The sequence below is a fragment of the Terrapene carolina genome, unplaced genomic scaffold (assembly GCF_002925995.2).
Source record: "Terrapene carolina triunguis isolate 2854851 unplaced genomic scaffold, T_m_triunguis-2.0 Scaffold141, whole genome shotgun sequence".
Lineage (NCBI taxonomy): Eukaryota > Metazoa > Chordata > Testudines > Emydidae > Terrapene > Terrapene triunguis.
In genome coordinates, this window is record NW_020664492.1 from 820,754 (window position 1) to 892,842 (window position 72,089).

Consider the following 72,089-nt stretch of genomic DNA (forward strand, 5'->3'; position numbering starts at 1 on the left):
AAAGTCAGTCAGGTTGTTAAGATTTATATAAATGAGGGCATTGTATGTTCAAAAGGAGATTGGTATGTTTGATCCTAGCTGTTATTGGTTTACCTTTTCCACACGATAACATTCATTAGGCAGGATAAGTAAATGCTAATGTGTTCCTTTTCAATTGTCAACAGCTAAACTACAGACATCACAAGGGCGTAACTTCAGTCTAGTTTCAATGGACTGAGGCATGAAATATTTTCCTACTAAGTCATTACATGGGATGACTTATGACTTCTTTCGCACAAAACTTTTAATTTTTTAAATTTTTTTTTATACCTTTTACATTGTTGCTGAGTGTTTGTATTTCAGGTCAAGGGAGCAGCAAGCAACGCTGACAGTGAAATTCTTTATTTGACCATGTATACCATGTAAAATAGACTGAGAATGTTAACATTTCTCTTGCGCTCTGCTTGCGTCCCTGTATAATAGTGGTATGACACACAGTAGTGCTGGGAAGAAATGGATGACTTTTATTTTAGATTAAGGGAAAACAGACAACAAGAAAGAAGAAAAATAAAGGCCCCAGAAAAGAGAGCACTGTGTATGTGTGTCCTTTGTATCCTGCTGCAGCATCTCTGAGAACAAAATAGCTGGTCTCTGCAAACAGGAAGAGTTATATCAATGTAAAGGTGCAGCACAAGTAGATGCCACTGTTTCACAGCTACATGGGGCACAATTTAAAAGAAAACTATACCCTAATATATATTATTTTTATTTGCTACATCTAGTATCCAAATGTGCAAGATGCTGAATGCCTTCTGTGAGTTGCTGAGCTTCCTCAGATCCCTCTAAAATCAATGGGAATTGAAGGCACATACTACCAAATACTTGCAGAATAGAGGACCTAGTTACACAAGAAGAATAAAACAAAACACGTCCTAACTATTGTCATGAACTTTCGGTCTCTGAACTGGGCACTGTGACCCTCCAGTACATTATCCAGCCAGTAGAGATCTCCTTGATCCTTCCAGCACAGGAGAGGGCAGTACCGTCTGGGGACATGGTTCAGAGGGGCGTGAAAAGCTGCATGGAAGCTGTAGCAGCAGGCCAGGAGGAGCGGCCTGGGAACTGGAGGTAGCGAGAAAGCCAGGCAGTTTAGGAGCTGGGACTGAAAGGCTGGGAGTGCCTGTTGCGGCCAAGGGGGCCAGCAGTAGCTGCAGTAGGTGGAACTCTGGCCAGGAGATCTGCAGGCCAATGCGTGGTTCTCTCTCAGAGAAGGGTGGCCTGGAGTGAGTATCCGGGCACTAAGCTGGAGGAGTCCCAGGATAGCCCCACTGTGTTGAACTGCTCTGAGGGGCTGAGGTAGGAACTGTTGGTTCATCTTTTGTTTGTACCTTAAAGCAATCGTACCTGGGGGGATAGCAACTTTTATTTCATGCAGCCCCCTAGGGAAGGAATTCTTTGTTACTTCATCAGACTGAGTGTTTATGGGAACCCACTGAGGACTAGATCCTAGTGCTCTGTGCCTCTAAGCATGTGATACAACCCCGTGTGGTACAAAATATCCAGGGGACCAGGGGACCACAGCTCTCATGGTGACACCCTGCTGAGGGGCTGGTTACAGTGTAATTACAACGACTGATTAACAACATTAACAGAAACCCAGGAAGAAGCCAGTGTGACAGTCGGATGATGTGGATGAAGGAGAGGGAAGGGAGCTCTGGATATAAAGGCATGACAAAGGCAGGAGGTCTGTGTGCAGATGAGCAGCCAGATCAAGCCCTAAGTGAAGAGATCGCCTGAGAGGAAAATAGTTAAGGAAAAGACATTGAAAAATAGTGGAAGATGCAAATATTTGTTCATTTCACCCACAAGCACCGTTGTATTTTTTCCACCTCTTTTGCATGGAGCACTATTGTTGCAAAGTCATTATCTACTCCTGCAAATCCCTTCCCAGGACCCACTTCTGTTGTGAGGTCTACAGGACTTTGCCAGCTGATAATGGCAAAGTAAATGGCCAGCAGGACAGATGATATCTATTTTTTATTTATATTTTATATAAATATACAAAGCCAATGATTTAGAATGACCAAATTGTACATGTAGGTAGTCTATGTAAACACATGTTCCTGTCAGACTTACTTCCATGCTACTTCCTCCTTTCCTTCTATTAGGAGAGTATTCCACAATACAGGTGTTGGTATATATGTTAACAGGCATTGTGCCAGAAGATGGTTCTCAGCATTGCACATAGGTTTTCTATCACCAATAAAAGTTATTGGTGTGCACTGCAAATGGCATCCACTGTACATCTCTTTCCATGAACCTCTTGACACCCTCCTTCTGTTTGTTACATCCACTTCTTACATCCTTGCCTCAATTAGATTGTTAGCTCTTCAGGGCATGGGGCTCCTACATGTTTGTATAATGATGGGGCCCCAGTCTGCCTTTCCTTCCTAAAGGTGCTTAGTAACCTACAAGTAGCTGAAAGCCTGTACGGTTGCACAGGGATGGCAGATGGGTCAGACAGTCCCCCATCTGTACAATCTCCTTCATACCACCAGTTTCATTTCAGTTAGTTGCATGCAAATTAGCTGTAAAGTAAGGCGGTGATGAGTTGAGTTACCGCTGATATCACAGTGGTCTAGTACTTTTGGCCTAGCATGGATACATGCCTTACTGTAGCTGAAAGCCCATGGTGTGGTGCAGGTATAGTTTGTAAAGTTAAAATGGCTGAGAACTTTAAATTGGATGGTAACAGACCACAAATCCCAGTAATGGTTTAACCTGGTAATATTCTAAACAAAAATTGCTGTCAGCTTGTATCTGTTTCCATCACTTCACACTGACGCAACTGACATTCTAGGCTTCAGAGTGACACACAGAAGGAGGTGACAGTCCTGAAACTCATGGAAATTCCCTGTAAGGCCTATGCTTCTTTTCTTACGTAGTTGTTCATACAGTTTCTTTTGCTTCTTTTCTCAATATTATTGTCACTGTAGTGTTGCAGAGAGCTTCTGCTACAGCTGTGTAAGTCGAGATGCTTATGCAGTGCCAGCCAGCAGTGGCTGTTTTGTAAAATAGAAATGATAGAAGCCTGTACAAACATAAAAATAACATTCAGTTATAATGGCAAGGAAACAAATACACTCACAATATAGTTGCACCTCTCAGTGCCTTTTCCTTCCTGGTGCACCATGTGACTAACTGTAGCTCAAATCTCAAAGACAAAAAGGACCATTCTGATCATCTGGTCTGACCTCCTACAGTAAACAAGCCATGGAATGTCACCCAGTAATTTCTGCATCAAATCCATAACTTCTGTTTTAGCTGTAGCATATTTTTTAGAAAGTTATCCAGTCTTAATTTAAAAACTTTGAGTCTTAGAAAACCCACCAAGTCCCCAGTGGTTAATTACCCTCATTGTTTAAAAATTGTGTCCTATTTCTAGTCTGAGTTTGTCTAACTTCAGCTTCCAACCATTGGATATCACAATGCCTTTTTCTGCTACATTAAAGAGTTATCTATTATCAGAAATCTGTTCCCCATATAGGTACTTGTAGCCTGTGCTAAAGTCCCCTCTTAACTTTCTCTTGGATAAATTAAATAGATTGAGCTTTAAATCTCTTAGGGTAAGACAGGTTTTCCAGACCTTGAATCATTCTTGTAGTTCTTTTTGAACCCTTTCCAAATTGTCAGCATTCTTTTTGAAGTGTGGACATTGGAACGGGACACAGTATTCCAGTATACCGAGATAATACCGCCTGCCTACTCCTATTTGTTATTCTCCTGTTTATTCATCCAAGGATTGCATTGGCCTCCTAAGCTACAGTATCACATTGGGAGCTTATACAAGTTCAGTTGGTTCTCTGAGGTGACCCATAAGTTCTTTTCAGAGTCACTGTTTTTCCAGGATAAAGTCCCCCATCTGATTAGTATGCTCTAGATGTATGACCTTGTATTTGGCTGTATTATTATTAATTATTATTATTATTTATTAATACTATAACATAGTAAATATAATAATAATAATTAATAAATAAGACCTGACTTTTATGTAGTGTTTTCAAATGTGTTGTTCAGATGAGCTCACCTTACTAAGTGATCTAGGTTGACCTGTATAATTGACCTGCCCAATCATTATTTACTATTCCATCAATTTTTGTGTTATCTGCAAACTTTACTAGTTGTGTCGGTGTGGGGGAAAGCTGCAGGACTGTCAAATATGTGTAATACACTGGCCTACTGCAGGCCATCATGTCTTCCTCACATGGCTGGCCCCAGTGACTATGACAGTCTATTACTTTTTCACAGCTGACTAAATTTTCCTTCGGCTCAAGTAGTAAGGGCTGTGTTTTGGTGCTGGTGGCCCTGGGTTTGATCTCCCCAATGACTGGGATGCCTGTAATGAAGATATGCAGCCAGGGTTCCTTTTATGTCATGTTCCCTTCTGCATGTTTTTTGTTTGCAGCACATCAAATTTAGTGACATGGAACTGGATTTGTATATGAATGAAACCCACTGTGCGCATATATCCATCAGTCATGTGGTGGGGGTGATTTGCTATTTTGTTGGCTTTGTTCCCACTTCCAGGGACCCTGTGTAGAGCTCTGTGCAGAATCTGGGATCTGTGTGAAGAGGAGTAGGGATGGTCTGGCTCCTGGATTTAAAGATATATTTCTTTAGTCTTTCCCATAACAACCCTCCCCCCCAACTCATGTTTCTCTAGGAGACAAAAAATAAGGGATGTATGTGTGTAATAGTATATTGCTATGGCAGAGATGGTGCATAGGGTATGCATTCTGCTCCCCTCTGCCTGTTAATGATGTATGTACGTACACTGTTTTGTTTTTGTTTTTTAAATTGAGGCAGGGTGGCTTTTCATCACAGCGTGGGAGCTCTGAGTTAACCTTAGTGGAAAAGGTTTCATATTTACAATATGGACAGGTTTTGTGTTATGCTAGAAATAGCCCTGTGGTGTCACTGTGATTTTAGATGGGTTTTGAGAAAAGGGCATTCATTCATAGTCCTCATTCAGTATAAAAAAAATATTAACCAACCCTCACTACAGAGAAAATTCTGTAAACTAAATCTTGCTAAATCTGCTCTGTGGTAAATCTGCTGACCAGTCATTTTGCTCATCCAGTGTATCACTTACTCAGTTAATCTGTCTAAGAGTTTCATCTGCTGCCTAATGTTAATATTAAAATCCTATACAACCTAGATCAATCTATATTTCTAGACATGCCTGGATGTAACTGTTATTCTAACAGTGCTTGACTCTTTTTATCCCAGTTTTCTGACAAACCTTGACTTTGTTCCTAAGTCTTAAATCTTAAATAAAACTTAGAGTCATCCTTGACCTCAGACTTTCTTTTCGTCTCCTTCATCTCCCTGATCTGTAAGTCCATCTGTCACCACTTCAGCAACATTGCCAGAAGTTGTCTTTCCCTTTTTCTGCCTCCTTTGAATACCTGATTCATACCTTAATCACTTCCCAGCTCATCTTGTCCAATTGCATCTTATTATGGTCTTCCTAAATCCTTTCTTTCTAAGCTTCCCGACAAAGCTCCATCAATTCCATCAACATCACTGGATTTACACTCGCTAAGGTTCTAGCCCAGAGTTTGTAAGCATTTGTTTGCCTTCTGAATGGCTGCACAATTCAACTATATCAAAACCTTTATTACTTGCTACTCATGAACATTTTTCTTTGATGGATTTTTGTTCACATGAATGTTTGGGGAATGGCTGCTTTTAATCTCAATACCCATATTCACTTACAAACAGAGATATTTTTGTGCAGACAGGAATATTCATTGCTCAGAAGTCCCTAATTGTTATTTGTTATACTTCTGTTAAAAAGTTTCAATCATCCAATCAGGGCACAGAAGTTATAACATATGATTGAGCTGACCAAACACAACCCCCAAATAAAGAATAGCAAATATTCAATGAACAGTTTGTGAACACCCTATAAAAGATGGAAATTTGTTTCCATAAACTATCAGGCAATTACCTGTGATACCTTTGCAGAATTCAGGCTCCATTTGTAAATGATTCATGAACAGAAAAAAGGCTACATTAGTCAGATATTTTATTCACAATGAGCACACTTTGACCAGTTCTTTCCACCAGGTTCAGATTTCTGAATAGCGACTACCCTCTCATTCTGGCCTCACCTAATCTCCACCCCAGTAGAGTTACTTCACTAGCTCCACATCTATTGCAAAATTGCCTTTTTATTTTAAAGCTCTCCATTTTTTTTCCATTCTAGCTTTCTGAACTCATATCCACCTACTTTCCTACACTCCTCCATTTTGCTCCTCCTCCTTTCTGCCCCCCCTCATCCCCATGCTTTTCAAAAGAATGTCATTCTAGTCCTTCTACAAGGAGACTGATGACCTGGAGAGCGGTGTGTGATGTCTTGTATACTGGAGTTCTGGTAATGGAGAAGGTTGTGGTTGTCCTTTTGGAGTAATGCTAGAGAAAGACATATAGATACTTTGTCCTTAAGCTGGTCAAACACAGCTCTACTCAACATGAGAGGACTAAATGACCTGGAGATATCAAGTGTTGTCATGCCCTCCCAGCCACTGAGTCCATTCCTCTCTTATAAGAACTGATAAGAATCTTTCTTTTGTGTTTAGTTACAAGTTATCCTACATGTTAAGTATTTTAGGTACCTTGTTGAATCTGGCAGCTTAGAAGTTTCAGCTGGTTCAGAACATAGGACGCTGCCTGCTAAATATGGCAGATAATCAGAGTATGTCACACCAGAGTGGCAGGCTCTACATTTGTTGTCAATCCATTTAGAATGTGCTATGACAACACCATACACATTCCAAAAGTAAACACACACAAGATCTCTAGGCCAAACAAATGGGTTTTACAATTTGTACTGAAGGTGGTGAGATCTGTGGTAGGTCTCATACCTTCCTGAGGTTAGACAGAAGGCACCTCAGGGAAGCCTGTGGCTTCTTCACTGACACATGTGGACAATTAATACTGTTTCTGTAACTTCTTTACAGTTACTGCTCTAAGTTCATTTTGGAAATAGGATTCAAATTCCATAGTGTTTTTGTTAGACTCGTTTTCTATAAGTATTCTTCTTTTTTAGATTTTTCTATCCGTAATCTGTAAATATCTATATGCAGTCTGGTTTGAGATTATCTATCTCTCTATCTCTCTATCAACCTGGCCTGATTCCATCATCTGAGGAGGAAACATTGGGACTGATCCTCCAGTCAGGCAAAACTCCCATTGCTCCCGTTGCCTTAAAAGGGATGTTTGCCTGAGTGAGGACTGCAAGATTGGGGCCATTATGTGTGAAGGAAGAGACTACTAATTCTTCAGCCCCATAAACACAATCCTAATTTCAAGCACATAAGCACGCCTACTGATTTCAGTGGGACTTCTCACATGCTTAGCAGGTAAGGTGCAGGAAAATTAGATTTACCTTTTCCACTTTAGACCATCAAATCATATTAGTCATATGTAACCTTTAGTTATGTCTATAATAGGAGTATGTGTTTATTTCGTGTCGTAGCTTGTAAAGTCTAATCATATCTTGTAAGTGTAAATAAGATCAAATCAGAACATTTTCAACTTATGATTCAGAGTTGTAAATATGTATATGATATAGTGACACCCAGGGCCAAACTTTTGAAAGAGCATCAATTTGGCTTCTATTTTTGCACCTGCAACTCAATGTGTAGTTAATTGCTGGCCCAAATGACAAATGCACATGTAACTATCAGAACTGCAGGCACAATCAAGTTATTAGCTAAGTAGCATTATTTGCACCTGCACTTGATTACAGATGCAAAAAATAGAAAGAAAAAATGACCCATAATGTTGCCCTTTTCTGCCTACTGTGTGTTGTCTGATTGATGCTAACTGTGGCTGTATTACTTTTGGAACCACTTGGAGAATATGATATTGAGTAGCAGTAGTCAAAACATTATTCCACTGATGACAAAGCAAAACAAAAAACCTCAGTGTTATTTTTATTTTGGTGCTATCATTGAAGACATAAGAAAACAGACTGCTAATAAGGGACAAGTTGGAAACCAACATAGAGTGGCAGGTTTGGCAGCATGTTTAATGCTACATTAATGTTAGATGTACAAAACGGTGTTTTTGCTAAATGTGCTGCATTTTTCTTAGAATTCTGTTGTTAATAGCTACCCGCTCCTCCCCTTCATTTTACAAGCTAGTAGAACAGGATCAACACATTGTATATCCTTAATGGGCATAACTGATGGCAGGATTAAGGCAGGGGTGTTAAGAGCCTTCAAATTTTAGAAAAATGTCCACATTTTCATTGTTCCACCATGTCTCCTTCTCATTTAATAGGAGGAGAAAGGATTTAGTTTCTGTATTGCGTGTACTCTCCCCCCATTTCCCAGAGACTGGCTGGCTGCACCAGTGACTGATACTTTGGACAAACTACACAGCTGATTTTTAAGAAAACGGTAATTGCAATAGTACTATTTTGCTAAAGCATTCCAAACTATTGCTGTGTTGTAGCTTTAAAGTAAAGGTATTAATTTTTAACTGTGAGAGTTATTAACCACTGGAAAAATCTACCAAGGATTGTGGTGGATTCTCCATCACTGACAATTTTTAAATCAAGATTAGATTTTTTTTTAATAGATCTGTTCTAGGAATTATTTTGGGGAAGTTCTGTTGCCTGTGTTGTACAGGAGGTCATACTGGAAGATAACAATGGTCCCTTCTAGCCTTGTTGTATCTATGAAGCAGGGTAGCGGGGTGTATGCTAGGGGTGAATCAGGATCAGAGAGAAACAAGGGCAGCAGAAGGGGAGAACAGGAACGGGTGGGGGACAGGGACAAAGTGGACAGGCTGGGTGGGAGAGGACAGAACCTCTTCCTAGTCCTTCCTCTACTCCCTCTGGGCTCTCTCCAGCATAGTCTGCCTCTGGCTCCCACTAACTTCTCGAGACACTCAAGGACTCCTGGGTCCCACAGCCCTACCTTTACTGTGAGGTGAAAGGGATAGGCTCCTGTCTCTCCCCACTGGTTCAGGGTACCATAGGGGGAGCAGATAAATGACCATTTCTCACTAGCAAGAAACATCATGCATGAAGCTGCACAAGCCCTGTGACCTGTGCTTTGGCCTAGGAAGGGTGCGCTCTGCTTGGACACAGTAGGAGACTATGAGTTTTTGACCTAGCTCTTCTACCAACTGGTGCTAGTAATTGCATTTCATAAACCTTATTATTGACCAAGGTCTGATACCCTACCCTAGGTATGCTGGCAAGTATCATTGCCCCCATGTTACAGATGGAGTAACAGGCTGCACAAGACCACCATGTGCAACGCTGGGAATAGAACTTAAGTTTCTAATATGGGAGATCCAAGTCACATTCATTCAGCCACCCTGCCTTTCAGAATGATCATGACAAACCTATGTGCTTGGCTTTGCTATCTGTAACCACTAGACAACACTCCTATCCAGAACCTGGAATAAAGCCCAGGAATCCTGATTCCAACATTGCTCTGCTGTCTAACAAATACTTGTCAAAATACTGGTTAAGTATGGGTCTTGTCTCCCCTGGTGGTTGGTCCACACAGAATAACAGCATACTACTGCTACCGGTTATTCAGGTCAAGTGGTACAGGACTGTGCTGAGGATATAAATATTCCAAACCACCTTTTACAACAGCGTATACCTTACAGCTTCTACAACAAATGAAGATGGGGTCCTACAGACAACAGCCTCCTTCACTGTAAAACCCTGATTCAGTCCCTGAACAATGTCCATCCTGTGTACTAAATGGTACAGCAGTCCTGTGGAAAAATAGTATTTGATCATATAATTAAAGATGGTATCATGATGCATCAGCATGCGGGGGATAAATTAAGGTTGTAATGGTAACCTTAATTCCGGCATTTCCTAAGTTTTGAGTGATTTACTTTGCATCCTTAGCGTTCTTTTAAATGTAGATCTTTGTATCATAATATTTACATTAGAAATTCAGGTCTTGTCTACCTTGTTTTTCCTGGAAGATACTGTGGACACCTGGAGAACTAGTAGGATCATGACATCACCATTAGCGAGCCATTAAATCCTGATTAATTGAGAGAAGAGATTTTGATTCAGATTGTTTAAAACTCTTTGAAGAAAATGGTATGTTTATACAAAATTTCAACACCTTTTTTGTCTTTCATTAAGTGCTGAGAAAGTTCACAGTGTATTCTGAAAATGCAAGTGATTCTTCTCAAAAAACCAAGAGTGACCAGACTTGAGATTCCTGAAATATTAAAGCACAAAGCAAGCGGATTTTTTTTTATAAAAAGTTTCAAGCTTTTTTTTTTATATATTATATATGTATAAAAAAGAGGCACAAACCCATTTCCCTTCTTTCAGGTAATCTTTAAATTGAAGGTACTTGCTGAATTGCAAATCTTTTTGACATTGACTAGATTTCAAGTTTACACTGTCTCTTTAAATAAAATTGTGCAGAAGGCAGAAGGTTAAAAGAACAAAAATATGGACAGTATCTATATGTCCTCTAATAGAAATATAATTTGAATAGAGTCAAATTGCTCAAATCTGGTCCAGGTAAAATATACAGTGTGATGATTTGCAGGTTAAACAATGCTTTTGATTTTTTTCAAAAGGGGAAGAGATGGTTTAATTTTAGTTTAAATTTATTATTTGGTATTTTCCAAGTCACAACTAGCAATTTCCTGACCTCCCAGCTGTAATTTGTGTGAGCATGGGACACCCACCTACAGCTCATACACTCACAATTGCTCTAGCCTATTTTTTTTCTAGTGACACACATGCAATGTAGAACTGGAGGCTTCCATGATTCTTGCTTGCAAAAAACACAGATGAATTCTATACATCCAAAAGGCTGCCCAAACCTTTTGTTCCCAGCACTGAGACAGCAGTGTGTCTTTGAAAGAGGGGTAAGCTAGAAGATCATTCTGGGTATGAACATGCTAGATTTTATTTCAGAATTCTTATGTCTAGGGACAGATTAAGGGGAATATGGAGATTAATCCAGCAAAAGTACTTGTTGGGGCCCCACTACAATAGTATCTGAGCACCTCACATTCTTTAATGCATTTATTCTCATAATACCGTGTGAGGCATGGAAGTACTATAATTCCATTTTACAGATGGGGAACTGAGGGACTAAGTGATTTTCCCAAGATCACACAGGAAATCTGTGGCAGAACAATGAACTGAAGCTGGTTCTCCTGACTCCCAGGTTAGTGCCCTCACCACAGCCTCAGGTGGACCCTCTTTCCCAGCCCTTTCTCTTCCCCTCCCCCCCACTCTTGAGTACCTGATCTTCCTTCCAAGTGAGGCAGCTCATTCTACCTCTGTAGGGGGCCTGCTGTGTGCTCCCAGCAGACGCGCTGAATCCCCAGCTTCTGCCTGTGTCTCCTTTGATTGTGGGGCCCAATCCAAAAGGTTTCTTTCTAGGGTTAATAAATCCAGATGAAAAAACAGTCCCTTATAGAAAAGACTTTTCAATTGGGGTGGGGGGAACCCCCAGTGTCTACAGAAATGTTATAGAAATCCTATAGAAAGGTTATAATTTTCTATTGGACTATACAGGACTTTCCCATAAGTTTTACTCTGATGATTATTTTTACTTCTGGAGACCTTGGTTCCAAACTAATTTAGGCCAAAATAGGTTTGCTAGGCTACTCCTTGTCCTTGTTGTCATTTGTCTACATCACAGATGACAAGACAATCTGGAGGAATGTAGCATGGTTGGTAATCTCTGCTCAGGGGTCACAAGACTGGAATTTTAGGGATACTGTAGCTCAGAAATGAAGTGTGATGGCAGAGCTGTCAGAGGAAGCTTGTACAGTGCCTCTCTACAGCATACCCAGTTCTAGTTAATGTCTCATTTCCATGCAGGTGGCCTCTTGTGTGCTTCAGCAGGATCCAGTGCATGTTTGAATGCTCATTGGATGTTCAGAAGAAAGATTTAGTCACAACGTATTCCTCTGAGTACACTGTGTGCGGAACACCCCAGGAGGGTGGGAGTAGGGCCTGGTTCAGTCTGGCATCTCAGTATTTTTCAGATGCACTCAGAAACACCCATGCTTGGCCAGGTGTTTCAGAATTAGTCACGTCAGAGGTGCAACTAAGCTAGGAGATGCAAGTTAAGCCACTCAAGCACCAGGCACTTTCTGGTCGTTGTGCACATCACACCTCCCAGCAACCCCACCAGAAATCTGAGGGAAAGAAAGAAAGAGAGAGAAAGACAGACATTGAAATGCACATAGAGAGAGACTGAGAGCAAGCAACACAGTAAGGACATGTATGTAGGACAGGGCCAGAAATATGGCACAAGAGTTGCAGAGGACAGGGCAGCATGGAAAAGGTTCCACACCTGCCTGAATGAGGCTGAGGATTTGGCCTATATATGTGTGTCTATCCATGTTACTTTAGAAGCACTGGAATGTTCAATACCCGGCCAGATACTCAGCTACTGTAAATTAGCATAGCTATATTGGCTTTAATTGAGATATACTGATTTACACTAGCTGAGCATCCAACCCATTGATTTTATATGTTTCATCACTATCTAAGTAAAAAGAAGCTCACAAACTGACTTTGTGACTCAAATTGACTCAACATTAAAACAAAAACCAACTCTCTCTTCTCCTCCTCTGGAATAATGGTGCCAAGAGTTCCAAAGCTTCTGCAAATACAAGAAGCAAAGCAATCACGTAATATTCAGAAATGCTAAGTTGCATCATCTCATTTTGATTCTTATCCATGATTTGGCTGAGATTTTGGGTGCATCAGAATAAGACAAAAGCTTATGTAACTTCATTAATTGTAATTTCAATTTCTGTAAACCAGACTCTTCATTTTTGTCTTTAAATCACGACATTACAACGATTCTATTTTGCAGAAACAATGTAAAGTGTTTTCTCTTTAAAGAAGTTTCTTTGTTCAGAGATCAATCAGCAAGACCTAATATTTTCTAGCGCCAATCCTTTTCTTTATTTTTTTCTTACTAGCCTCATTTTCACAGCTTTTATGTTCTCCACTTCTCTTGCCAGACTTCTGAGGGTTGTGAGGGTTTTTTTTTGTTTTGTTTTGATACACTAGAAGTCAAGATTTCCAGACACTACACACCCAGTGCCAAAGGGTTAAAGAAGAGAGTTGGCTTGTTTGGTAGGTTTTTCCATGCTTTTACAGCTCTGCAATATGCACATCCAAAGCAGTAAAAACAAAAGGCACCGACTTGGAGATTTGCTATGATTTTTCCACCTTCGTCATTGTATGAGAGTTGTCTCTACACCCATTTTACAGTGGGAGTAGCACAATGAAGGCTGCTCTTTAAAGAAGTGTTTTCTTAGCAGCGGGTGATGATACATATTTTCTGTCAGTTCTTTCTCTCTCTGCCACCAAATGTTTCTCTTTTCTTCTCTCAACAAGGGTATGAATGTTGGATATTAAGAATCTTCACACTGACTCGCAAGTGTTTTTTTTTCAATTCTTTTACAATTTTCTTTCCCAACATTGTGGTTAAGCATCTAAACTTACCAGCTAGTGTTGTGGGCTTTTGATATCTCTGCCTGGTCTGAGGCTGTCATAGGTTGTACCAATTGTGTGCCCCAAGGGATGAGAGTGGGCACCTCTCTCATCCCAGATGTCTCTCTCTGGGTGTAGCTGTCACTGTAACACCGGTTTGGAGTCGGGGGGGGGGGGGGTCTCCCAGCTGTAAGTCTTAGGGAGATGGCTCCCCTCCTTCAATAATGGCTGCCGTCCAAGACAAAAGAAAGGGAAACAAAATAATCATGCAGCCCACAAAACAATCTGGCCTCATCCCGCTGTTCTTTACAAGGCAAAAACTAAATCGTCTCCACGAAGGGGGCTGTGTTCCTAACCCACTGAGTGACTGAGAGGCCCAGGCTGAGCACCGTGGCCTTTAATGGAAAGCAAAGATGGTCCCTCTATCTCTGCAGAAAGTCCAGGCAGGAGAGGTTCTTCAGCAGCTTTCTGGGGAAGCAGCCCCTGCTCTATGGCGCTAGGGAGCCTAGCTTGGCTTTCCTCTGAGTGCCACCTTCGACTGGGCTTGGATTCTTCCTTTTAAGGAGCTGCCCCTCTCCAGGTGCAGGAAGCCTCACAGGCGCACCGGGTGATTGCATCCAAAGGAGCTCTTTAACCCCTTCCTGACTGGGTTGGGAACCTGCCCCACCACAGCTGCCCACATCATTTCTATCCACTTATTGGTAGCAAGTGCTCAGCAGCGTCACATGCAGCATAGTGAGGATGACTGAAGATGAGAAAGCTACACTGTACATTAGAGACATGAAGTGGATGAGGTAATATCTTTTATTGGACCAACTTCTGTCGGTGAGAGAGACAAGCTTCTGAGGCACACAGAGCTCTTCTTGAGGTCTGTTGCAGTGTATCAATAGCCGTGTCAGTCCCAGGATATTAGAGGGACAATGTGACTGAGGTAGGTAATTGCTTTCATTGGACCACCTGAAGAAGAGCTGTGTGTCGCTGAAGCTTGTCTCACCAACAGAAGTTGGTCCAATACAAGATATTACCTTGCCCACATTTTCTCTCTAATATCTTGTCACTGACACAGCTACAACTATACTGCATACATCACACATTGGCATGTTTATTGTTCAATGTCATACTCAATCAAAACTAACATTTATAGCCTACTTCCTTTATGGCATTCTGTACCACATTTTAAATGCCAAAGAATAAACATGTCAAGTGGAAATGGAAGATTATGGCAGCAACCAAGACAGATTATCATCTCATTTTCATTTTAAAAAATTAAAATTTTCCCTTGTGGTTGAACTTGCTTACTGCCGTGTCTACAGGCTGTGAAAAAAACAACCAAATGAGGATATGTAGGGTATTAGATCTGAAAATGACAGACAGTACCTTGTCTGTCAGTAAAAGATAGTCCCAGAAATGACTCTCAATTGATCCAAAACAATTGTTTTCAAAATCACAACCTACTGTGAGATTGTTGTCTCTGTAGCGGGATATATACTTTATAGGCATTAAGCACTATGAGTACGTTTTATTAAGTTCGTGAAGCTGCCTTGCTATTGCTAAAGCCAAGAGCAACACATATTTGGACTCTTTGCTTTTATTCTCCTTTTCTATCTGAAAATGGAGTTGACTTTTTTTCCCCAATTGCACCAAGTTTGCTGACACTCTCCCAGTTTTCCCAGTAAAAAAAAAAAACAATGAATGCCAGGAAAATTTGCCAGTGTCTCCAGCAGGTATGAACTTCAGCATGCAAGAGATCAGAGAGGCAGCCATCTAATAAAAAATAGAAGGGAGAACACAAGCAGCTGGACTTGTAATTATTTTGCCAGTAAGAGAATATTACCAAGCCAATGTAGCTAAATTGTGCTTTTAGGTATCCTGCTGCTAAGCATTTCTAAATAGAAATCCTCTTCAATGATACCTTTTAGGACTATTGTCTGCTATGAGGCATTACTGTTGTATATGAATAACCTCACATTTCATACATTATTGTAGTGTCAGTGCTCTTTAATGGAGACTGTTCTTTGAAAAGTCCATTCCATCCTCAAACAGACAGCCCCAGCATGTCCTTCTATCTAAAGTTCTAATACTCCAATAAATAGAACAAGTGTCTGGATACTACTGAAAATAGTAACAAGCCTGCAGTTTTTGCTTTTAAGGAGTAGGGTGGGGATAGAGATACATTAACAGATGTTTCATCATATTCACATATTTTCCATATGAGAGATCCTCAGACAAGCAGCTGTCGAGTTAGAGGGGGAGAACAATGTGAGCTTCTATGCCTTGGATTGGTTTCTTATCTTCTTAACGTGGGGCTGATTGTATTTCAAACCCCACTGCCACTAAAAATTAAGGAATTGATGCCTATTGTTTTAACCCAGTCATTTTCTCTGCCAAGTGAGAAGAAATGATAGCTATTGTACTTGTAGGGCTTCATTGAAGAGAATATTATTTTAGTAACAAAAGACAATTTCTAAAAACTTTATTCCTTTTATTTGCATATCACTCAGGATTCAAAAATAACCTGACTTAATATATGTGCAAATTACTCAGGGTAGTCATTTCTCACTCTTATGAGTCTTCTCTGATGTAGTTTAAATTAATGGCATACGGTAACTCTTTCAGTCCTCATTGTTCATTGGGAAATGAGTCAAAGACCATTTGATGTCATCTTATTGCAGTTCCCTAGTAACGGTAAATTTCATCAGTGATGGTTCCTTTTGTTGAGAGAACTCTGATTATATTCTACTCCCTGCACCCAAGGAAAATTCCCTTACTTCAGTAATTCTCAGCAGACACAGAATGACACATGTGCCAGCTGCCAGGCACATGTGGGATTACAGCAAAATTGGCCTGGAAATGCTCAAATTCTCAAGTACAGTAAACTATACCGTACATGGTGTCTTATTTATTAGGAACTTTACTAGACACTTTCATCATAATTCCCTTCAAAGTGGTCCTGAACACAGCATGTCTTTCTTTCTTTTTTGCATTCTTTATTACCCTGCAATCACAAGCTGCATTAGTGACACTTAATACGGTAAACCTAAACCCTGGAGTCATAGTCAACAAAGCATTTATGTTGCATAGTAAATTAGCTGATTTTATAATATTAATACTAGAAATGGCCTGAACCAAGGCACAGGATGTGGCCAACCAGATTTAAATGTTGCAGCTCAGGCCCATCTCTTGTTAATATATAGCACTGTTCATATAAACTTTGCAATTTATATCTATCTATCTATCTATCTATCTATCTATCTATCTATCTATCTATCTATCTATCTATCTATCTATCTATCAAACCTCACTAATACCTCAGTATATTTACTATAGAGTTTACATGGAAGAATACTGCAGATACTGAGATAGCCTCTTCTCAAGTATATTAAGTCTGATGACTATGGGAATTTTCCAGAATAAGAGATTTTATTTACCCGTTGCTCTTGTAAGAATTATAGAGGAAAGTTCTGAAGTGAGGAGCATTTATGAATGTCTGGTGCTATTTGTGTATGTGTATATGTGAGAACATTGTGCTCCACACTTAAAGAGGTGTTGGATAGTCACCACTAAGGCAGGGTATATCACATTGATGAGCAGGTACCCAGTCTGTGATGGGGAGGCAACGTGTAGGCGGAACTTCAATATGATCTGTTCCTAGCTCCTCTTGTAATAGCTTACATGGTTGCTGAATATGTGACCATGTGACCAATTCTTCTGGAAATGAGAACATTTCTGATCAGAGATACTAACCTGTTGTTATGGATTCAAGGGAGGCAGTAGTACACAGTACCACATACCTCTCCTGTTAAAGCAGAGACACAAAAAAAGAGAGAAAAAAGTAAATGTCTGGTTCAGGATTACATACGTGAGATACAGAGGGAAAGTTCCAGGTTCCACACAGATTACACATGATCAGTTTGTAAAAACTATTGTTGGCTCTATTTGTAAACAGTATCAGCTTGCTAGGTACCTGGGAATCCCAACTCTCTGTCTGTAGTCTTATAAAAAGCTGGTGTAGGAGAAGATTATGCTTTCATATGGAGGCTAGTTCTCAAGTGCTTCTGTTTGTTTCTAAGTCCTGTTAGACTTCATTGGGAGCATAGCTAGGCCAATGCTGAGTGCTTTTCTGTTACCCTACCTGTAGACTCTACCTAAAGAAGTCATTACAGGATCCATATTTTACCACCTTGATCTTTTTAGCATGATGATCTCATTCTCTAACCAGGAAAATAATTAAACTTTCATAATTAAAACTGCTCAGAAAACAGAGTACCACAGTAATATCCATCAAAGGTGCATGGCTGGCCCCTGATGTGTTCAACACCATTATTGACCAAATGATGGAAGCTGTCACTAGCCACATACGGGGAGGGCCAGGGGACGGGTACTTCATGACTTCTGTGTAACAGACCTGGAGTATGTGAATAACACTGCTATATTCTCATCTTCATGAACTAATCTCATCAATGCCCTGAAAATATTTATGGTAGAAATGAGGATGCTCACTCTTCAAGTCAATTGGAAGAAAACCAAACTGATGAAAGTGGCTGATGGACCTCTCCCCCTACCCACCATAACTGATGGACAAAAAGTTGAATTTGTCAATTCATTTCAGAATCTTGGCTCCGTTGTCACCAAGGAGGTAGGTTGCTTTGCTGACATGAAACATTGAATCAGCAAGACTATAGATGTTATGCATGCTCTTTAGAAACTACTGTGGTGTCAAGCATAGAATCTGAGAATTGTAGAAGTGTGGGACTGGAAGGGACCTCAAGAGGTCATTTAGTCCAGTCCCCTGCACTCAAGGCAGGACTATGTAATAATTAGACCATTCCTGACAAGTGTTTGCCTAACCTGTTATTAAAAACGTCCAATGATGGAGATTCCACAACTTCTCTAGGCAATTTGTTCCAGTGCTTAAACACCCTGACAGTTAGGAAGTTTTTCCTGAAGTCCAACCTAAATCTCCCTTGCTGCAATTTAAACCCACTGCTTCTTGTCCTAGCCTCAGAAGTAAAGGAGAATAATTTTTCTCCCTCCTCTTTGTAAAACCTTTTATGTACTTGAAAACTGTTATCATGTCCCCTTTCAGTCTTCTCTTCTCCAGACTAAACAAACCCAGTTTTTCAGTCTTCCCTCATAGGTCATGTTTTCTAGACATGGTTGCTCTCCTTTGGACTTTCTCCAATTTGTCCACATCTTTACTGAAATGTGCTGCCCAGAATTGGACACAATACTCCAACCGAGGCCTTATCAGTGCAGAGTGGAGCAGAAGAATTACTTCTCGTATCTTGCTTACAACACTCCTACTAATACATCCCAGAACGACTCATATTTACCTTGAGATCCATTATGACACGCAGATCCCTTTCTGCAATACTCCTTCCTAGGCAGTCATTTCCCATTTTGTTTGTGTGCAACTGATTGTCCCTTCCTAAGTGGAGTACTTTGCATTTGTCCTTACTGAATTTCATCCTACTTACTTCAGACCATATCTCCAGTTTGTCCAGATCATTTTGCATTTTAATCCTATCCACCAAAGAACTTGCAATCCCTCCCATCTTGGTATCATCCACTGACTTTATAAGTGTACTTTCTATGCCATTATCTATATCATTTATGAAGATATTGAACAGAACCAGACCCAGAACTGATCCCCGTGGGACCCCTCTCATTATACTCTTCCAGCTTGACTGTGAACCACTGATAACTACTTGCTGGGAATGGTTTTCCAACCAGTTATGCACCCACCTTACAGTAGCTCCATCTAGTTTGTATTTCCTTAGTTTGTTTATGAGAAAGTCATGTGAAACAGTATCAAAAGCCCTACTAAAGTCAAGATATACCACATCTACCACTTCCCCCCTATCCACAAGGCTTGTTATCCTGTCAATGCCACATATCAGCTCGAACTAAGATGTGTATCTATCAAACAGCAGTGGCTTCTGTCCTTTTGTATGGTTCTGAAACCTGGGCCATCACAGAGATGCTAGTGCACCAGCTGAATGCTTTTGATATGAAACAGCAATGACATATTGAAGACATATGGTGGTTTCATCACATTTATCGCAAGAATTCAGAAAATGGTTTTCCTGCCCTCCTCATATCCTAATATTTCCATGTAAAGCAAACAAACAACTCCAACCCTATTAAATATGTGCAGCTGTTGTTTCTTGAATGCCTCATTGCCCCATGGGGAAGTGTGCTTTTTGGAGGAATTCACATGGGCCTGTAAGCTCACTGTGGGACAGTAGCAGATTTATGCGACCACAACTGTATATAAACAGGAATATTATATTGCTTTCAAAATGACATTAAACTCAAAATGCATCAATGTAAACAAGCATTAAATGTTAAAGAGCTCATGCTACCTTCTGTTTTATCTATCTATATTTTAAACATGACATTTTAAAATAATTCATTTTGGGACCGATTTTTATAGCCTTATGTTGGTTGAATAGTACCCAACTCCTGCTTAAATCACTTTGACTATTCATGGAGTAAGGTATTATTCAACATAAGCTTATCAGAATCTGTCCATCTGAGCTCTCTTTGAATTCACAGCTGCTTCTCCCATCTGCCCCCACATTATATTTCAAATATAATTAATAAAACAGAATTAACCCCTTTATTCCTCAAGGTGGCCTAATATTATTTTAAGATGACCTTCTGTCTGGAATCAGTAGTATGGATAGCTGAAGTTATCATTAAATAAACTAGTTTTCTGCCAATGCACTGCTCAGTCCACCACCACTCCATGCAGAGAAAGAATCAGGCACCTACATGACAAAGACAGGCATCATAAAGAAGAACAAATATAAAGCCACATTTTATGGTTAGCTGTACTAGTCATGGTAAAGTTTTGTCTCCTGAAGGGCATAAATCACATTCACAGATTAAACTAATTTTCTGTGGCCTGAAGGGGATTTTCTCGATCCAGTCATTAAATGTTTAGTTTAACTATTTTCAGATGTGCAAAAACATGTATGCAGCAGAGATGCAAATTTTTATCACAACTCTTGAGAAACTCCTTCCATCATGTTTCTGGGACTTATAGATCTTTGAGCAGCAGGAAACCGAGGTACTAATGATATAAAGTTTAAAAACTCAGTGATCCACAAAATTTGAGTCACTATAAGTCATGCAAAGAAACCCTTATTGAGATTGTTTGGTGGTTTATGATGAGCAATCTTGTCTTTTCATTTGGGCCCCGACCTTGCAATTGAATGCATGTGGGTGCCCGGCTTGTACTTCATCAGTGACAAAACAGACAATGCTACCTTCAAAAAAACCTATGCATCATAACTTATTAAATACTACCTGCTGTTACCTATATTTAAGCATTTTGTAGGGTATCATTTCAACCTGGAATGTATCAGTAAATGGCTGAATTTATTGTATGTTGCAAATACTAAGGATCATAAGTGTTAGTAGTGTTAACTCATGGTGATCCATGATAAAGTCATTATGTTATCTTTTGCATATCTTTTTCCAATACTGCCTTCAATAGGAGAATAGTACCTTAAAAAACAAAGATGTAGCCTTAAAATACTACCTTAAATACTAAGTGCTATCTTAAAAATAGGAATACCTAATCATCCACAATTAAGAGATACAGATTGAATTTTTACTTGATTTATAAAAAGATTCAAATAAGGGTGTCAAATTTGCTATAAATAAAATGCACCCATCTAAAAACAATAAAAAACAATGTTATTTTTTTACAGTACCCTGTTCAGATAGTTGTAGGAATACATTAACACTTGTCCCAGGTGTTAACCTTGCTTTTAGAAAGATTAACTCTTTTCAGTCTAAATATATTTCTTTAAAGTGCACTATGTATTTAATATTAATAGATGTGTTGAACTATATTGAACCAAATCCTTAAGCTTGAAGTTCTCCCAGTTCAGGAAAGCACATGTTTTTAGTCCATCCCCATTCAGCAAAGTATTTAAGAATGTGCTTAAATATATGCACATACTCAACTGCTTTGCTGAATTGGAGTGTTAAGCATATGCTTAACTTTAAGCTTAATATTCGTAAATCCCACATGCTGAGGTGCTTTGCTGAACTGGGGCTTAATTCAGGATGATATGCTAGTATAAATTGGTCTATTCAATTAAAATAAACAAACAAACAAACAAATACATGATTAAATGTTCCTTACCGCTTTGGAGAACCAAACCCTAGAAACACAGGAATTGCCATAATAGATCAGGCCAATAGGGTGAGGTCCTCATCTCCACTCAAGACTGGAGGAGCATAAAAGGACCCTAAACCTCCCATATTCAGATGAGGGATGATTCTTTTCATGCAAGTACTGTGCAAGACATCTGTAGGTTGCCTCTTGATGACCACCTTGCAAACTTCAGCATGGGGGGCATGCTGGGGGACGGGTGAATGTGAGAGAGGGCTGTCAGGGTAGGGCTGCAGCATGCAGTGTGGCAGAGATTTGGGGCACAAGTGAATGCTGATTAAGCTATTATGCAGTTTCTCCTATCACACATTGGATAATGGCTGTTGCAGGATCCGTGCTTCTGGAGAGCCGGGGATAGATCTGGGAAGAACTGCAGAGGCACAGATCCTCTGGTTGGATGGCCCTGCATGGATTTCTCCTCCAACTTTTGACTGAATCTTTAAAAACAAATCACAACTGCACTTTCATCTGCTTCATTATTACAGAAATGATCAAGGCATCCTTTGTTTATATCATCATGTTTTAGTAAGTGACTCAACGTTAAAGAAAGCACTTTTGCAGTTTATGTGATGCATCTCTTACGGTCAAAAATAGCTTCTTCTTGGTTTGTTCTTCCAAGACCATGTGAGTAGGATAGGGCCAAACTAATTGGACTCTAGGGTTTGTAAATTAACATTATTTTAATAACAATACACACATTGTTGGGCCCAATCTTGCAAACCAGTACTTTCCCATACATACTTCCTCCTGTATGAAGTCCTATTGATCTAATTAAATACATTTTCACCTATAGCCCTCTGAACTTATTTTGGAGGTTGGCACCTGATACGCGGAAATGGTGTGTCAGTTGTTCTTTGCCCTTTTGCTGTATTTTATGTGTACTTATAAATTCACCCACATGTACATTTGTAAGTAAAGTTGTCTCGTATATTATTTTTCTCTGGTTTTTCCTGGTGATTACACATCTTTGTATTAGTGAAGTTGTGTAGTATTTTTTTTCTTTTACTTTTTCTTGCAAATTGTCTCTAGAGGAATAGCAAATGGTCTGATTCCATTCTCACACTGGTTTAAAAGTGAAATAACTCTTTGGACTTAGAAGGATATAGAACAGGTATTCGTGAGCGCTGAATCAGCACAAAGTGTCTATAGCATTCACATAACTCATATACAATACAGATAAAAATGCCTTCCTTGTATTTGAATAGACATTGGGGAAAGGTTTTTATTTGAAAGCACTCCAAAACTATAGCCATTTCTTAAAAATGTCTGAATATTTCTGCCTAATTGGATTAAGATCAATTTTATTAAAAGATGCCTGAACCAGTTAAGTCCTTTGTGACAGAAAGTGAAGTAAACCAAAAACACCAATGATAATAGTCATGGTTTCTATCAACGGTTCACATCTGTATTTAACTTGAAGCAGATGCTTTTCAACATAAGCCATTGTTTTATTCTTGCATGTGATAATATGTTTTGATGTTTTCTTCTTAATTGTAACATGATGTAATGAAGCCCTTTCAGTATGTGTGTGGTAAATTGCTGAAGCCTCTGTTTTTCCAAAAATCTTTGGTAAAATTTCTTATGGCCCCATGGTCACTATTGTTCTTGACAATCAGGTGATTGCTTTTTGAAACCACAGAAATTCCAATTGGAAATTCTAGATCAACCTTAGTAGCACCCTTAGGATTGCCAGGTGTCCAGTTTTTGACCGGAACAGTCGAAAAGGGAACCTGGCAGCGTCTGGTCAGCAAAGCTGACAAGACACTAAAAATCTGGTTGGCCACAGTAACCGTCCTCTGCCACTGGGGAGTTGGGGGGGGGGGGAAGGGGAAGAGCAGCAGCTGGGGCTGGAGTTACATGGAAGAGCTCCTCTCTGCTCAGTTGCTGGTGCCATCTGACAGAGAGCAGTGGCTGGCTTTCGGACTGGACTCCAAGAGGTAGGTGCTGCTGCCTGGGGGTGAGGGTGGGGGAGGGGATCCTGTCCACACACCCCCCTTCTGCCCCACCATGCCCCAATTGCCCCGGCCCTAGCCTGTTGCTACAGGGACTGACCCCTCCCCACCCTGGCCCCTTGCTCTGGGGACCAACCCCCACTGTGCTCCGATTGTGCAGGTGGGCAGGCTCTGTGTCAGCTCCTCCCAGCCTGGTTCTGCAGGCAGCAGGTAAGTCTCGGGAGACGGGGGAGTGAGCGAGGAGGGGGTGGAAAGTGAGCAATGGAGGGAGGGGGGAGAGGAGTAAGCAGAGTGAGCAGGGGCGGGGCCTCAGGGGGAGAGCCGAGGAAGGGGGCAGGACAAGGATGTTCGGTTTTCAGCAGTTAGAACGTTGGCAACCCTAGCAGCACTGTAAACTCAGTGGTGCAGCTCTTATTGTTCCTCAAGGACTGTGCCAAACTGTGCTTCTCTCTCCTGATGCAACTTCTAAAGAAAATAATCCCATGTAACTTGACAGTATTACTTTTAACTAGATTAGTTAGACAAATCTGTGAGATCGCTAGAAATCAGTGGGAATGGTATGTGTAGATCAAAGGTGTAACAATAACAGGGAGAGTAATATAATATGAATTTCTATGTACTTTTACTTATGATTTTTGCTTTGGCCCACAAGTAGTCCCACTGAAAGTTATTCTCCAAACACCAGTGAGGCAGAAAAATTTACCAAATGTACTTTTGTACTATGGAACAGGTATTAACTTTGAGATGTAATATTGTAATACATTTAAGATGTAATATTGTATTAGTGGTTGCTATTATGTTTGGGTGCTGCTCTGATCTCCTGCCACAGGGCCTTATTTTGCCTTCCGATAGTCAAATGGTGCTCCCATTGACTTAACTGGGGACCTCATATGCTCATGAGAATATAAAAAATGGCTTCTTGTGTTTTTCACTGTCATTGACTGGCTGGTAATGCTGTCAGTTAATGAACAGTGCTAGTAACATTCTGGATGTCCTCAAGGTACAGAGAGCATTCTCTGGTTTTGTTTAAATATCTTGTTCCTTTTAGAAAACTGACCCCCAAGAATGGCTATGTATGACCCGTGGCCTTGGCGTGAGTGGTACAGCTGTTTACTTGGCAGCTTACCAATTGCTTTTTGTTTGAAATTTAACATTCGCCCCCACGTGCCAGGCGGGTAACTATTTGGCATTCTGTCACATTATTGCTTCTGTTCTATTTTCTTGGATGAGAGGTTTTATGAAACTACCTCAAGATTAATCGTCTCTGACTCAAGAAGCTTGGTAGATATTGGCACTAAGGTTTTGGAGCCAGATTTTCAAAGGTGTTAAGTACTTTTGAAAAGTTGGCCCTTTGCCCATCTGCCTGTAAGAGTAAGAACTGGTTGGAAGGATTGGGAGCATTGGAAGGTGTGTTGTGATAATCTAACAATGATAACTTTAGATCACCTTAAGCTGCTAGGGCTTTTCTTTATTATGTGTTTTGCTTTTTGTACCGTCTCATGCTAATTCTACATAGTAAGAGCTTGGCGTGATCTGCTAGAACATATATATCAAAGATGATTATCTAAAGGAGCCACTTGTGGTTTATGGCAGCATTATCTGTTTTGTAAATGGGCAGTTCTTGAGTGATATTTCCTTTAAATTCCTCTTACTCCAGCAACTTCATTCCAGTATTTTTAGGTGCTCTTGAAAACATATTTGCTGTACGAAGCTCCTCACTAGGTCTTTGTTTCACATTTAATGAGTACTTTTGCGATTTCCATGATCACTTTCTAGGTGGCGTTTGCATAATAGTTTTTATAATATGGCTTCTAAAGATTTATGGGGTGTTTCAACCCCTGCTGATTTCTACCCATAAACACATTAAGGACATCCCAATGACAGCCTGATAGAGGGACTGTATAAAAATGCATGTTATTAATCCCACTTACTCAGACGAAACTTGTATTGAAATCATTTTGAATTTTGAACAAGAACAGAAGAGTTTGGCCCAATATATTTATTTCTTTATAAAAAATAATTCTAGTTAATTTTGGAAGGATTTAATTCTGGATGCAGATGGGAGTTGTCAGAGAGCAGTGCTGAACCACCAGTAGGGCTTCTTAGCAGGAGAAATGAGTTAGGAGCAGGTGCTGCAGGCAGGCAGGTGGAATGGCAATGACATTGTGCCAATTCTCCAGCATGGGGCACTGAGCTGTGAGTGATAATTTTTCATATGCCCAGTTTATGAGTAAAAAGATGTTTTTCTAACTGGCAGCCCTGCAAACTCTTCTGGTATCTGAAAGACAAACAGGGCTATAGTCCTCACATATATATCCTTACCTGTAATAAAGGTTTTCCGGCCAATTTAGTTATACCTGAGCAATCCTACTGTATTGAAATTATGCCCGGAGTGACACCTTGGTAAATCTATGTATAAGAAGGACTAGAATCCTATTTGCTGTCTCTGAGCTGTGTTGGCTCTGCAGTTCCACTGGGAGTACAAAGCAGACACACATTTTTGTGACTTAAATTAGCAGATGTGACCCTGAATACACACCGGGAGCAAATCTATGGAGTAAAATGGTGCCATTTTTACATAATCAGAAGAAAACTGTCCTTGAGTGGGTGAGCCACTGATTCTGGCTGACAGAAAATTGTGAAAACTGTCCACTGTCCATATCATAAGCATTTAATGTATTGTGCTTGATCCTGGTCACAGCCCATCTCCATCTGACTCCATCCTTGACCCCCTTTCCCCACCAGGGTTGTCATGTCAGGAAAATTCAAGGATGGGGGGCAAAATTTTGTTAGCATATAGAGCATTATAAGTAATTATATTACATCCTGCAATGTCTGAGGCCGGGGGAAATGGAGCATAGAGACTCATGTAAAGTAAGTGGGGGGGGGGTGATCCCAGGTTGGGGGGGACAACTGCCCCCTGTTGCCCCATAGCAAATGATGCCCCTGCTGCCCCAGTGCTTATTTCATTTTGCATGCACTCTTGCTGGTCACTGTGTACAGTTCTGTGGGAGCTTCTCTGCATGTATTCTGAGCTAATACAGAGTGCTCTGGCTGACTGCGCTGCATTTCTTTCAGCAGTGATTTCAATGGGATCAGGTGCTGCTTAACACAGCAAAGCACAGGTCTTCCCAGTCCCCTTGCCATAGCTCTAACTCAGGTTTGTTGCATGGAGTTGCAACAACTAGCTCAAAGAACAGGGGATAGGCCTGCATGTGCTTCTAGAGAGGGAATGTTGTCTAATCTTCTGAGAATGGGCCTGGGAGACAGGAAGTCTTAAATTCTGACTCTGCCACTGTGGTGTGGTCTTGCTGTGTGGTCTTGAGCAGGTCATTCAATCTCTCTGCTTGTCATTGCCCCCTCCCTTACAATGGAGTTAACGATACTACGCCTTCCTCAACGGGACACTTTGAGGACTCTTAAATTAATATTTGTAAAGCATTTTGAAGATGGAAAGCACTATGTAAATTCTAAGATATTAGTATTCTTGGCCTGTTTCCATACCACAGTGTTTGGTATTTTGATACTTCTCTATAACATCAGATGTCTAAAGAGAGGCAGTGTGTTCTCATGTTTAACACAAGTACTCAGGACTTGTGCTTTCTATACCCAACTCTGCCACTGCTTTGCTGCCTGATTTTAACCAAGTCATTTAGCTTTTCTGGGCTTCAGTTTGGCGATTTGTAAAATGGGCATCAAAATAATTATCTAGTTTACAGAAGTGTTTTGAGGCTTAATGGCTTAATTAACATTTATCCAAAGAGAGGCAGTGTGTTCTCATGTTTAACACAAGCACTCAGGACTTGTGCTTTCTATATACAACTCTGCCACTGCTTTGCTACCTGACTTTATCTAAAGAGAGGCAGTGGCTTAATTAACATTTATCTAAAGAGAAGCAGTGTGTTCTCATGTTTAACACAAGTACTCAGGACTTGTGCTTTTATCCGCGGCTTGACATGAAAGATTTTTAATAAGTACAAAATGATAAGAATAACAATGATTATTTTATCATTGTTTTTGAGTTTGTTGTTGTTTACTGTTTAAAATTAAGAGAAATTTTCACAATATGACACAGCTCAGCTCTAGAGAAGGAAATCCTTCTTCAGTTATTTTAGGATCAGATACCAGATATCATTTATCATCTAGTGCACTCTGTGTGACTGGCAAATAAAAAAAAAGAGAGACAGAGGGAAAATGTGGATGGTGCAATTCTGTTTTCACCAGGCACTGGCCAATAAATTATGGCTAGACTTTGTCCCTTGATCACTGTGCAGAAGGTCTGGACTGAAATACCTATAATAAATTAATTGTGGTGAGAAAAAAATCACAGTGGGAAAAGAAACAGGGTCTTCATTTCAGCTTCCCATATAACTTCTCTGCCAATAAATAGCTTTACTGTGGTAACTCAGCCAACAGGCACTTTTTGAAAACTTGTATTGAAGCCCAGACTTTCATACAATACCAGAGTCCACTGACTTGCCAAATAGTTTTTGGGTAGATAGCACCTCTCTCTCTGGATCCATCCCACGGTTTCCGTATACAGCGAGACTTCATATGAAGTATTTTACATAAAACCTTCTGTAGCCACTGCTAGTTTCAAAGTCAGAAACCAAAAGAATTATTAAGTTTTTGATTATCTATTTGTACTGCCCATGCTGTCTCATTAGTCTCCTCTGGGTGTCTAAGTATAATACTTTTTTTTTGTAAAGAGGATTAATTGTATGTATTTTGGGTTATCTTTTCAGCCTGAGTCCCAGCTTTCTTTTGTGCTGCTGTCGTTTATGCTGGTGCAATACTTTGTCTCAAAGAAACTGCTAAATTTTAAGGTCCACATTTCTAAGAGGCTGCCACCTTTTTGCAGATGCAATTTGCCAAATTTGTGGCCACAAAGTGAATTGTGGATGCAAATCTGAGCAACTGCATCTCTCATTCCCTGATTTATGCCAACAGTGAGGTACAAAAAGATGCAACCCACTTGTATTTGAGTTCACAAGTGAAATGCAGAAGAAAATTTGCCCTGGGAAAAGTGAGGCCACCCTTTTGAAAATGAACCTCTTTGGATTGTCTATTTCTGTGAGACAAAGTATTAATAAAATGCTAAGCTATATACATCCACTCATTGTTTATATTATTCACTATGTTTGTAGTAACTCACTCATGTTTTATATTTAAATATGATGTTCCTAAGGCAGTGGACCTGATTTACCACTGCATGACTCCAGTTTTATACTATTGATTCCAACGGAGTAAAACTGGAGGAACAAAGTGGTGAATCAGGCGCAAATGTTTTCTGTATTTAAAGAATAGTTTCCTCTGTTACAGATGGAATTCTGAAACGAAGTTTAAACAAATAATGTAGCATAGATTATTTATATGCAGGGAAGAGGGATAGTGTATTTTACCATTCTTCCTTCTCTTTGGATCACAATCACAAGACTCAGATGCAAAACGGTGGAAGATATATTTCCAATCATTGCAGCTGGCTCCATGGCAGAAGCCTCACTTAGCTATGCTGGCAGTTTCAGATTTGCCTCTGGGTCTGTCATGCGGTGAAGCTATAGATGAGCTATCTGCATTGCCGTGCATTACTGGAACCATTCTCTTCTGATTTGCATTTAATTTTCTGAAGTTGCATTTCTGTCTGTTTGGAAGGGTCTACAAAATTCATTCTCTGTGGGTGATAGGGTTGCCAACTTTATAATCACACAAAACCGAACACCCCTGCCCTGCCCCTTATCTGAGGCCCAGCCCAGACTCCGCCCCTTCTCTGAGGCCCCGCCCCTGCTTGCTCCATCCCCCCTCCCTCAATTGCTCGCTCTTCCCCACCCTCACTTTCACTGGGCTAGGGTAGGGGTTTGGGGTGTGAGAGGGACTATGGGCTCTGGGCTGGGGGTGCAGGCTCTGGGGTGGGGCTGGGGATGAGGAGTTTGGGATGCAGGAGGGGGCTCCGGGCTGGGACCAACGGGTTTGGAGTGTGAGAGGGGGTGTGGGCTCCGTCTGGGGGTGTGGGCTCTGGGGTGGGGCTGGGGATGAGGGGTTTGGGGTGCAAGAGAGGACTCTGGGCTGGGGCAGGAGGTTGGGGTGCAGGGGGGTGAGAGCTCTGGAGTGGGGCTGGGGATAAGGGGTTTGGGGTGTGGGAGGGGGCTCTGGGCTGGGGCAGGAGGTTGAGGTGCAGGGTGTGTGTGTGGGCTCTGGGATGGGGCCAGGGATGAAGGGTTTGGGGTCCAGGACGGGACTCCAGGCTGCGGTAGCGGGTTGGGGTGTGGGGGTGGTTCCCCCAAACAAGTGCTGGCTCTCCCCTGGCAGAGCGTCCTTTTAAATCCTGCCAGAGTTGTTTGTTCTTCTGTTTGATGGGTCCTTGGTCATCCCTAGTCAGAACCAGTTTTGTACGTTGACCAGAGACAAAGGTAGACTCATGGAAGCTATAGTTCTGGCATTGTCCCTTAAAGACTCCTGTTAGTTGTGTTCCAGGCCAACCTCCAGTGAGCTAAACCAATGTAGTCATACAGAAAACAGAACTAGCTGACTCACAGTATCAATAAATGATAGCAGGGAAGCTCTAAGGCTAACACAGTTACCCTCTGTGAATAATGTTAAAACGTTCTTTAAGGCATTACATTTACCTACTACAATGACTCACAAGTCAGGGAAGGACAATATGAAATGGATGAATATCCAATCTTTAATATTCTCCCTTGTGCATATGCCTAATGATATAGTCTTTCATTACATATCACTGGATTACAGAGTCATTCACACTCTCGCTCTCTGGCTATTAATGTTCTCTGTGGGAAAAGAATTCACCCAGCTCTGTTCCCATTGAAGTCTATAGCATAACTTCTATTGGGGAGGCACTCACTGGCAGGACCACCAGCGGGTGGGAGGAACTGAGGGGAGGAGGAGGTGCTTATAATGGAGGCTGACGGTGGGTGCTCAGCACTCACCATTTTTTTCTGTGGGTGCCTATGCGTTCAGGATGAAGTTAGCATCATTTCAGTGCAGAACTGTATGGGTTATGTCGGTAGCAGGGCATAGGGCTTTAATTATGAAGCAGTGAGGTGGAATGTGAGAGGATTCTAATGCTTTAATGATGATTACGTGTAGGTTGAGATGGCATCCTGTGAGTAAGTGGAGTTCTAAAAGGCTGTGAAATGGTTTAGAAATTGCACACATGTAATTCTTTTTGAGGAATTGGCTAAGTGTGTATACTCCAGGACCTGGAACCACCTGAATCTTAGAGTGCCATGGGCCAGTGTGACTATGTGCTATTGAGGAATTGACTGAAGAGGGTAGAGGGAAGGTGGTGTGAACAACTTCTATTTTCCTTTTTGTTCTTCAATAGTGGTAGATGGAATCCTGTGAGTGAGAATGAATGGGTTGTAAAAGGAGATGAAAAGCTTGTACATACGACCTGTCACCAAGCAACCTTAACTCTGTGTCAATGAAGGTTGGGGGTATTTTTTTTGCCACTAAATATATATTTTTATGTGCATGTATTTTCCAGGAAGTTAAGGAGGGTGAACAGAGGTGGTCTTAGTTTTATAGGGCTCTGTGGTGAAATGTGTTTTCAGCAAAGACTTGAAGAAGGTTCAGCATAGGCCGACCAGATCAGGGAGGGGATTCAAGTTCTATGGGAGAGGCCCCCGAGACTGCCATTAGTTTTGTGGATTGGGTGGAGCTTAGGTGGCCAGAAGGATGGTGTAAAGTGATGAGAGCAAAGAGCCCTTTTGCATGTGCATTGAAAGGACCAACAAAGAGCTTGCATTGGATGCACATAGCTAGGAAGGATTTGAAGTGGGGAAAATGTAGTGCCATGGAAAAATGGAGGCCATATTTTCACTTGTTGTTTATTTATGCAGAATTTAGTGACATCCACATCAAGGAACATGTTTAAAATAATGTCAAATTCAATTATTTATTCAAGGAAAAGTTAGAATGAGAGGTATCATTCCAAACTAGGCCACGGGCAGCATGCTATTCATGTAGCTCCTACGTGAGAGGCCTGCAGGGCCATGCTAGGAAGAACAAGAATGAGTATGGGCAGGGAAAGCTGATACAGGTAGAAAAAAAGAGGAAGTGAAACTCAGGGCTGATGAAGGTGTGAGGAGACACCTGGACTTCTTCAACGTGATTGGGAGAAATAAAGGAACTTTTCCCTTTTATTGGTAAACTGTTGGACATTCAGAGAAGCTTATTCTAAAGAGCATTCATGGCAACTGAAGGCTTGGAAGAGCTTATGACTGACCCCATATCAAAGTGTCACTGTGGTATGCCAGTCCCATAGATGTGTGGTCATGTGCTGGGTGTACCATATGCTCAGAGGCAAGCGGTGTAGATGCTATGAGCAGGTTCATCAAGCTGTAGCCCTTGGTGGGTTCAAAAGCCCCACTCACACTTCAGATAGCAGATTGAGGAATGTCAGAGTTTCGTTTAGACTAAATGCATAGAAATGACATTTCCAAATCAATTTTTTTTGTCTTCGTTCTGCAAAAAGTTTTGATATTTTGACTGTCTCAATTTGGGGACAATATTGATATTTTCCATGGGATGGAATTTCCATTTTTCAATCAGTTCTACAAAATGTTTTGGGGTGTTTGCCAAGCTCTGTTCACCAAGGGCACCAGTTACAAAAGCCTGGTAAACCAGTAGAACTACATGTATCATTGGGTGGAATTTATTGGATTAGAGCCCTGTAATTGGAAGTGTGCACATAACAGGACATATTCTATGAATCAGGGCTACTTAAAAAAGGATGTTTCATCATTTCTTCCCTGCAGTGAGTATTGTCCATGTTTCCACTGGATCATGCTTTGATTGTCAGGACTGATTAAATATCTTCTGCTTTCAACTCTGTAGAAATGCTTTTAATAACTTTTGCTCTTGATATTTTGGTGAGAAATTGAGTTATTTCTTGAATTCCTTTTCTAACAAATTTAAAGACATAACAGAAAGGGAATCGTTTTTCTACTGCTTTTATGTATCCCTGAAATGACATGTTATTGATGATAACAACACAATACTGTATTTCCACATTCAAATCATGAAAGTTAACTCTCATGGGCTCGTTTTCACCCTATGTGCCTGGCAAGGGATGCTGTAGGAGTGATCTAACTGGTATTCTCTGCTATCAATCAGTTTCAGTATGGCAATTCTGGTATCTACCAGCTTGGGAAGGGGGAATCTTTAATGTCTTCTATGGCATAGCTGTTGGATGCCACCAAACTGCTGGACTGACTGGCCTATTAATTGACATATTTACACAGTCTCCATGCCTGTAGTTATTTTATTTCTGAATGCTGAACCTCTTCAATCCTCTCAGATTCATAACTACTAGTCAGGTTAAGGCAAGGAATTGTTATCCTCACATGACCCACGACAAAATGATGCTTCTCATCAGGGAGATAAGACATGGCAAAAATAACAGACAAAGCAGATGTGTTGCTGATTTGGATATTTATATTCTGCTTTGAAATGGAAATAAAATTAAATTGAGAAAAGCAAAAACTGAATTCTATTTAGATTACCTTGTTGAAAAGGCTGATGAGTCTGAGAACATTTGGAAAGGAATGAAAGAACTTTTTGTAAAGATAGAACGACTCATATTAATGAATGAAAGATTGGGCTAACTTGTAACAGACAAAACAAATAGTTAAGGGATTAAATAATCATCACTCTTCCTGTTAACAAATTTGGGAGAATACTGACCCTTTGAGAACTTAAGTTTATGGGGTTTTATCTGATCAATTTTCTTTTTGTTACTGTGCATTTTAATGAGGTACTAAACATAATTAATTGCCATGTAATCAGACTGATGCATGAGATTCTTATTTGCAGCTACAATCCTTGACATCCTATTCAAGATTTATTCAGTATATGTAAGTGCCTGCTGAACCCCCAAACCATTTGGAAGGCATTTCATATCACATCAAGGTGGTGTGATGTTTTCTTGGATTTAAATAATTATAGACCCTCAGCTGTTTTAATGCCATTAGCTAATATTTCCAAATGTTTGGTGCGTAGACAGATCAATGACTTTATTAATTTAAACATATTACTTCTCCCCAGCCTCTATTTCAATCTGGCTTTTGTTTAAAGCACTCCATAACCTCAGCCTTATTCTAGGTTAAATGTGATATTAATCAAGCAGTGGATAAAGGCCACATATATGACTGAAGCTGTGTTTATTGGCTTTAGTGAAACGTTTGATTTGGTTACACATTCTTTGCTCTTAAGAAAGCCTCAAAATAATGCAATATGGGTTTTATGTCAATCCCTAAACTAGTTAGCATCATATTTAAATAATAATGGAAAACAACTATATTCAAGATGGTGGTATATGTTCTGATTTTAAACGGTCTTCTGCAGGTGTTCTCTAGGGTTTGCTTTTTATATTGCCTTAGTTATTTTCTTTTGAAATGCCATATTCAATTTATGGAGACAAATACAATATTTCATTACAAAAGATACAGTTCTCTCTGTCCTAGCATTCCTTTTCACACAAAAAAGCCTTTAATGATAAAATACTCTTTGTTTATTGCAGCATATGCAAAATATTTTATAAAGAAAGGAATAGTGAAAGGAGAGTGACAAGTTTTCGTAAAGGGAGATAAAAATGATATATGAAGACAGAGTGGAATGAAAAGAAAGGCAATAGACCGGAAAGCAGCAGATATGCAATTAAACTACCTTGCAAATTAGTTAAACTTAATTTGGAGATTAGCTAGTAGATTGTCAGTTAGATGGGATATAGTGTTTTGATTCAGCATGGCTGATATTATGGGCTTCATCCACTGTCTTGCACTTTGTGAAGCCATTGGTCACTACTGCTAAAATGGTGTCAAGCTAGGCTGAAGCAATCAGAGTTTTTGTTGGGTGAAGAACACTTTCTCTAGGACTCTGCTGGGTGAAATGGTCGCAGGTGGCATGATATAGCAAGAGAGGAGAGATACTGCCTCTAGGAGCAAGAGAAGGGTTTGACCATGGAATTCTTCCTTTGTGTTGGAAGAGCAAGGGGAAAAATGTGAAATCATTTTGCAGAACAGTGATATATCAATACATTAACATGTATAAACTTGCCAGCAGTATAACAGATGTGTTAAAAAGCATTATCATCTCTATGAAGAATGTAATCATTAGAGCTTGAAGAAGGGTCATGCCTCCCACAGAGACAGTGGGTGAAAAGGCTAGTGTTCACTTTGGTCATGAACAAATTCATGTTGTGCCTGTAGGGCAAGTTTCAGGACTTTGTTGTGACTTGGTCTCCATGTCCATTTTATACTTACATGGACAGTAATTTCCCAAATGCCGGGAGACCCAAAGGTTAACATAATTTTCTGTTTGTATAATAAAGTTTCTGCAATTTATAGCAGCTTATGAGATCCCATGGGCAATGACTCAGTTCATTATGATGAGTAAGTTTGATTAACAATATAATGTTTTTAAATTGCTAACACCTTTTTTTCATTTTTCCCCTTCTGGCCAAGATCCAGTGGCTGGATGCTAAAGTTAGAGAAAACAAAATTGCAAATAAGCTGCAACCTTTTTAACACGAGGAGAATTAACAGTTGGAACATGTCACCAAGAGATGCTGTAAATTCATTGACACTTTTAGTTGTTAAATCAGCAGATATGCCGTATTTCAAGCACAAGTTATTGTGCTTGATACTGTTCACTTACATGGGAAGGAAGGATAATTTCTTCCTTTATAGGAGGGTGAAACTGTATGGCATGTCTTATTCAATATGTTGAAGATAGTGGACCCTTCTTGCAATATAATCTATTGTATTGTATGGGGATAGCTCAGTGGTTTGAACATTAGCCTGCTAAACCCAGGGTTGTGAGCTCAATCGTTGAGGGGGCCACTTAGGGATCTGGGACAAAAATCAGTACTTTGGTCCTACTAGTGAAGGCAGGGGGCTGGACTTGATGACCTTTCAGGGTCCCTTCTAGTTCTATGAGATAGGTATATCTCTTTATATTATTATATCTTTTGGAGAGTTTTGTTTGTGTGTTCTATTTAATTTTAATTATTTATTGTGTATTAATTCAATATTAAGTATGTTCTGAGACTAACAAAACTGTAAGTTTGACTGTAATGCTAGCTACTGTAACTGTTCTAATTGTTTTGAGTATTGTGGGACACCTACTTGGAGGCTTCTATATATGTTTTTGAATAACAGAAGTACACTTCCTTTTCCCTTCAATAAAATATATTTTTAAAAATTGGGAAGGAGGGACATTGTTTTGTAAAAAAAACAGCTTCCAAATATTTTCTGGAAGAAAATCTGCCTCAAAATTCTGCACAGCTAATCTCTGCAAAATTTAATAGCATCTATGCAGTGACCTGTTTGGCGAAGCTCCTAAAAATACCCTGCAAAAGCAGTTGCCACATTCCATCAGGTGTTCAGACCAGGTAGTACAGTGCTTGGATATTATAAACCGAATTTCCTTTACAAATGCAATTAGTCTACGGATTTTCATTGTCCAGAGGCATTTACCTGATAGGAGGTTCTTTGATGTTGGTCTGTTGGCTAAGGGGTGACTTGATTACAGTCTACAAGTATCTACATGGGGAACAAATATTTAATAATGGACTCTTCAGTCTAGCTGAGAAAAGTATAACAATGGCTCTTGTTATAGCTAGTCAAATTTGGATTGGAAATAAGGAATATATTTTTAACATTGAGAGTAATTAACCATTGGAACAACTAATCAAGGGTGGTGGTAGATTCTCCATCACTGGCAATTTTTAAAATGAAGAAGAGATTTTTTTCTAAAAGAGGCGTTTTAGGAATTATTTTGGGAAAGTTCTATGGCCTGTGTTACACAGGTCGGACTAGATGATCACAATGGTCCCCTGTGGCCTTGGAATCTAGGCATCTCAGTGTCACTTGGTTTTGCCTCATTTAGAAGGATTTTTCCAACAAGGCTCTGAGTTGCTGCGTTGATTTCAGAGCTCAGAGTATAACTTTTAAAGGATAAATTAATAATGCAAATGACATAAAAATTAGAGATCATCAAAAAATAAGTATTTTCTACACACAAAAAATAGAAAAAATGGAAAAAAAATTGTTTTCAGTTCTTCATTGAAAAACAACAGTTTTGAGGGAAACAAAAATTGAATTAAAAAAAAAAAACAAATGCCATTTTTATTAAAAAAAATATAGTTCTGATGGAAATTTTTTGCCCAGCTCTAATAATAATGTCTCTGATTCAATTCAAGTGAGCCAGGAAGAAATAGATAGGTCTATTTTTGCTTTCATGGTAGTTGTGCCTTTGTCAGCTGCTGCAGTTCTTTAAATGTATTTTCAGAATGTGCACTGCCGGTTGCACCACAGGCCTAATTATTGTTTAAATGTCCTGTTTAACTCTTCAAATGGATCTAGCCTACAATCCACACTGTACTGTAAACATGAGTATACAATTGCTGGACAGGGGTTTCACAGCATCCATACTACATTATGCAGACCTTCTGATACGGTTCTGTGGCTTAACCTGCATCCACAGTGCAAAATGACAGGGCTTGGACCCCCTGGCTGAGTCAGACTGATTTATGTGTCAATGGAAGTGAGGCTTGGGCTCAAACCCGAGTTAGAGCCCATACTTAGTGTGCAGTGTAGACATACCCCTTGCGGATATTCAGGGAACAGGGAAACAGCCTCCTTCCATTGTTTTCTTTCATTCATACCTGCCCACTCCTGGTAGATAGGTCCATGAAGGGAGAAGAAGTATGGCCCAGTGATAGTGGTACTAACCTGGGACTTTGGAAACCTGCGATAGACTTCCCATGTGACCTTGGGCAAGCTACTCTGTATGCCTGAGGTTCACAACTGTAAGATGGGATAATAGCACTGCCCTACCTCACAAGAGTGTCCAATTAAAGATTGTGAGTTGCTCAAAACTATGGTAATGGGGGGAGTGAGTGAGTTACCATGTAAGTATCTCAGGCCAGCATTACTATACAGCTATAGTTATGCCAGTAAAATTATACTGATATAGTTATACCAATATAACTTCCCATGTAGACACTCTTATTTGGAATATGAGTGTCTTTTTCGGTTTAGCTTAATTCTAAATTGAAAAAGGCCACTTTTGTTCCAAATGAGTGTGTTCACACAGGAAGTTACACCAGTATTGTGATAGTGGTATAATTATACCCGTATAGTGATACTAGTAAATTTCCCCATGTAGAAAAGGTCTTAGTTAGGCCATATCAAAGCCACACTAAATACCCTATTTTGACCTTCCCTGTGCCTACGGAGTTTATGAACTACTCCAATGAGGTTGAAAGAGTTTATGAAAGTAAAGAACATATAAAACCTATATCTAATATTTTAAAGTGCTTTCTAAAAAAATTGTCTACAGACATCAGAGTATCATGATCATTGAAACAGACGGAGGCTTCTCTGTGGAATTACATTTTAATTTGTTGACAGTGATGTCAATGATGTAAAAACTTTCAGACATTGCAATACTCATGACATACCGATATCACTGTTAGGTGGACAGAGAGCAGGGATGCTGGGTCAGAGTTAAGGTTGTTTGCCAAAGTTCAAAGCTTTCAAACTCTTTTTTTAAATAGCTGAAACATTGTAATAATGCCGCTTTAAATTAGCTTATATATATTTACAACCTTAATCTTTATTGATTGATTGCTTTGGGAATACACTGTGGCTTGGATGTCCCTAAGCCCTAATTAGCCCAGGTACTAATACAATTATCTGCAGAGTCACTCCACATACTTACATGCTTGCAGACAAGCCACCATATCAAATTAGCTCATTTATCATCATGTGATCTGTTTCTAATTAGTTCACCCTAGTTAATGGTTTCTTAAAACGGTCTTCTTTTAATTATCTTTTCAGAAACACATAAACTACTTTAAATAATTATTTAGAGTGGCTAAATATACAATTTATTTTCTGGCACATTGCCGGTGGTGTGAGATATACAAACTTCATTAACTATATAAAATTTGCAGCTTCTTTGAATACTTTCAGACACTGAAGCTACAGAAATCTCACATGATAAAATAATGTAACACATCCATTATATGGCTGCTGTTCACTAAATCTGACATTTACCGCTCCAAAATGAATTTAAAAGTAGGTAGTTTTATGTCTTTCTAGGAAAGTAAAACCATCCATCTTATTGGAGCCCACACATGGTATTCTATGAACTAGTGTCTAATTTGAATAAAAAATGTAAATTGGACCACTGCCTCATATAGAAACAAACAAGAGCAAATGTTTTTTGTTTGTTCTTTGTGTGATAATCATGAAGTAATATTCTTAATTAAATTGTAATAAAGTTTTTAATTGGCTTATTGTGTATAGCACTTACTGTAAGTTTAATATTTCACCTGAAAGATTTACAAAAGCCCTTTTTCTTTCTCTTCTTTGTACTGCAGTGTTTGCATGTGGCTAAATACAAGAGTATTATTATATATACACATGTCCTCCCAGAGGGTCTAGTAGCCAGGTTTTGGTGCTATTGATTCCCTATCAGGGAAAAGCCTTCCATCTGAAGGCATTCAGATACCTTGGTGACTGGAGTGACAAAAGAGATGGAATGGAGTTTAACAGAATCGGCAGTTTATATGTAGTGGTGTATCTAGCGTGTGGTGTGTGAGAAGAGCATGAAAATTGCCAGGCTTACACAAAATCCTTCCGATAAACAGTTAAAGAGCTTCTAATATACAGTTTGTCTAAAATAAATAAGTAAATAAATAAAAATTCCAGGTTGGGCTTTAATCAGGGAGCAGAGCATTAAAAAGTTGTCCTTCTAGTTTCTGCAAAGTAAGCATTTGCTTTTGAAAGAAAAGTAAACATGGAGAGGAGCCAACACTGAAATCCAAGCTGTCCCATTGTGTTGTAGCTCAACTCAAAGGGAGCCCAAGCTCCAGATAACCTCAGCTCAACTCCTCCTCCTTCCCTCTGGGTGTTATTTTACCTTGTTCTCTGACAGTTCTTCTTTTCACATGAAAATTGTAGGGGGGAAGAAAAAAAATCTCTGAAACAAAACACTTCCCTATTCAGTACTGACAGTATGCTGTGAATAGAACATGCACAGTTTAAACTTGCCTCCGCACTTTGTACAGACGTACCCCATACTACTGAATCTTTCCATGTATGTGTGTATAAAAATGCTGAGGTTCCAACTTAAAGGCCAAATCTTGTGTGGTAGGAGTTATTGTACAACTAACATAATTTTAAAATGGAGAGGCCAAAGACAAGAGGGGGATAAGAGAGGATGAGGAGGGGCCAAAACAAAAGGAAATGGAGATAGGAAGGAAAAAAGTGGAGAGAAGATGAGAAAGAAAACATAACTAAGGAGAAAAAGAGACAAGAGAAAATAGTGCTTTGTTTTATCCAAATTTCAGTGACTCAGGCAATGAGGTAGACGCCTTCCCTTGGCGTTCTGAATGTTGACTGCAGTGCATACACAGTACCAGTTCTGAAAAATGCCTGCTATAGTTTGTGCTCCAGTCTGAGACACGTTACATCAGATCACATGTGGATATCAAATGAGAACTGATGTAGCTTCTGGATTTGGAAAATTCAAATTCTCCATGAATATTCCCAGCTTACTTATATATATATATATATAAAGTTAGCCGAAATAAAGAATAACAACATGTTATGAGCAGAGTTCACATCCAATAGTTGTCTGGTTGGCAGTAATGGCTGGCTTTCATATCTTATGCTTATTTTCCATTGTAAGGAGGAGTTCCTATTAAGGCAATTATTACTCCCAAGCTCAGAAAAGCCTCTTGCTTTTTTGACACCTTCTTTGCAAGGCTTCTTTGTTTCCATGGAGAAGTTTCATGCAAAGCCGCTTTTTGTCAGCAGTTGGCACCTCTAATTATAGCTGACTGGATACTCCCAAAATTGACAAAGCTTTTTCCACCTTTTCGTTTCAAATCCAGTCATGCATTTCTGGAAACACCTGAAGTCTGATTCTGATCTCACGTACACTCCCATTTTACGCTGTAATCCCACTGACTTTAATGGAGTTACTCTTGATTTACGTAGATGTGAGATTTAAAACAGACATTTATATTCTAAATGAGATTTTTATTTCCAGACATTTTTAACTGACAGTGGTTGACAAAGTAGGAAATCTAATTGCCTTTTTACAAACTTGTGAAATAGCTGAATTCTGATTTCAGTCTGACTGGTGTAAAGTCTACGAAGTTCCTTAAATTTATGCTGGTGCAATTGACAGTACATTTTCCACAGAGTGTCTGATTTGGTGCTAAGGGAACTAATGTCCAGGGAAAACCATCTTTTGGGTATTTTGCTATAATGATGGCAGATATGGAGTTATAATTCGTGCCACAACAGTGTATGTTGATCTTTTCTTAACCCTGAAGTGTTGATACAATTAATTCCTCACTGCCTGTTTCCATTCCTTTATGGATACATTAAGAGCTTTCAAGAAGTTTATTCAATGGTTTAAATTGTTAGATGCTTGAGGAACCTCTGGTGCTAGTGAGGGATGTGCTTCTGCCTACAGCCAGTGCTATAGAACACAGAGGATATTATGTCATATTGTTTGCAGTGTTGTTGTAGCCATGTCGGTCCCAGGACATTTGAGAGACAAGGTGGGTGAGGTAGTATCTTTTTTTGGACCAACTTCTGTTGGTGAGAGAGACAAACTTTCCAGCTTTCGCAGAACTGAAGAAAAGCTCTGTATAGCTCAAAAGCTTGTGTCTTTACCGACAGAAGTTGGTCCAATAAAATATATTACCTCTATTATGTCTCTCTATTATGTCACCTTGGCATATTCCATACACTTTAAAAACTTCCAGTGTTGTGGTTTGGTCAGATCCACTGCTTCATAAACAATGTTCGTGGAAATTAATGACTTAGAAAAGACTCACACCCTGAAGTTTTAAGATTATGCTAAACTTTAGTCATGACTTTTAGGATAACAAACATAGAAAAAACAAAGATACCTATATTTTCAGGCTTAGTCCTATGACGCCTGTAGTAAGGGGGCATATGAGTGCCAAACTGGAAAACACAAAAATGAATGTTAAAATATGTGCACTGCACAAATTACACAGTGTGCATGACAAAAAATTCCATAATGGTCATGCGACATAAATTCCACAACGGACATAAGGAAAGTCAAGCATCAGTTTCACAAGATGACCAATAAAATCCGCATAGCAGTAAGCACTCACAAAAAGAAAGACCTTATAAAATTGGAGGATTATTTTGATCTACATTTTGTATCCTTCTTTTAGGTGAACAAAAGCCTTTGTTTCTTATGAAAACATACAAGGAACTAAATTTATCTCATTAATTGACTGAAAATATTAAATTTGTCATCTTAAGGAAGCAGAAAAGAAAGCAAGGAATTCCAGTCACTTCCCAGAGACATTTGTAGTTTCATATAAGTTTTAAATTAATGGGGTGTATACCCAGGAAAAAGAAGGAACCAGAACAGTCTTTCAGCTTCACAACATTTTTTGGTTTTGCTTGAATGATGAGCAATTCATTTTTCATTTATATGGATGCTGCTTTTGTGGTTTTGAATTTGCCCACAGCTTACAGTTTTGAACCACGTGTTGTGGCATATGTTTGGCACACCTGTCTCCCTAGATATCTGTATGATCCCCATCACCATTGTATCTGAGAAGATCGCAAACATTAACACATTTACTCTCACAACACCCCTAAATTTTAGGGAAGCATCAGTATCCCCAATTTACAAAGGAACAAACTGAGGCACAGAAATGACTTGCCCAAGATTATTCAGGAAATCTAAGGCTATGTCTACACTACCGGGAGGGGGGGGAATCGATTTCAGATACGCAAATTCAGCTACGGGAATAGCGTAGCTGAATTCGATGTATCTGATCCGACTTACCCCGCTGTGAGGACGGCGGCAAATCGACCGCCGCGGCTCCCCCGTCGACGGCGCTTACTCCTACCTGGGCTGGTGGAGTATGCTCGTCGATTCGGGGATCGATTATCACGTCCTGACAAGACGCGATAAATCAATCCCCGAGAGATCGATTTCTACCTGCCGATCCGGTCGGGTAGTGAAGACAAGCCCTCAGTCATAGGAAGGAATTGAACCCAGCAGACTGCCTCTCCAGAACCTTAACCACAAAACCCTTCTTCCTCTCTAATGTGCCATTTCCCCTGTATCACAGAATGTGATGCACAAATTGTGGGATTTTTATGTGTGTTTTCTGAGTGTTTTGCACTCTTAGCACAACCATAATTTCATCTTCATATAAGAAATGCATTTGAAAACCTCATGGCTTTGCATCTGGATTCTATACAAACCTGGAAAAGGTCAGCAATTCTGGTAAAATGGAATTAAGCCAAATAGCTCTGTATTTGTATTGATTTTTACATTTCCAATGCCTGCATGAGTAAAGATAACATAAGATCTAATGTTTGCAATATTTCCACCATTTGGAACTCAATGAAAAGACCAGGTCTCCCTGTTTTTGTCCCCATAAATGGGTTCTTAGAGCATTAAAAAATCCATGAAAAATACTGACAAAAATACAAAAAACTAGAAGTAGAAATAGAAGTTGACAGGCACTCCCCAAGAAATCCTGTGATAGTACTTCACATCGGCCACTAGTAAGTCAGAGAAAATATTTTTTTTCCTTAAAGTACATGTATACTAGTAACAGAACACATGTCCAGGTCTGTGCTTGTGCCATAACCTCCCCATTGTCCACATCTAAACTTCAGCAGCATATATCTGAAGGTGAGTACAGTGTGAGTAAGCTAGCATGCCTGATGACGGGGGTACATACATTCCTCGGGCTGTGGCTCAGCCCTGCACCCATGCTACTGTGCAGTGTGGACAGGGGCAAGGAGCATGTACTAGATTCTGCATTTCAATGGTCCTCCAGCTACAGTACCAAAATGTAGTGAACCCTTTCCTGCCTGACCCTCACCCAGTCTGTGAACATAAGAAGATAAGAACAGCCATACTGTGTCAGACCAAAGGTCCATCTAGCCCAGTATCCTGTCTTCCGACAGTGACCAATGCTAGGTGCCCCAGAGGGAATGAACAGAACAGGTAATCATCAACTGATCCATCTCTGGTCGCCCATTCCCAGCTTCTGGCAAACAGAGGCTAGGGACACCATTCCTGCCCATCCTGGCTAATAGCCATTGATGGACCTATCCTCCATGTAGGTTCCTGTGTCCCTGTTGCCACCCTTCACAACTTCTCCCAGAGCTGCAGGAACATTTACCAGCACCTGGAAATTTCGCAGAGGCATTCATTGGACTCAAGCCCAGTGCCAGGAATGCATGAAACGCCTGAGACAAAGGGCTCCAACAGTCGCTCTGGGAGGGGTCCTTGGACATGCCTGTTCTATGATGAGCTGAACTGGGTGCTCTCCAGGGTGCCCAGTCCAGAACCTGAAGTGGTTCTTGACTCCCTCCTCCCAGATCCCCAGCTTCATCATCCAATGGGGTGCTGATGAGAGTCAGGGAGGAGGCAGCAGGAAAACACAGGAACCGTGGAGAAAGAGAAGCGTGTAAATTTGCACCTCTGCCCAGTGGAACTGGTTGAACAAACCCGCACTGAGGAGCCCGAGGAGGACCTCAAGCATCAACAGGAACTGGAGCCTGAGGCAGGTAAATTACAATGGACCTACCCCCCCACCCCCCAATATCCTTCTTGCTCCAGTGTTACATACTGTTACAAACTGTTTTCTTCATTTGAAAATCTAATGCACCCCTTGTCTTTGAATTGGCAGGACCTTCGGCTGCTGAGAGGGAAACCATTCCACCAGGAGGGCAGGAGCAGTGTCCCGGGGAGAGCAAGAGGCAGATGGAGAAGGACCCTAAAGGACCTGCTCATTGGCATGGATGGGAGGAGCGAAGAGCAGTTTGAGGGGCATGGGAGGATCAGGCTCTCCAGCAGGAGGAGGCACTGACAAACAGGTTCCTGGAGCAGGATGCACACCACAGGGAAAGGGAGATTGCCCAGAGAGAATGGGAGCTTGCCCAAAGGGAACGGGAGCGTGCCCAGATGCTGACACTCAACTGGTGGCTGAATGAATTTGGGACCCACCTGCTGATATGGCCACTGCTGCTCTCCAGGAACTGGCACCAAGGTGCTGCTGAGGAGGAGGCCCACCCCCTGCTAGTGACTGGGAGGAGTCTGCAGAACTCCTGGCACCCCACCCCCAGCCAACACCTGAAACTTCTCACAGGAGAAATCTATAGAATCATAGAATAATAGGGTTGTGTAACAATGTGGACTCACCCCTGCGGTGCCTCCTGCTGGTTGTCTCTGGGAATTAGCTCGTTTCCAGCCTTGGAGCACCCTCTGCAGGCCGGTGATCTGTCTTGCCACTGGCCCCATGTCCCTCCCAGGACCCCGATGCTCCTTTCACTGGGTGCTGCCCCCTGGCAGTACCCCCACAGTTCTGGGTCTCCCCCTCCCAGTGGAACCCTCACCCAATACCCCCACTTCGCCTCAGTCTTGACTACTGCCCAGTCTCCATCTAGCCCTATTCACTGGGGCAGACTGCAGTATCAGCCACTCATCACAGGCAAAGGGATTTGGACCTGCTGCCTCTGCCTACCCATGGGCTGCCCCCTGCAACCCCCAGTACCCGTTGGCCTTCTGCTAGGCCGCAGCCTGGGGCTTTCCAGGCTGGAGCTTCCCCAGCTCCTCTGCCTTTCCCCAGCCCTGCTCCACTCAGGTACTCTGCTCAGGTCCATCTCCCTCTACAGCTAGAGAGAGACTGCTGAGCTCCTGGCTCCCAGCCTTTTTATACAGGCCAGCTGTGGCCTGATTGGGGTGTGGCCCAGCTGCGGCCGCTTCCCCAATCAGCCGAGGCTTTTCCCCTGCCACAGCCCTCCCCCTGGGCTGTTTTAAGCCCTTCAGGGCAAGATCGGGGTAACCACCCTGCTACAGGTTGGAAGAGACCTCAGGAGGTCATCTAGTCCAATCCCCTGCTCAAAGCAGGACCAACCCCAACTAAATCATCCCAGTCAGGGCTTTGTCAAGCTGGGCCTTAAAAACCATTAAGGATGTTGATTTCACCACCTCCCTAGGTAACCCATTCCAGTGCTTCACCACCCTCCTAGTGAAATAGTTTTTTCTAATATCCAACCTAGACCTGCCCCACTGCAACTTGAGACCATTGCTCCTTGTTCTGTCATCTACCACCACTGAAAACAGCTGAGCTCCATCCTCTTTGGAACCCCCCTTCAGGTAGTTGAAGGCTGCTATAAAATCCCCCCTCACTCTTCTATTCTGAAGACTAAATAAGCCCAGTTCCCTCTGTCTCTCCTCATAAGTCATGTACCCCAGCACCCTAATAATTTTCATTGCCCTCCACTGGACTCTCTCCAATTTGTCCACATACTTTCTGTAGTGGGGGGCCCAAAATTGGACGCAGTACTCCAGATGTGGCCTCACCAGTGCCGAATAGAGGGGAATAATCACTTCCCGCGATCTGCTGGCAATGCTCCTATTAATGCAGTCCAATTAGCCTTCTTGGCAACAAGGGCACACTGTTGACTCATATATAGCTTCTCGTCCACTATAATCCCCAGGTCCTTTTCTGCAGAACTGCTGCTTAACTAGTCGGTCCCCAGCCTGCAGCAGTGCATGGGATTCTTCCGTCTGAAGTGTAGGACTCTGCACTTGTCCTTGTTGAACCACATCAGATTTCTTTTAGCCCAATCCTCCAATTTATCTAGGTCACTCTGGACCCTATCCCTACCCTCCAGCATATCTACCTCTCCCCCCAGCTCAGTGTCATCCGCAAACTTGCTGAGGGTACAAACCATCCCATCATCCAGATCATTAATGAATATGTTGAACAAAACCGGCCCCAGGACAGACTCCTAGGGCACCCTGCTTGACACTGGCTGCCAACTAGACATCGAGCCATTGATCACTACCCATTGAGCCTGATGATCTAGCCAGCTTTCTATCCACCTTATAGTCCATTCATCCAATCCATACATTTTTAACTTGCTGGCAAGAATACTGTGGGAGATCGTATCAAAAGCTTTGCTAAAGTCAAGATATATCATGTCCACCACTTTCCCCATATCCACAGAGCTAGTTATCTCATTATAGAAGGCAATCAGGTTGGTCAGGCATGACTTGCCCTTGTGAATCCATGTTGACTGTTCCTGATCACCTTCCTCTCCTCCAAGTGCTTCAAAATGGATTCCTTGAGGACCTGATCCATGATTTTTCCAGGGACTGAGGTGAGGCTGACTGGTCTGTAGTATGTATGTAGGAGGGGAACCATGAGCAGTCTCTGAAGGCAGCATAAGTCCAGCCACCAAACACCACATAGGAGACGCTCCCTGTTGTCCCCCCAGACAATTGCCATTCCCTGCCTTGTCAAAGGGATGGGGAGGAGAAGGGCAAGGAGATGGATTCTAAGACATGAATGTATGCCTGGTGCTCAGGGAGTAAGATCCATTGTGTGATCATTTGCTGTCCCTTTTAAAACAGTTTCAATTGCATGTTATGTGTATAACTTTTAATACATGTTACTGTTTCCTTGACTTTCATACGGTCCCTCCTTCCTCACTGTGATGAATAGGACATTTATTTTTTTCTTTCAGGTTTGGGATGGGGCCCCACAGTTCAAAGAACATGACTTTAATTTGTGTTACTCTTTGGTGCCATTGGACTGCAAAGAATTCTCTCCCCTGCCCCGTTCATGGATATCTAAATTCCAAAGAATACACCGGAGGGATGGGAAAACTGAAATGTGCTCAGAATGCACTGGTAGTATTAACAGCAGTAGGTGTCACAACAACACAGGAAAAGCTTCAATAAACTTCTTGGTTCATATACAGAACAAGCAAACAATTAAATTAACAGTAAAGACATCAGACCTTCCTACCCCATCCTCAGCAAACCTTGACTGGTTTAAACCTCGGGGGTAGTCATGCAAACTAGCTGATAAGTGCAGCTATCAACACAGTCAGTCAGCTGTAAAAAGAAAGAACATTTAAAGCCCCTCCCAACCTCTCAGAGAACCGTTTTAAAGGTTGTGGTATTTGGGGGCTCACCCAGACTACCAAGGGGTTCTGTCACTGCCTGCCTTGTAACCCTGGGGTGCCTTATGGCTGAGATGGCTTGGAGTCCTGACACCAGTAGCCAGCCCATAAGCAAAAAGGTCTGATCCTGGCCTCCATCAGCCTAGTTACTCCTTACAAGGAACAGCGTGACACCAATAGCCCTTCTGCTCCCAAGTCTTCCCCAATCCGTCTTTCTGGAGTTCTTAACTACCAGACACTTGGACTTTCCCCTCTGGTTCGTCACCCCCAAAGGCGTGAAACCTTTCCTCACATTATCCATTCTGTTCAGCACACAAACTACACACAGTTTGTACAATAGAAACCCGCTTGGAGTAAAAATAAAATGTTTATTTAATAGAAAAATCACAGATTCAAAGATGAAATAGCAAGGGAAGCAAGCAGCTACCAGTTCCACAGAAAATAAACATAAAGACCCAACTTCAGGATTTACACTTTTATATTAGATAAATTCCCTTTCCTCATGCAAGTTACCTATTGCCTTTGAACAATTTCCAGCATGTCCCCTAGACCAAGGGCAGGATCCAGCATTCACAGACAGACCCCTATCTTCGAGACTGTCCCTCCGTTCTGGATGAAGTTTCAGACCTACTTCTTAAAGGGGCTTTTCCCTTTTTTCTTTCTTCTGAAGTGGTGCCTCATGGGTGATATTATAGCTGGGTTGTCTCAGTGTTTTCCCATTAATCCTAATGGCCCATCATTAATCCTAATGGCCCTGGATTGTACAGTGCTAGGTGATTGGAGCTAGTCTCCTCTGGTTGACAAGGCAGCCCCTCCCTGTCTGATTGCTTCACCACCCTGTTATGAGGTGATGCTGAAGTTGCACACAGTTACTATTAAAATTTTCTACGTGTATATGTGCAGACATTCATAACCATGAGCTGTATACATATAATGACCATCAAGTTCAGAACATTATAAGCTTTCATAAAAAAACTTTACTTGATATATTTTTATGAAGTTAATTCAATTGCGGTGTAAACTCCCTCTTCCTCCCTTGGGGTGTTTGGATCCTGATTGTCACAAAGGGCATTGAAACTAATTTAGTGCTCCCAATATTGTGGTCTTCAAAACAGGGGTTAAGTCACACAAAAGGATTGCACGATGATGGCAATAGAACTGGGTTGACACCTTCCACACCACAAACCCAAGCCTCAAGATGTTAACCTAGTGGAGGTGACCTGCCACAATTGTCTGTAATGAGTCAACAATTACAGAAACAAATGTCTACTTAGACAGTTAAAGACGTGTCATTTACAGGGGGACAAACCCTTCACAAAGGTAGGTTGGCAGACAACTATGTGTCAGCGATCTCTCTTGTGCTGTTCCAGCAGTTGTACAGTGTGTGAGAATGTCCCTTGGCACAGGCAGAAGTCACTATCTGCTTCCCTCCTGTTCCAGGATTTGCAGCTATACAGCATCCCAGATTTTGCTTGTCCCCTGGGAACCAAGACCAGTGCGCATGTGGATGGGATCCAGCTGTCTGCAAAGGCTTTGCAAACTAGTCCTGTTCAGTGCCCTCTCTGTAAGGAAGTACTTCCCTTTACCATCACATACATCATGAAGGGAACAGCAGACCACGATTATGTGAACGGCGTTGGCTGCACTGGCATCCAGACGGGTGCGTAGGCATCGCCAATGAGCCTTCAGCCTTCCAAAAGCTCACTCCATGACCATCCTGCAGCTACTCACTTTGTGGTTGAATTCCTTTTTCTTGGGTCGTTGATGTCAGAGTACGGTTTCATGAACCAAACTAGATGCCAGTGGAGGGTGTGTGTGCAAAATAACTGTTGGCACTAACTCATCATAGAGAACCACATCATATCTTCTTCTGCCCTCAAGAACAATTTGAATCTCCTCAGCCCTCTGGTGTCATGAACCTGTCCTGTGTTTCCAACCCTGGTGTTCATGAACCTGCATCTGTGGTCCACTGAAGCTTGCAGAATGAGTGAATAGTAACCTTTTTGGCTCACAGATTTACTCGTCCCTTTTTGATTGGGTTGTGGGTGCCATCGATGGCCCCTGCACAGTTCAGAAACCCCATCCTCTGAAATCCCACTATAATATTTGGTTCTTGGGTTATGGCAACTATCGGTGGGGAGATGACAGTACTGATTGCATCACAAACCTGTATAAGTATCAGAGGGGTAGCCATGTTAGTCTGGATCTGTAAAAGCAGCAAAGAGTCCTGTATCAGAGGGATAGCCGTGTTAGTCTGAATCTGTAAAAAGCAACAGAGGGTCCTGTGGCACCTTTAAGACTAACAGAAGTATTGGAGCATAAGCTTTCGTGGGTGAATGCCCACTTCATCAGATGCAAGTCTTAAAGGTGCCACAGGACCCTCTGTTGCTTTTTAAAGAGTCCTCTGGCACCTTATAGACTAACAGATGTATTGGAGCGTGAGCTTTCGTGTGTGAATACCCACTTCGTTGGATGCATGTAGTGGAAATTTCCAGAGGCAGGTATAAATATGCAAGCAAGAGTGAGTCAGGCTAGAGATAATGAGGTTAGTTCAATCAGGGAGGATGAGGCCCTCTTCTAGCAGTTGCGGTGTGAACACCAAGGGAGGAGAAACTGCTTTTGTAGTTGGCTAGCCATTCACAGTCTTTGTTTAATCCTGAGCAGATGGTGTCAAATTTGCAGATGAACTGAAGCTCAGCAGTCTCTCTTTGAAGTCTGGTCCTGAAGTTTTTTTGCTGCAGGATGGCTACCTTTAAATCTGCTATTGTGTGTCCAGGGAGATTGAAGTGTTCTCCTACAGGTTTTTGTATATTGCCATTCCTAATATCTGATTTGTGTCCATTTATCCTTTTACGTAGGGACTGTCCAGTTTGGCCGTTGTACATATCAGAGGGGCATTGCTGGCATATGATGGTGTATATTACATTGGTGGACGTTCAGGTGAATGAACCGGTGATGGTGTGGCTGATCTGGTTAGGTCCTGTGATGGTGTCGCTGGTATAGATATGTGGGCAGAGTTGGCATCGGGGTTTGTTGCATGGATTGGTTCCTGAGTTAGAGTTACTATGGTGCGGTGTGTAGTTACTGGTGAGAAATGCTTCAGGTTGGCGGGTTGTCTGTGGGCGAGGACTGGCCTGCCTCCCAAGGTCTGTGAAAGTGAGGGATCGTTGTCCAGGATGGGATGTAGATCACTGATGATGCGTTGGTTTTAGCTGGGGACTGTATGTGATGGCCAGTGGAGTTCTGTTGGCTTCTTGTATAACCTGTATAACCATTACTTCAAAGTTGACTTCCCCACTCTGAACTGGTTTGCAACTGACCAGTAGCTGTCAAATGATACCATATTCCACAGGTCATAGCCACCTGCTTCTGCATTGGTGTGGCTTTCTGACATTGAGTGCTCTGGAGCTGGAGGGTTGGGCAAGCTCCCCACATAGTTCCATGAAGATCTGTTTCCACATTCAGAAGTTCTGAAGTCATTGCTCATCATCCTAGTTTTCCACAATGATGTGATCCCACCACAGCATGCTGCCTCTCCTGGACCAGAAGTGGTGATCCACCCATGGGCATACCCTGTCAGTAGTGGCAATCATTTGCTCCTAGATATTCCACCTAGTTTGGCAGGAGGAAGAGGTAAGCAGGAACTGCCATCAGCAAATGTGTGAAGGTGGAGGAAAGTACTAACAACACACAGCAAGGTAGTTGCTAGAGTGTCTCCTGTGAGGCACCAGAACCCAGGGTTACTGCCCCTGAAATGGCAGCACTGACGTCGTGTACCAAACTAGAGGCAGTGTGGACATGGGTATATGCGGGTACACAGTATATACCTGTATCCAGCATAGCATATGTGGACCCTCACCAGGGTTATGGGGTACACACACAAACATGTACACGGTCAACTACCCGAGTACGCGCACTAGAGTAGATGTAGCCTATGTGTTATTTTGTCTTGAAAAAAAAAAGGTTTGATCAAAGTAGTTTGCTTTGATACAGTAGGATCCTATAACCCCGTAATTTAGTCCTGCTAATAACTGAACTTTGAACTTTAAAGGCATTCTGGGGTTTATGCCCTGGAATGCACTATTGCAAGACTTCAAATTCCCACAAGACATGCTCATATCATATGAATAGAGACGGGGAAGGAGTTTGTGTGGACAATATTGTGGTGCACTCTGAGGCATAAATCTCCTATGGTATTTACATTTAAATGTTGGAAGGATGAGATCTTCAGAATTCAAGGGAGGGTTTACTGAATCCTGTTGTACCCCAAGTGGGCCATCAGTCAAGATTAGAGCAAGACCCCAGACTGGACTGGTAAAGGAGTATTTGGTCAGCTACTTCCTTACAGACATAGCCCTTAAAAGAAGACGTAAGCTCCTTGGTGTGCCTCAGAAAAAGGAAAAAATCCACTTGATAGGGATAGCAAGCTTCTGAGACTCTCCCAAGAAGATAAAATAGATAGAAGAAGCAAGAATCTGTTTGGGGAATGGGTGGAGAGATGTGTAGAGTTCTTCAAAGGTTCAGATCAGTCAAGTAAGCATCCAAACTTTTGTAAGTTTCTCCAAATCAAGTATTTTTTATATGTTTCACTGGATCTCCTGAGGTTCCTAGAGTGATCTTTCTTAACCTGTCCCATTTTTAATTGGCAAACATCTTTCAGTACTTGAATTCTCTAAAAGCTTTTTCTCCTACAATACCAAAAACAGAGACTTTCACTTATATATTACACCTCTACCTCGATATAACACTGTCCTCGGGAGCCAAAAAATCTTACTGCGTTATAGGTGAAACCGCCTTATATCGAACTTGGTTTGATCCGTCGGAGTGCACAGCCCCACCCCCCCGGAGCGCTGCTTTACCGCGTTATATCCGAATTCGTGTTATATCGGGGTAGAGGTGTACTTTAAATGTAACTAGATATGGCAAAGTATTTTATAATAATCACTGCCATTGTTGAGTTGCACAGGTTCTGCATTGACTTCTGTAGTCTATAGATCTGTCAAACAGAGACTGAACCGTAGCTGGTTTGGAACATAAGAATTTAATACAAATGATGTGTGCAGTGATGTGTCATTAAGAAATCCAAGGCAAAAAACCTCAGTATTTTCCCCAAGTATATATTTCTATTAGATCACTTTCTATTTAATAGTTTGTTTTCAGCATGGATAAAAAGTATTGCTTATCTTCTAAAATACATTCCTTCTACATTATTTGAAAACTCATATTATTAGGCATATGGTTGTTGTAAGTTATTCTAACACATTGTCAAGTCATAAATCAAAAGCATATCCAAGTGCACTATGAAAATCCTTAATATTAGTAGTGTTTTTCTTTGGAATTACTTTGTCCTAATTACAAATCTTTCTACTGAAGTTTTGTTCAAGAAATGTGTGTTTTCATGTGTGTGTCCTACAGGCGGGGCTGGTAACACTGCAGATTATTAAAGTTGCCCAACACGTCCCATTTTAACACCCTGTTTTCAGTAGCTTATGAGTTCAAACTTTCGCTGTTTAGGCTAAAATTCTCAATGCTGAGTGAGCAGCAGAGGGATAGTGGGACTGCGAACCAGTGGAGAGGGGACGAGGAGGAAGGGGAAACAACTCTGACTAGGAGCTGGCGCATGTGGTGAGAACTGAGACTGGCTGGGCAGAGACTTGGCCAAAGAGCAAGGAGTAGTGGGACACAGATTAGATAAGGAGCCCAGGCAGGGAGATTGGGACTGGGAGACAGTGGAGATGGGGAATGTGGACAGAGGGGGCAGCTGGAGGTATGTGTGGGGGAGACAGAAATATCAGTGGGGGGAAAGGGACTGGCTGGGCAAGTGGACTGGGACTGGGAGTGAGGGGGCTTGGATGGTGAGAGTAGGAGTTGTTGGGCAAGGAGATTTGGATGAGATGAGACATCAGAGAAGTAGAGACTGACTGGCTAGATGAGGAGAATGGGACTGGGATGAGAAGCCAATGGTGGGGAGGAGACGGGATTGGGACAGACAGATTGGAGGGGATGGAGCAGAAGGGGGAGTCACCGTTGGAGGGAACAGGCAGAAGAGTCTGTGCCCACAAGAGCACACTCCCCTCCACAGCCTGGAACCCGAATCTTGAGTCTCACCATTCCGCTGCTGTGCGCAATGAATGTGAAATCCACTTGCAAAAGTGTCCCATTCCCTCTAATACCAGTCCACATAGAAAACGAAAACCTGTTACAGCTACCAGTTACTCTGTTAGCTCAAATGGAAGCGGTCTGTGCAGTGGATCAAAGGGTTTGAGCCCTGTTGATGAATCAGCTGGGTGTTAATATGATAACACATGATGGAATGTTTCTGTTTTGTCAGGTTTTTTTTAAAAAAACCCAGGACATTACACACACACACAAATTATATTAAAAGAACATTATGAAGTTTACATAGTCAAGCACTGGAAGCTTAAAAAGTGCCAGAATTAAAATTATATGTGCAACCTTAAAGTGTCTACATTATGATGCAGTCCCATGATCCCATACTTTCCCCCCAGGACCTCTGTGTCATTCCATGCACAGCTGGACCTACTCTAGGGCTAAATCAGATTTGTGAACTCTAGTCTGTAGCTGTTCTTGTGGAAGGTGAGTGGTGAATGAGGCAGGGGATTGTAGGAAGAGAAAGGATAAGGATAGCCTCATGGTTAATGCCCACGTTGCCCTGGAGAATTGGATTCTCTCTCTGTCTCCCACAGCATTCCTACATGATGCTGGACAAGTCACCTAAACCAAATTTTTCACAGGTGGTCACTAATTGTGCGTTCCTCATTTTCTGGGTGACCAACTTGAGACCTTGTTGTCTGGTTTACAACTGAAGTCAATGGGAGCTGTGCTTTGAACCTATAAAGTGCTCTATACTGCTAAGCATTGTGAATGGAGCAGGAGTCCTGTGAAAACACTAGTGTTTGAATGTAATTAAAGACAATATCATGATGCATATACAGAAGGGGCCGAATTAAAGTTGCCTGGGCAACATTAATTCTGGCATTTCCTAACTTTTGAGTACTCAACTCTGTGACCTTAATAATGTTCTTTTAATTTAGTTTGTGTGTGTGTGTGTGTGTGTGTGTGTGTGTGTGTGTGTAACATATATCAACGGTTGTCTTTTCAATACCTATTCTAAAAAAAATCTTGCCCGAATTCTATCTTTGGCATTGCGCACATTTAAATAATAATAAAATACCCTCTTGCTTTTAATGTATAATTAAACTAAACTACTGGAAACATTTGGGCAATGCAGAGTACTAGATTGTGCCTTTAAGATTCAGCCTTCTGGTATGCGGTTGGGAGAGAGACTGGCTATGGCCATGGTGCTCTGCGGGGAGGTAATTCCAGGGTCTGTGCTACTTAGTTGCAAGCTGCCTGTATCCCTCCCATTTGTGCTGATTGTGCCTAATCCCTGTATGTAGGTGCAGAGGTTGCAGCAAGGCTGTATGCTTCCTCTCCTACCCCTTTGTGCATGGTGGGACAGCTGTCCCAAACTATTGGTATCTCAGTAGTTTACCAGTAAACAAAGCTATGCGAAAAAAAGGAAGGCTACAGCCTTATGGAACGATGCTGCTTTATGCTTGCTGGGAAGTAGGCCCAATACATTGGCAATGTAGCATAATAGATAGAGCACCAGACTGGGACACAAGAGACTGAGGTTCTATTTCTGGTTTGACCATGTGGATGAACTTGAGCAAGTCACTTGTAAAATGGGGATAACAATGCTGACCTCCTTTATAAAGTGCCTCAAGATCTACTGATATACAAGAGCTAGGTGGTACTATTATTATTTTATTATTATATCCTATTCAGATTTCTGGTTTTGTAATTGAAAAGTCTATTGATCTTGCTGAATAGTTAAAGTTTTCTTACATCCCCGGCAGGAAAAGTTTATCAAGTTTTGGACCCAACTCTGTGCATGAAAACACCAACGTTCCCTTTGCCTCCAGAATATTTGCTCTTCAAAAGGTCATTCTGAAAATACCAAGTCATATTTTAAAAAATGATGATAAATAATTAAAAATAATGAAAAACTGATTTAAATATAGGAGACATTTGAAGCCACCCTTAAAATGGACAGAGAGAATAGCTCTTTTAATCCCACAGGGGACAATTCCAAGGACAGGAGCATGTTGTCATCTGATCGTGATCCTGGCCTGGATTTATTCAACACTCTTAGTATTTCACAAACAGATGTTCATGGTACTATTATTAAGAAGATTCTCCTCTCATGGCAGGGTTACTTCCCTTTCGCTTTCCAGGGATTGTGATGTAGAGCCAAACAAATCAGCAAATTTCTGTGATCACTGCCTTAGTCCTAACTTAGACTTAGAACAAAATATCTCTGAGGCACTGATAGCTCTATTTAAAACCCTGTTGGCCTTGACTAGTATCTAACAAGTCAAGAAAACCATGTAAGACTGGCTTATAAACAGGCTGGTTTATATTCTTTAAAACAATTAATATAATAAAGTGCAGTATGCTATAAACAAAGATTGAAACTAAGATATTAAATTTAAATGATCTACTTTACTTTTCACCATTTACAATATGCTGCTTATTTTTTGAATTTTGCTCTGTTTGGTCAATGAAATAGTAGTCAGGTCCATATCAAATCAATGTCATACTTTTGTTTCATGCAGTAACACACTTCTGCCTGCTGTGTTTGGATTCAAATCATTGCAGGGAAACTTTTAAATATAGGCCACCCACCAGCTCTCCTATCTCCATCTCCATCCCCTTCCCCCTCTCCTCATACTGCTGTTCCTACTGCATTTTTTTAAAGCATGGACATTTTTTTCTGTTTGCGTTTGATTTTGTAAATGATTCTTTAAAAAAAACCTGAATATGAGGCTTAAACTTAAACAACATTTCTCTTTAAAGTACATAATTTGTTTAACAAATTGTCATAGGTAGAAAAGAAGTTTTTGATGCATCTCCACAAATACTTACACAGAATAACGTTTATTTCCATGCCCAAGTATTCTTAACACACAACATCACATATCTCATTCACCTCCCAAGGCAAAAAAATCTGCTTCACAGCACTGTCAGATTGACGCTGTTTAAATGAAACTCTACAGTGCAATACTATAAAATCAGACATATCTTGTGCAGTGCTTCCTTTTCACTTTGAGTAACTACAATAGTTTTGTGTGCAACTCTGCTGATCAGAGAGCTAAATTTTCTAAATGTAGTTTCTATTTGTGAGAGCATGTAAATTACTTGTCTGCAAAATTTTAGGTGCTGTCACTAGTACTTGCAAACGATAAGGCTTACCAAGGCAAAATCCATTTGAATGAACATGCAAGGTTGTCTCTGCACCTATAGAAAACCATGCACTGGGGAGACTCTGCACCAACGCAATGTAGTAAGGTATGGAGGGTGGTGATGCGGGTGGATTTAGGACAAGGGAGGAGCCAGGTGATCCACATTTACATAGATGCAGTGGCTTTAATGCTGTGTGTGCCTACATTAGAATCAATGTGTATGCAGAGTTGAGCAAAGCAGTGAACCAAAAATCTTGATTGCTCAGACTAGGGGTACATTAGATAAATGTGCAAGCACTTACATTGTGAATATTTGTGTGTGCAAATGAAAAATTCACTCCTGAAAATGCTTACATGTATGACTTAGAAATTTATCTTCATATATTCACTCAGAGTCATAGATTTGTAGATTTCAAGGACTAAAGGGACCATTACGTCCTCTGATGGCTTGCATAAAAGGCCATAGAATTTCCCCTAGTTTTCCCTTTATTAAGCCCAATAACATTCCTCCAGTATTTTTGCCAGTAAAATTTATTTACTGAAATGTTCATGTGCCAAGCTACCACAGAAAGAGGCAGGAGCATGAGCAAAGGGACTCAGATTAAAAATCTGAGTAAATATTTTCTAGAAAATTTTTGACACATTTGCCGAGCTCTAGGAGTAAGGTTAACATCAGCAAAAAGAGTGGCATCAAAATTACTAAAACCAAAGAAATCCTATGAGAATCATGATAATTTCTCAGAGCCAATTCTTAGAGTATGTCTGCATTGGAGGTGGAAGGTGTAATTTCCAGCTCGGGTAGCCATATCCGTGCTAGCTCTGATTGAGCTACCATGCTAGAAACAGAAGTGTCACTGTGGCGGTGCAAGCAGTGGAATGGATTAGCCACCCTGAGTACAATCCCGTCCAAAACCTGAGGTACGTAGTGTCTGGACCATCCTACTGCTCGCGCCTCAGCCACGCTGCTATTTTGTGCTAGCTCTGTCAGTGGTTACAATCAGTGCAGCAATATATTCTGGCTCCTCATGATCATTAAACTTTTTAAAAAAACATTAAATCTGTGTATAGTAAATGCTCATTAATATAAACATATTACCATGTGTCACTATACTGATCCGAACCACTATAGAGAGATATCGTCATCAAACATAAATCAGCATAAATCATTGGAGCTGTGCCAATTTACATTAGCTGAGCATCTGGCCAGACAGCTTGTGGTAGTATTACTGCAGTGCACTGGACCAGTCCTGTACATGACTAGATTATTTCTTTTAAAGGTACCTGTGTTCATAATAACATTGGTTTAGAACTGCACAATTTAAAGCTAGATCTCAATTTCCACCTTGTTCCCCAAATTCTGTAGTGTTCAGAATAAGAATTTGGATCTGGATTCTGATTATGAGGCACCCCAAAATCAAGGGGTGTAGGGATCCAGCAATTTGGCTAATGCTGATATGTGAATAATAAATATAATTGTAATTATAGATCTAGTAATATTTAGCATGTATATACCATTTTACATTCTCCCAGTGCCGTACGCATATTAACTAATATATTAGCAGAACAGCCCTGATTAGTTGAAAGCACGTCACTCCCAAGGATTTGCTCTTCTGAACACAGAATAGACAGAATATAATGGGGGCAGCAGCCACAGCAAGTGAACAAACAAACCAACAAAAATTCCACATCATCAAAATATAAACAATGACTCATAAGACTTAAAAAGTTGCTCCTAATCCGGTGATTCAAGTTGTCCGAAATAAATAGTTAATATGACTATGTAAGGAAAGAGTAGAAAGATCTCTGCAAATAGGCTGGTCTTTCCCCCTCAGCACTGAGTGCTTACATTCAGAAAGGGGATCTGAAGAGCCTCAGTAGGAGAGGTGGGGTCTTATAGGTAACATACCTATACAAGGACACAAATTCATCACACCACCATGTTTCATGACATTCCTGGAACTATCTTCAGTGCAGTAAGTAATAATCCTTCTTTGCTTTTATACACAGATACCAAGGTTGCCAGCTAACCGCATGCCTAAAGTATGGAGACCTTAGATTCAAAAGTACACAGATTTCTTCTCAGTTGGCTGGAAAAGCAGCTCCATTAGTTGGTAGTGGAAGGAACACACCATCGCTTGGGCTGGTCTGACATTCCATTCCATTCAGTAATATGTATGTATAAAAGTATTTCTGAAAATATCACAGCATCTAGTAGTCAGAGTTATCTTACACACAGTGCATTCCTGTATTTCTTATGGAAGTATGGTACCACATTTAGGGACAAATGAGGACAGAGCCCACAAGTTTAGAGGTGAATAAGGAAGGTCAGATATCCTTTTAGCACATCTCTTTATTCTGTAGCTACTGCTCTGGGCCAAACCAATTTTGCCCCTCATACAGAAACAAGAAATGGAAATTTACTTAATTAAAGTAAGTCTCCTGGAAACAAGAAAAAATTATTTCTAAAACTAGTGAATAGGGGTCCTTTTTGAACTGCAATGAAAGCTGAAATTAAACATGTCTCACTGCACATTTCTGCATGCAATGGGATTAAAAGAAATGATATGAGTAAAATTCACAATAATCTTTGAAATGCTCATGAATTTAGTATTTTTATATTTTACTGCGACTTGAAAATTAGCTCCATTTTGTTAAAATGTTCAGACTAAAACTGGATTAAGGTCTATTTCTGAGTGAAAATGGCTCATTTTCAGATACCACAGTGATGGGCACCTTATGAGAGCATGGAGGAAGTAGAAACTCTGTGATCCTGACTGAAAAAATATGTACAATTTTAAGATATGATTTTCGTGACCATATTACAACATTTTGGAGGTGCAAAAATGGGTGATATTAATTTGTAGAAAATGTCAGTCCCCCCCACATTATTTTATTCAGTACAGTATTAAAGAATCATTATGGCCCCAGTTCAGGAAAGGACCTCTAGGACAAGGAGAGAAGAATATGTTGCACCCTCTGCCGGGGAGGCACAGCAGTCATGAGTGTGTGCTGGCTGCAAGCACAAGGAGGAGTTCTGGCTGAGTCCACAGAATTCCTTCTGGAGACTCTGTATAGCCCCAGCCACCTCCACATCAGCATCCCGGGTACTGGTGCATAGCACAGGTTTAGCCCAAGAGTCCATGTGCTACTCTTAGTCCATTACCTGTACCACACCTATTTGTGCCTTTAATCTCTAAGCTCTTCGGAGCCCAGACTTAGCTTCTTTTTTTGTCTTCTTTTGAATACTCTACCAGCTGTAAAACACTAGAGTGCTATTGAATTGCTCTTTCCTTCAAGTTGGCTGAGCTGCCTCGGTCCACATTGAAATCAAATGGTCAGCATCTTACAGGTTTGGGCCTAGGTAATAATAATTAATAAATAGTGTTGTGGGTCATAAGTGTAGAATGCTACTTCATTTTAGATCAAGAGGCCTGTCATAACTATTAAGGGAAGGGTAACAGCTCTCTGTGTACAGAGACTCCAAATCCTTTTACCTGTAAAGGGTTAAGAAGCTCGGGTAACCTGGCTGACACCTGACCCCAAGGACCAATAAGGAGACAAGATACTTTCAAATCTTGGGGGGGGAAAAGGCTTTTGTGTGTGCTCTTTGTTTTAAGGGGTGTTCGCTCTTGGGACTGAGAGGGACCAGACATCAATCCAGGTTCTCCCCATCTTTCTAAACAAGTCTCTCCTATTTCAAACTAGTAAGTAAAAGACAGCAAGGCGTCTTAGATTTACTTTGTTTTCTCAACTTGTAAATGTACCTTTTTACCAGAGTGTGTATCTTTGTTTGCTGTACTTTGAACCTAAGACAGAGGGGGGTCCTCTGAGCTCTTTAAGTTTGATTACCCTGTAAAGTTATTCTCCATACTGATTTTACAGAGATGATTTTTACCTTTTTCTTTAATTAAAAGCCTTCTTTTTTAAGAACCAGATTGATTTCTCCTTGTTTTAAGATCCAAGGGGGTTTGGATCTATGTTCACCAGGGAATTGGTGAAAGGTTTCTCAAGGCTTCCCAGGGAGGGAATTCTTGTGATGGTGGCAGCGGACCAAAGCTAAGCTGGTAGATAAGCTTAGAAGTTTTCATGCAGGCCCCTACATTTGAACCCTAAAGTTCAAAGTGGGGATCCAGCCTTGACAAGGCCCCATTAGTTTTTGGGTTTTTCCTGGGGTAGGAATGCTTGTCTCCTCAGATTACATTTCCAGTGGGTTTTTTTAAACCCCTTTTTGCCTTTCCCCCAGTACTATCCAAATACATCATTTTCATTTTGAAAAAAAGAAATGCCATGAAAAGTACTGCTGCTTGGTTTTGATGGGGTTTCCAAAAAGGCAAAATTGAAGGTCATTCTCATTATCTCCTGTGATTTAGGAACTTCTGGGTCTGGTAGGTATTAATTTTGAAGAAATCAGGTTGGCATTTGATGCAATTTCTTTAGCTATCTTAATGGTGTTTGAAAAATTATCCCTAATCTGACAAACAATAACACTGCAAAGGGAGCCATGCAACCAGCAGTGGTATGGTGATCTCCTGATGCAAGTGTAACCCACACATCTCCTGGGTGTGGTGTTCTGTCCCATCTAGTGGCACTGAGACCACTTAGAGAGAGAGAGAGTTAAATGAGTTTGCTCTACAGTCTTAGCTAACAGCCAGTTAGCTTTCAGCTCTTGCTCAGAGGTCCCTGGTTCAATCCTGGTTGCTGATAACCGGGGTCTGTTGGCATTACACAAGCATATGGGGGCTTGTGGGGAAGGGGAGTGGAGCATTGCTAGCCAGACATCTGGCACATGGACCATCTGGCTGGCACACAGCAGGGGATGGCTCAGGGGAGTGGGGAGTTTGGGGTGACATGCTGCCAGGCACACTTGATTCCTCCTTTACAAATGAGCAGAGCGCATTCTCACAGCTGCTGGGGGCTTAACCACAATTCCTAGCTGGCGGGCCACATCCCCTTGGGGCTGTGGGGTGCTAGTTAGCATGGAAGCCAGACTCCTTCCTTGCAGTCCCCTGAGCGCTAGTACCTGCTCTGCCTGTTGGAGGAGGGGAAGAGGTTCCCTTTTTCTACTGAGAAGTAGAGTGTAGCAGAGCTTGGGAGGATTTTGTGCATTTGTTGGGGTTTGGAACATAATAAACACTACAATATGGAGTCTGAAACACTTCGCTTTTCTCAGTCACTGTACTAAAGGAGAGAAGTGTCTCTCCTCAGGGGAAGCACAACACAGGACTCAATACCAGTATGCGTACTAGAAAAAGAAATGGCCTCGAAGGTAGGGTCCCACAAAGAAACAACAGAAAAGGAACTATCAGAATAACTGCCTGCTCTTTAGGTAGGTGGGTATCGTCTGAGCAAATACCAGAAGTGGTAAGGCACCTTCTTTACTGTTGATTATTTAACAGGCCCTGAAGACCCACCTTAATATTGAACTCATCAAATGAGACTGGCCCATTGTGCTTGCAGTAGTACACGGCAGTCTCAGTAATTCTCAGTATTATAGCTCTGTCAGCTCAGAGGAACTCCTCTCCTCATCAGAATCGCATGTTCATCTTCTCTCTCTAGGAAATAATAGAGACTAAATTGCCAAGTTCCTTTTCCATGCTCTTCTAAATCCTGTCATCCTTGTAAGCTGGTACTTGTAAAAATGATACAGTGGCATCAGCTAATGAGTGCTGTCATGTGTTCAATTGCTAGTCCTTGATTTTACTATGAGTCACTCATTCTGCCTGCAGTTTAAAAAGACAAATCACAGTCTGCCTCAGATAAAGTCTAGGGTCTGCCACTTTCCAGTACTTTTGATGCCAACTATGCCAAGGGTAAGCTGTTTGCCAGAGACCTTTCTCAAACAGTTAGGATTACAGGATGAGAAAGAAGTCCCATGGCCACTTGTAAATCTGCTGGTACCGTTGTTTATAGCACTGTTTCCTGGGTGATCTAGTTGTAGGGTTACCAGACAGCAAATGTGAAAAATTGGGACGGGGGTGGGAGGTAATAGGAGCTTATATAAGAAAAAGAGCCAAAAATTGGGACTGTCCCTATACAATCGGGACATCTGGTCACCTTATCCAGTTGAGTTAAAATAATGAATTTTAATGCCTGTGGAAAGTCTCTTTTATGCCTACAATGGGCATACCCATTATGCTGCCAGTCATACTTTGCACATCTAAATCCAGCTTTTTTATTTTTAACCAAAATTTAACTGGACTCAATTATTTTGCCTAGTTTCCATGTTTGATTAAGAGCTGCTTCTTATCCAGAGAGCTGAAAAGACTGAAGCAGTAATAAGTCCCAAGTGTCAAGGAAAGAATGTAAAAGAGGAATATGCTCTTTTTGTAATGTGTCCATATAGGGAATGGCCACTGTTGCGTCCCTTTTTCTTGTGATTGGATGGGGGCTGGGTCAAAAAGCAATTCCTGGAACTATCCTGAAGAAAGGTGGAATTATAAATATGCTTCATTACAAACTAGTGAGGGAGAAGTTTCTAATGGTAGGGGAGCTGCCTTGAGATGGAAGAGCAGGCATCTGGGCTTGATCAAGCATGATGGAAGGGCAAAGTTCTCTGGCACCCAAGACTTCTGAGCATCCTCTTCCCTTTTATAACAATATGGTTATACTTTGTCTCTGTTCATCACTATTTCACTGACAATTCTGTATTGCAAATTCCTGTGGTGATTCACAATGATAAGGCAGTAAACAAATACTTAACATATAAAGCTACACACTTGGGCAACCAGGAAACCACCATTGTATAAATTCTAGAGACACACACCCGTCAAGCAAAATCCTTATCATTGCTGTCATGGTCACATAAACATGTAATCTCTTCTTGCATACATGTGTATAAGTGTCTGGTAGTTTCTTCCTCATCCTGCGGACACCTCCATCACTACAACTGAAGTGTTGTTTGGAGAGGAAGAAAGGTGGTGGTTATTAGCACTAAAATGTCAGCATTTACCACACAGTTATTATTGTTTCCCCTGTAATTAGAACACAAAATAATGGTGTTAGCTCTGTGGCATCTTTTGTCAAACACTGACTTCTTAATGGTGACCACTCCAGTTGTGTGAATGGGCAAAACCAGAAGGTGGGACCCATTGGATCAGAAATAGATTAAATTAGCATCAATCCACTGAGTAGTGGTCTTCTTTTTAGAGGTAGCCCTAAACAGACATGCCACAGCACAACAGGTTCAGTAAGAACAGAGGTGCTTAGTACTTTGTGTTGTGAGGTTTGAACAGCTCCTGGCTTTGCTATGCTTTGCTGAAACTAGTGTATTGTCAGCCTTCCCTTTTATAAGCACTGAAATTCACAAGTCTTTAGGGAAGAAAATTGATATTAGTAAACAGAACAGGGTGTAGCTGGAACCCACTGTGTTCAGTTTTATTTTAGTTCTGTCTGAACAGCTACCTGTAAAAGGAATTACATTCAAATCCCTAAACTGAACTAGACCTCCCTTCACACACACCATGTTGCAGCATTTTCCGTTCATAACACTACCGCATTATTGCTTTGCTTTCTGGCAACAGTGTCAACTGGTGATTAGTAAAACAAGGTGAAACAATGACATCATGTCTATAAAATAATCACAAAGAAATGTTAAGTATTAAAGACACTGAGTTTCTAAACAAAACCTTAGAAACACTAATGGTGTTTGGGTGCATTTCAGATGTTCTGAACCTGTGAAACTTGGATGGGTTCAATATTATTTTCCCAAGTGGTTTGTAATGAAAAGAACTGTTACGTTTCAAAAACACCCAATTTGCCCTTTGATTTTTGTTGGATGTTTTACCATATTTTAAATTGCCTAAATGAAATTCATTCTGGAAGGGTAGGTACTGTATGAACATACAGAAATTCCACAGTTCAAATACAGTTAGTTGGTGATTTTTATTTTCAAACACATTTAATTGCCTATCACAGGATCTGACACAATTTCTTAACTTGTAGGTAGTAGAAAGCAGCAAGCACTACTCCTGAAAAAGGCAAATATCTGGTGCATCAACATAAATCAAATCCTTTTAGCTAAACATCAGTTCTATTTCCTGTGCTAAGAGGTTGCCCCAGGTCTTGCTGAATTACCCAAAAACAATAGTGCTTAGACTGAATCCTAAGTAGGGTCTTCAAATAATTTAAAATTAGAGCTATAGGAAATTCTTTATGAGAATTGGAAATAGAGCTTGCAAGCTTCCTGTCACTCAACTGACATGTTCACTTTCCATCGTCAGCCTCAAGGTGCCCATTAGACTTGTGACTCAGCACCTAAATGTTTCTCCTACATCAAAATCCCACCACTAAGCTGGTGGCAAATATGAACTGCTTTGAGGGGAGGAGGAAATGGAACGTCAGATTAAACAAAATGGGTGTGTTCAGCATGAGATCTCTGCGTATTATATGTGTGCTGGGCCATGATCTCTTTCCGATCACAGTTGCAGGAGGGAAGTTGTATATTTTAGATGGTAGAAAAGTATGGCTTAGTGTCTATGTAGTGAACCGGCAATTCAGAAACAGCGGAATATGATGTGAAAGTAAGATATTAAGTCTACAGAGATTTACCTAAACAAAACAATTCAAAGGCTATTTCATTTTCTTTGTTTCTGTATTTGCTTAACATAAAATCAATACACTATTTGAACTTCTCAGAGTGTGTGTGTGTGTGTGGGGGGGAAGCTTTCAATGCATTCAAGACTCATTTTCTTATTTGCTAATAATGTTAGCTTACTACTTGTGTTGAGTAGCATTTACTCACCTGAAGAGTCCCGTTGAAGCACCCCACCCGTGTAAGTGGTACTTGACATGACACATGAGGGTTGCAGAATCAGGCCATTAATAATTGTCAAGATAATTGGAATAATTACTTGCAAAAGCTAGTTGTAAAGATTTTAATGGCAACTGCTGTGCAGGAATGCTTATATTTGCCTTAGAGATAGTCTCAAGTCACAAAATTTAGATCCAGATCTGGGTCTGGAAGATTCCAAAATTTAGGGATTTTGGTTCAGACCATGATAATGATGCAATATACAGATATAGATTCAGATTTCACTTCTGAACATTCCTAAAGGTTAGGAGTGTTTGGAAACAGTGTTTAGCTTGGAGTCCATCTCTCTTTAGTATTATTTATTATTCTTATGAATTAGGTGCTTTCCAAATGCATGTGAGGATACATTCTCTGCTATCAAGAAAAGTAGGCAAGACATAGAGGCAAGAACAGTTAAAAACATTGCGGTATGTCTTGTGGTTTAGATTTCCCCCCAAACACTCCTCTTCCCCACTTTCCCATTGAACAGGTGCCCAATCAATCTGCTCCACCATTACTGAGCCAGAATATCCTCCTTTCATCACGTCACAGAAATAAATTCAGGTATGATATTGTGACCATAACAGCATCTCAGTGTAAAAGGGCAAGGGCTCACTGATATCTGGTAGTAAGTTTTAGCTGGCCTGACCATTTCAGTGTACCCCAACCCACTAATGTCATTACCTGTATATAAAAGAGAGGGGCAAAGAACCCCAAGTAAGATTTCACTTAAAAAGACAAAGGAACTAAGCACTTTGGACTTTGTGGAAGATCCTAACCAGAAGGGTGAATCTGCCATCTTTCTGGAAAGTAGATTGGTAAGGAAACTACCTTGAACAAAGGCTGTAGCTTGTTTTGTTAAGGCATAGCTCCTAGCAAGTGCTTTTCACTTATTTATTTGTAGCCATTTCTAATGCTATCCCTTATATTTGAACTCACTTAAAATCCTATCTCCTTTTGTTACTAAATTTGTTTTACTTTTACTCTAAACCAACCCAGCGCTGTATTTGATTTAAAGTGAATGTTAACTTCAGTTAATGTGGCAAGCTTCGGGTAATGTATCTTTAAAGGAACAAATAAACCTTAATCTCTCTAATGGTCCCTGAATGGTCAGGGAGAGGGCTTCACATTGCAGAGCTCACAGTTTGGAAAAGATTGGGACTGGGGGGAAGGGTGCTGGGGTAATCTTGCCAGATGTAACTAAGGCTGGTGGAAACCAGAGTATGGCAGTTGTGTAACCAATGGGCTGATGGAATCAGAATGGGTGAATCAGAGCTGCTTAACATACCTACACCACTGCATGCTTGTATGCTAGCTGGGAGGCTTTAGACAAAGGGTATTACAGCAGCAGAGCATTTTGAAGCACCCAGGGTTACAGGACAGGCAGTGACACAACCCCTCACTAGTCTGGATTGCACCCCAGAATGTGACAAATGTAAAGATTTTTTTTAAAAATTAGTGAAGTTCATGAAAAATTGCTGCTGTTGCTCTAGCTTCTATGAACCAAATACTCTGGATTACCCTTGCCAAAAAAAAAGAAGGAAAGGAGATAGGTTTCTAGAATAGATCAGCTGATCTGTCAATAGAGTTCTGGGGAGCTGTTCTTCCCTGCATATTGGACTTTTAACAGAAAATCCCCTCTAAGCTCCCTTGGCAAAATCTGGAAACTCATTGCCATTCATTCACTCACTCAGGAGAGACAGAGAGTAATCCTGAACATTGCCAATATTTGGATTCATATTTGGAGTTCCAGTTGCCCACTGACTTAACTGACATTCTCGCTGTTGTAATAGGTTTGCTCATCAAAGTGGTATTGACTTTCCTAGTGGCATTTTCGTTTAATAATTTAGTACAATTGTAGATATTTTAGATTCCTGATCCATTTATTTATAGGAATATGACTTCTTTCCCTGATGGATTTCTAATTCCACCCTAAGGAAGGAATTAGAATGTTATTGATATTAAAATAAAATAAAACAAAGCAAAACAAAATCTTAACATTTATTGTAACTCTCTCAAGCAAATACTCAGGAAAGGCTCATCTCTTCACATTTCCTGCCCCATCCTTTGTAGCAGCAGCAATGGCACCAACTAGTGGGAGGTGCTGATGCTTTCAGCAGTCAGTTATGTCACATTATGTTACTGTACTCAAAAGAAGTTCAGAGTCAAGTGGAAAACATGTCATACTCAGTTCAAATGTAAGTACATGAGTCAGAATAATGTTTCCAAATGAGGGCTCACAAGATAGGAAGATTGTGGAGGTTAAATGTCCCTTTAAAGTACACAAACAGGACCAGATCCTCAGCTGATGTAAAGTGGCTTAGCTCCATTGACATCAATGGAGCTAAGAGTTACATTAGTTGAGGATCTGGCCCATATTTCCTGTTGCTTCTTAGTGTAAGGGTATGTCTACACTACAGGATTAATCCGAATTTAGATAATTCGAATTTGGGAAACAGGTTGTATAAATTCGATTGTGCTCGGCCACACTAAGCACCTTAATTCGGTTTTTAACCACATTAATTCGGTGGTGTGCGGCCACACTACCCCATTAACTTAAACACAGTAATTCGGTGGTGTGCGTCCACACTAACCCTAATTCGAATTAACAAAATCGATTTAGGCTCTACTCCGTTCGTCGAGGTGGAGTACAGAAATCGATTTAAAGGGCCCTTTAATTCGAATTAACTGGCTCTGTAGTGTGGACGGGTGAAGGGTTAATTCGGATTAAGGCAGCTAAATCCGAATTAAAGTCCTAGTGTAGACCAGGCCTAAGTGGGGGAATGGCCCCGCTACTGTAAGGAACTTTCCTGGCCTCTGCACTACCCCGATGAAGTGTGCTAGCAAAAGGATCTGAGTCCTCGCTCCCACTTCCTTTACCCGGAGGCCTCCCTGCCCTTGAGGACTCCCTGATTAGCCTGCCACTCCTGTTAATCAGGCTCAGAGGCTGAGGCTGACCTGGAGCATTGGCCTCTCCCCAATCTTTTAGTGCTGGGAGCTAGCCAACCAAAACACCCCCACTGAACATTAATAAGGGGGCAACAGTCCCCTTACATTAGGAACTATAGTGCATTGAATAGAATGTGCTATGGCATGTTTCCACTAAGGAGTTCATCTTTGGGCAAAGGTGATTGGTAGTTTCTTATATTTGTATCTGACTCCCAGATTGAGTTGTTGGCTCCATTTAAAATGGCAGCACATTTCCCTTATCACAAACAATCAGCAAACAGAAAAAAAAAACATTTTACAAAATAGGTCAAAAACTTCCTACTTCTCAATCTCCAAAAAAAGCGACTCCATCTCCAACCACCTCAGCCCTCCCAAGTACATGTCCAAATGGGCTTTGCAATATGTCCTGAAAGCCAGCATCTGGGCTGTTTCAGACCAAGGAAGAAGGGAATTCCAAAATCAAAGGCCACCTGGAGAATGCCAGGCTAGCAGTTTCCTCCCTTAGGCTCCAATTCATAAAAGTGTCTGTATTCAGGACAACACTCCTTCAACTGAACTTTATGCACCTTCATGCTTAACTTTAAGAACCTGCTTAAGTCTTGCTGAACGTCAGTGGCATCAAAACATATACTTAAATTAAACTGCATGCTAAAGTGCTGTCTTGCATAGGGATAGTCTTAAAGAAGTTTCAGAGTAGCAGCCATGTTAGTCTGTATCCGTGAAAAGAACAGGAGCACTTGTGGCACCTTAGAGACTAACAAATTTATTTGAGCATAAGCTTTTGTGGGCTACAGCCCACTTCTTCGGATGCATAGAATGGAACATATATCGAGGAGATATATATATATATACATACAGAGAGCATGAAAAGGTGGGAGTTGTCTTACCAACTCTGAGAGGCCAATTAAGTAAGAGAAAAAACTCTTGAAATGATAATCAAGATAGCCCAGTACAGACAGTTTGATAAGAAGTGTGAGAATACTTACATGGGGAGATAGATTCAATGTTTGTAATGGCTCAGCCATTCCCAGTCTCTATTCAAGCCTACGTTGATTGTATCTAGTTTGCATATCAATTCAAGTGCAGCAGTTTCTCATTGGAGTCTGTTTTTGAAGCTTTTCTGTTGCAAAATTGCCACCCTCAGGTCTGTTATTGAGTGACCGGACAGGTTAAAGTGTTCTCCTACTGGTTTTTGAATGTTATGATTCCTGATGTCAGATTTGTGTCCATTTATTCTTTTGCGTAGAGACTGTCTGGTTTGGCCAATGTACATGGCAGAGGGGCATTGCTGGCACATGATGGCATATATCACATTGGTAGATGTGCAGGTGAACGAGCCCCTGATGGCATGGCTGATGTGATTAGGTCCTATGATGATGTCACTTGAATAGATATGTGGACAGAGTTGGCATCGGGCTTTGTTGCAAGGATAGGTTCCTGGGTCAGTGTTTTTGTTCAGTGGTGTGTGGTTGCCGGTGAGTATTTCTTTCAGGTTGGGGGGTTGTCTGTAAGCGAGGATAGGTCTGTCTCCCAAGATCTGTGAGAGTGAGGGATCATCTATCAGGAGAGGTTGTAGATCTTTGATGATTCGCTGGAGAGGTTTTAGTTGGGGGCTGAAAGTGACAGCTAGTGGTGTTCTGTTATTTTCTTTGTTGGGCCTGTCTTGTAGGAGGTGACTTCTGGGTACTCGTCTGGCTCTGTCAATCTGTTTTTTTCACTTCAGCAGGTGGGTATTGTAGTTTTAAGAATGCTTGATAGAGATCTTGTAGGTGCTTGTCTCTGTCTGAGGGATTGGAGCAAATGCGGTTGTATCTTAGAGCTTGGCTGTAGACAATGGATCGTGTGGTGAGTCCTGGATGGAAGCTGGAGGCATGTAGGTAAGTATAGCGGTCAGTAGGTTTCCGATATAGTGTGGTATTTATGTGACCATCGCTTATTAGCACAGTAGTGTCCAGGAAATGGACCGCTTGTGTGGATTGATCTAGGCTGAGATTGATGGTGGGATGGAAATTATTGAAATCATGGTGGAATTCCTCAAGGGCTTCTTTTCCATGGGTCCAGATGATGAAGATGTCATCAATGTAGCGCAAGTAGAGTAGGGGCGTTAGGGGACGAGAGCTAAGGAAGCGTTGTTCTAAGTCAGCCATAAAAATGTTGGCATACTGTGGGGCCATGCGGGTACCCATAGCAGTGCCGCTGACTTGAAGGTATATATTTTCCCCAAATGTGAAATAGTTGTGGGTGAGGACAAAGTCACAAAGTTCAGCCACCACGTTAGCTGTGACATTATCGGGGATACTGTTCCTGATAGCTTGTAGTCCATCTTTGTGTGGAATATTGGTGTAGAGGGCTTCTACATCCATAATGGTCAGGATGGTGTTTTCTGGAAGATCACCGATGGACTGTAGTTTTCTCAGGAAGTCAGTGGTGTCTCGAAGATAGCTGGGAGTGCTGTTAGCATTGGGCCTGAGGAGAGAGTCCACATAGCCAGACAATCCTGATGTTTGGGTACCAATGCCTGAGATGATGGGGTGTCCAGTATTTCCAGGTTTATGGATCTTGGGTAGCAAATAGAATACCTGTTCGGGGTTCTAGGCATGTGTCTGTACAGATTTGTTCCTGTGCTTTGTCAGTGAGTTTTTTTAGCAGATGGTGTAGTTTCTTTAGGTAATCCTCAGTGGGATCAGAGGATAATGGCCTGTAGAATGTGGTGTTAGAGAGCTGTCTAGCAGCCTCTTGGTCATATTCCAATTTATTCATGATGACGACAGCACCTCCTTTGTCAGCCTTTTTGATTATGATGTCAGAGTTGTTCCTGAGGCTGTAGATGGCATTGTGTTCAGCATGGCTGAGGTTATGGGGCAAGTGATGTTGCTTTTCCCTTTTAGCCTTTGCACGTTGACGGAAGCAATCTATGTAGAAGTCCAGTCTGTTGTTTCGACCATCTGGAGGAGTCCACACAGAATCCTTTTTTTTTTTTTTTGTAGTGCTGGTAGGGAGGAGTCTGTGGGTTAGTATGCTGTTCAGAGGTATGTTGGAAATATTCTTTGAGTTGGAGACGTCGAAAGTAGGATTCTAGGTCACTGCAGAACTGTATCATGTTCGTGGGTCTGGAGGGACAAAAGGAGAGGCCCCAAGATAGGACAGACTCTTCTGCTGGGCTAAGAGTATAGCTGGAAAGATTAACAATATTGTTGGGTGGGTTAAGGGAACTACTGTTGTGGCTCCTTGTGGCATGTAGCAGTTTAGATAGTTTAGTGTCCTTTTTCCTTTGTAGAGAGGCAAAGTTTGTGTTCTAAATGGCTTGTCTAGTTTTTGTAAAGTCAATCCATGAGGAAGTTTGTGTGGGAGGTTGGTTTTTTATGAGAGTATCCATTTTTGAGAGCTCATTC